The sequence below is a fragment of the Cornus florida genome, unplaced genomic scaffold (assembly GCF_030987335.1).
Source record: "Cornus florida cultivar Cherokee Brave unplaced genomic scaffold, ASM3098733v1 CherokeeBrave_3.0.0_Hap2_Chr02, whole genome shotgun sequence".
NCBI lineage: Eukaryota > Viridiplantae > Streptophyta > Magnoliopsida > Cornales > Cornaceae > Cornus > Cornus florida.
In genome coordinates this window covers 27,512,336-27,584,424 of record NW_026775572.1, presented here as the reverse complement: position 1 = coordinate 27,584,424, position 72,089 = coordinate 27,512,336, and the positions used below count along the sequence as shown (strand labels likewise).

At 35.1% G+C, this 72,089-nt stretch overlaps 3 protein-coding genes across 5 annotated transcripts in view; all 3 read right to left on the bottom strand.

The window, feature by feature from the left end:
• The window catches only part of LOC132294441 (uncharacterized protein At5g08430-like), a 17,715-nt gene extending 7,320 nt beyond the window's left edge, over nt 1–10,395 (bottom strand). The window contains exons 1-5 of one of the 2 annotated variants that reach the window (XM_059792301.1): nt 9,940–10,395; nt 7,350–7,429; nt 6,509–6,696; nt 3,561–4,449; nt 764–873 (exon numbers count right to left, since the gene is read on the bottom strand). In XM_059792301.1, coding sequence (XP_059648284.1) covers nt 764–873; nt 3,561–4,449; nt 6,509–6,696; nt 7,350–7,429; nt 9,940–10,037 — 1,365 coding nt within the window. In that variant the 5' untranslated portion in view covers nt 10,038–10,395. Of the gene's footprint in view, nt 1–763; nt 874–3,560; nt 4,450–6,508; nt 6,697–7,349; nt 7,430–9,524; nt 9,602–9,939 lie in introns of those variants that run through there. The other variant, XM_059792303.1, reaches the window with a different exon arrangement.
• Nucleotides 10,396–40,771: 30,376 nt separating this feature from the next.
• Nucleotides 40,772–49,757, bottom strand: LOC132294440 (cytochrome c). The gene is made up of 3 exons (XM_059792300.1): nt 49,525–49,757; nt 43,791–43,924; nt 40,772–41,224 (listed from the first exon to the last, which is right to left on the bottom strand). Exons 1-3 carry the CDS (start codon nt 49,634–49,636, stop codon nt 41,132–41,134), a joined length of 339 nt encoding a protein of 112 aa, XP_059648283.1. The 5' UTR covers nt 49,637–49,757; the 3' UTR covers nt 40,772–41,131.
• A 4,241-nt stretch (nt 49,758–53,998) lies between these two features.
• LOC132294439 (uncharacterized) lies at nt 53,999–58,539 on the bottom strand. Of its 2 annotated transcripts, none has more exons than XM_059792299.1 (2): nt 58,333–58,539; nt 53,999–55,780 (listed from the first exon to the last, which is right to left on the bottom strand). In XM_059792299.1, the coding sequence occupies exon 2, from the start codon at nt 55,417–55,419 to the stop codon at nt 54,229–54,231; it is 1,191 nt and encodes a 396-aa protein (XP_059648282.1). In that variant the 5' UTR covers nt 55,420–55,780; nt 58,333–58,539; the 3' UTR covers nt 53,999–54,228. The 2 variants fall into 2 exon arrangements, with proteins under 2 accessions (XP_059648282.1, XP_059648281.1); XM_059792298.1 differs by having other exon boundaries at nt 58,338–58,539.
• Between the last annotated feature and the right edge of the window lie 13,550 nt (nt 58,540–72,089).

Genomic DNA, 72,089 nt, shown 5'->3' with positions numbered 1-72,089 from the left:
GAACTAAAGAATCTCTGTGATATGGTAGACAACTGCACAATTCAGTTTGATGGTAACATTTGTGTTCTCTGCTTAAATCCTAATACATCCATGACAATCTGTATCCATACAAATATCACACACAGTTATCACTTTAAATATGATTAACATTCTTTATACAATTTCTCAATCAGTTTTGCAACTAATAATGAAGTTCACTGTTCACTTAACTGAGACAGTTAAGAACCTATAACAATTAGAATCAAGATTGACGCCCAAGTCAACCACTACCCAGGGGAATATATATATATATATATATATATATATAGAGAGAGAGAGAGAGAGAGAGTCCAAAAAGAACATAAGGTATGGTATCCAGTATCTAAAACTTCCACAAGGATCAAAAGCTCATACCAAATTCCTTTTTCTCTGAGGAATTTGGAGAAGCATACGTACACATAAGAAAAAGAGTCAAAAAAGTCCCTAATTTTTTTTTGAAGGTAAAACAAATCGGGATTCATCAGTCACTAGGAGATTCAGCACCGTAAACGTTATTGATGCTAGTTGTATAGGGACTGATATCAGCACTGCATTATGAGATTTTGTTTGCTTCACCAATCTCACGAAAAAACTTTAGTTATTAGAATTGGTGGAGTAAGAGGAAAATGAAAAAAGAGGAAAACAATATACTTGGCTGGGGTCAATATCACTAGAATCCAATGTCACAAACAGGAAATAGGAAAGAAGGGGAAAGAAGACCAATTTCTTAAAACAATGTGATTACCTCAGATAAGTCATCATCCGACAGCATGCAGATGCGAATATCTTCTGGCATATTTGATATTTGCAGGAGAACCTCTGTATTATTTTCACCACTGGAAGCCTTCTTTATGCCTGGGGTGATACCAAAATACCCCCACACACACATGCGCACACGCGCGCGCGCGCACACAAAAACAGAAAACAGAAAACAGAAAAATAAAAGGAACAGAAAAGGTAACATGTTAGGTTTCTGATAAAATATATATGTGTGTGTGTGTCAAGAAACTTTTATCCGAAGAAAATCACCCAGACAACAATGAAAAAAAAGATTTCATTTCTCTGCAGAATAATATAAATAATACAAATAAACTAATTAAAGTAAACCTAAAATGATCACAACATTTTGTCAAAGTCAATAGGACTTTAATTGGAGTTTAAATTATGTTTTCGGAACAGTGTAATTAAGTTTTTTGTAGTGATATATGAAGTTTATTACATTATGTTCTCCATTCTTTTACTTGGGTTTTATTTTGCCAATTTTGTGATTGAGGAGGGAGAAAGCATACATGATTTATTTGAACTTTAATTTGACACAGGCTTGGATACTTGATACAATTGACAAACTTGATCAACCTTGTTTGATTACATGTTATGTTTGTATTGATATTTTTTGATAAGTAATTACGTTTGTATTGATATGCATATATCAAGGGGGAGCAACATTGTTTTATATATATTTTTATGTGTGATTTATGATTATATCTCAAATATTGATATGCGCAAGTAGAGTTGCATTTTTTTTTTTTTTGCAGCATATATCAATAATTGTAGTGAAGTTCAAGTGTTCAAGCCACAAAAAGAAATTTAGAGTCTTTTTTACTTTTATTTCTAATTTAATATTCAGTTTTCATATGTTTTGTCACAAAATTGCAAAAAGGAGATATTGTTAGGTCAATAGGACTTAGGTTGGCATATTTCATGATCAAACCTATAGTCTGTAATTTTATTTATTTATTATTTTTTTAGTTTAATTATAATTTTGAAAGTTAGTGTCAAGTAACATACCATTTGAACATGGTCATAGATGATATTCAAGCTTCAACCAAGGGCAAAAATGTAAATAGACACCACCATGCAATCACCAAAAATTAGGGGATCTGTGTGGATAGATTGACCTCTTCTCTGATAATTTACCCATTTGGTAAACCAGTTTCCTTTTCAGATTAACACTCTAAAATCCTATGTTTGTTTATATTTTATAAGTACTCTATTATCATAGAAACCCTATGACACACAGACTATATAGAAAAACACACAAGCTTGAGATATTTAAAGTAAAATTGAGTGGATTCAAATTTTTCTTTAAGCATTCATCAATTGCATTGGATTGGTCATTTTATATTAGTGTGTTGATATCATAATTGCCATGGAGTTGATTTGAGGATTCAACACCAACATACAATCAATCAACTAAGATTGGAATGGACAACTAGTTTAGAGATCCAAATAGCTATTAAAGAAGCCGATTCTGGAGGAACGAAGCCTGCAGACTCTGTGCGCGAGTTTTGGTGGATCAGCTTGTGACAATAGGTAACTAGGAATTTTGCACTTGCTGAACAGTTAACCTAGTGTAATATCTCTTTGTAATAGTGAATTTTGATCTAACTGGACAAAATCCCGCGATTTTGTTGACATCATAATTGCCATGGAGTTGATTTGCGGATTCAACACCAACATACAATCAATCAACTAAGATTGGAATGGACAACTAGTTTAGAGATCCAAATAGCTATTAAAGAAGCCGATTCTGGAGGAACGAAGCCTGCAGACTCTGTGCGTGAGTTTTGGTGGATCAGCTTGTGACAATAGGTAACTAGGAATTTTGCACTTGCTGAACAGTTAACCTCGTGTAATATCTCTTTGTAATAGTGAATTTTGATCTAACTGGACAAGATCCCGCGATTTTTTCCGTTAATGTAAGTATGAATTGTTGGTTTGTTTGCTAATATTCAAGAAAAAATCCTCCCCCCCCCCCCCAAAAAAAAAAAAAAAAAACTCTCTATCAGAGCCTAGGATTCTGGTCCTTACCCCCATCAAGATCCTTTTGATCCCAAAAAAAATCTAGGAAAAAATGCATAAATATCACTCATATGGAACTTTTACCCTTATCAGCAAGTCAACTCGGAATGAGTTCCTTTGCCAACACCTTTTGCCAACACCTGCATCATGTTCTAATCCTAATCCCCGCTAAAACATTAGGTTTTTACATTATAAAAGAACTGCCAAATCCACAAACCAGGTGATAAAGGACTTAAGGGTACTTCTCAGTCAAAAGGATCCAACACAGCATAGAATAAATGCAGCCACTTAGAGCTTGAAGCCATTTTACCAGAACTGGCCCCTATAACACTTGCTGGAGGCACGTGTCTCAAGGTTTTACCTTATATATCAATTTTAACCTCAAATTAACGGATTCTATCGCAGAAGTCTTAAATTAAGTTTTAAACCACTAAAGAAATGTATTGCGTTAATAGTTATTAATTTCCAAAAGTCAAATATGAAGTAACAAATTTTAATAATTATATATCACAAATAAATAGGAGTAATGACCACAATCACCATTGTGACAACTGCTAAGATGGCCTTAAACCCTACTGCTATACAAAAAATATTAAGCTAACTTGCCTAAGAGAATAATCTACCACTCTTCCAGTTCAATAATCTTAGTTAGAGCAAATGGTGCCTGGATTGCAGCGCAATTATAGAGAAGTAGATATCTCAAAACTTATCAAAAAGATCAGACAACAAGCATTACCAACCTGTGACTTGTGCCAGCTCATGACAATTTCTCCGACAATAATCATTCCGTTCTGATTTGACTCTCACAAAGCTTCCTGTTACCTGGCTTTCAAAAGTTTCAGGTCTCTTCATTAATTCTTTCACTAAGCTCCTCTTCAAGTAAACAAGCTTAATGTTTTCAGGGACAATGGACGCAAAAAAAGTTTGCTTAACATCAAACGGAACCTCATTTTTCTGAGATTTCTCCTTTTTCTGAGATTTATTATCTATACTTGGCTTTCTCTGCCTTTTACAGGCCACTGAGACGTTCTCCTCCTCATCTTCTGAATTGTATCCAAACTCATCCTCCTCTGATTGCACCAGGTTCTCAGCAAAATGGGCTTCCAAGATGTCATGTATTCTATGTCGGTTCACTGTTTTTCTCCCTACAACAAATTTTAGCCTTGCATCACATACAATCTTGTTCTTCTTCTCTGGGAGATAAAGTTTGTTTTCGTTAATGTATCTATTTATGATAGAAGTCACTTCATGATGCGATAATTTTTCGCCTGTGTCTTTACCAATTGATGCAAGAAATTGCATGAGACATTTCGACCCCCAACCAATAAATTCTTCATTTGGTTTTGCCTTTCTTCTATTCAACTGCTGCCCTTTGGATCTCTTTCTTTTGCTCACTGGCTTTTGTTCATCCATGTCATTCTTATCATCACAATCAGAAATTAGTAGACTATCTTCGCTTTTATTAGAATCATCTGAATCGGAGCTAAACTTACAGTTCTCATTCTTCTTCAACTGGGCATCTGCAGAATGGAGATTTTCCAAAGTCAAGCCTTCTTTTTCCTTGATTATATCCCAATATTCCATAAATAGGCCCTCAACAGTTTCTCGATCTTTGAAGTCTACCCTTTCCTGCAACAAGCATACAGGCATCAGACAACGTAGAGAGAAAAAGTCACAAAGCCTCCTCCCCCTCTGCTCCAAGAGAGGAAAACAAAGAACAATGAAAAAGTAACAAGAAACCCATCCAAGAATGGAACAAAGAACCCTCTGCAAGTCATTGAATGGGAGAAAGTTATGGCAAGCAAAATACTGAGGAAAGACATGGAATTAGGGATGGCAACGGGGGCGGTTTTGGGTGTGTGTACCCTCCCCCACCCCCGTTTAAATTTCCCCACCCAAAATCGCTTAAACAGGATGCCCTCCCACCCCATCCCCACTCCCAATTAACCTTTTTCATCCCGCAAGCACCCACCCTATTTACTCCCATATTTTTCCCCTGTTTCTTTTCCCCAAAATTCAACTATTGAGAAATTATTTAACAAAATCCCATTCCAGTATCAAAATCAAAATACCTCAATAATTAGTTGGCATCCGTTATAGTCTGGAAGACAAAGTTGATCAACAACATATCTCAAAGGAAAAATCTTTCTGAAGATAAACAAGCAACTGGGTAACAACTAGGAAGCACGAACACGCCTAGAAAGGCAAAGAATCCGTGTCGGACGCTCCAAAAAACGTGTCTGGATTTATTTATTTATTATTATTTTTTTTAATATTTTGGACACGCCATAGATATTTGGACACGGCAGGGACACGCCATGATTTTTTTTTTTTTTGATAAGCAAGGCACTAGGGGATTTTAAGAAAGTTTTAGAAAGAAAGTTAGGTTGAAGTGTAACTATGAGGAGTTGTTTAATAGTTTTCAATAATATGATCGTCATTATATAATTACTTAATACTTGTTGTTTTATAAAACAACAATCATATATTTATGCTTATATTTAGTTCAAGGGTTCAAACTCTTGCATATTTATGTTTCTTTGTTTTCTAGTCTTTCTTAACCTTCTTTCTATCATTCTCTCTTTTCCTCAGCAAATGACAATTTTTTTTTTTCATTATTAGGTTGATAAAAAATAATATTACTCTTAATTTCTTAAAATACAGCATCATATATATAAATATATATATTTATTATTCGTCGCCGTCCATGTCGTGTCGTATCCGTGTCTGTGTTTCTTAGGGTAACAATCAAAATTCGTGAAAATTACACAGAAATGAGATGAGGTCACAAAGATAAACATTCCAAAACTTCTAAAAAAGAAAACTTTAGCCCTAGATGAATCGGTGAGGTTGAAAAGAAATATAGGTGAAAAAAAAAAATTTACTAATGCATTTAGTAGATCGGTGAGGTTGACGGAAGGAGGAGGAGGACTCATGGAGAGAGAGAGAGAGAGAGAACTGAGCGTAGAAATGGGGCGGTGAAGTCACTGATAGAAAGATTCGCTAGTACATCGGCAGTCAGTGAGGTTGACGGCCTGCAACGGCGGTTGGTGGCTGTGTGGGACTGAGGAAGTGAGGCTGTGAGGAGAGGGGTCTTTGCTCTTGGGTCGGTGAAGTAGAACGGTTGAAGTGAAGACTGAAGAGTGATAGGCATTTAGGAATTAGGGCATCGTTATGTGTGTATGTATATCTATATAAGAGGGTAAAGAAGTAATTTAGTTGCCTAAACAGAGCGGGGCAACCCCAAACCGCCCCGCCCCGCCCCAAATCCCGCGGGTTTTCCTCTCTTAACCCCATCCCCGCCCAAATCCTATAAATGGGCCCCCAAAACCGGTTTAAATGGGGCAGAGCGGGGAAAATTGCCATAACTGCATGGAGTACTTGCGTCTTTGTTTTCTTCATTTTATGTGCTTGGAGAATGCCAATTCATATTCTGTACTAGCACATAGAGGCAACAATATTATTAAGTCAGCTCTTAGTGCTTTAATTTATCATATTATCAATCTCTCTGTGTGTGTCTGTGTGTGTAAACAGGTTTCCAACAAGGTATTTCTTTCTTAAAGACACGGAAACAATTTAAAAAAGAAACAAAAAACAATAATCAAGAAATTAATTTATTCTGAAAGGTAATATAAACTAAAATATATTCAAGATTGTAATTTACAAGCGCTGTTAGAAACTACCATACCCCATCAGAGTCAACGTCCATGTTTTCCTCTACAAGTAGTGCAAGCTTTAAACAATTAATGCAGAAACCTTTCTTTCCTCTAACATGCCCAAACTCCGAAACTGAGATGCAGCTTTGGCACACAGCATTTGGGCAGCAAAAACATTGAAATTTTGAGGTTCTGTGGCAAATGAAGCAAGAATGCCAATCTGAAATAGAAATTTGGTATCAGTTTGCATGCTATCAAATAAACTGTCTAACACAATAGAAACATGACTAAAGAAACTAATGGGATAACAACATAAAGCAGCAGGAATATATCTTTATTGAGTTATATATAAAAGCAAAGGTTCTTGATAGATAGAGGAATGGTGAGAGTCTGAACATACAAACAAAACTTGGAATGAGGTGCAACTTAGGTTGTCTAAGCATGATGCACTAGGCATATTTGTTATGATTTTACAGTAATTGGAAAACTACATTAGGTATTCAATTGGCTAAGAGAAAGGGAAAACATATCCCTCGTAACTACCAATATTGATTTGCATTTTTTATATGTGGAAGGTAGGACAAATTATGATCATTTGAAATTTAATGACGGAATATATTTAGGATTTTTTTCTTTCTGGGTAGGTGTTGGAATTCATTTAGGCATAATCCATTAAGTTATGTTCCTCGAGCTTAATGTATGCTAATTGAGCCATGCTTTACTTGGAAAGTAGAGATTTCTTTGGAAACAACAAAATTTTGTGCGAGCAACTTAACTCAGCTCAACATAGCCTTTTCCCAACAAAATATTGTGCAATATACACACACACACATATATGTAAAAGATCATTGTATATAAATTTGTGTGGCTTACTGCAAGTCCAACGGCTTCCAGTCTCCAAAAATGATTCATCCTTCCCCACGCATTCGGGATGATAAGCTTTTAGACACTGCCTGGAACCAGTAGATTGGATATTAATAACTGTTGGAAAATAACAAATCATGTTGAGATATGAAACAATATTCATTTTCTGCATAAAAAAATCATAAGAGATTTGGAAAATGGAAATTATAGATATTGCGAAAAAAATCAGAAACTTAAACAGCCTCACCAATTGCCCACCATAAATGACAGCATGCTATTGCGCATACATGTGCATTTGGTGTCACACAAACCTGGTTCACATAAATCATATGGTCTCGATATTGGGAAGACCTCATAAATTCAATACTTTATGGAGCAAATACAGGCAACTAAGAAAAGCAGGCCCCATGAGATGAGAGCAATTACAAGACATCGCAAATCCACCTATTAATTGGGCTCTTCTAAATTTTTGGATGCATATGTATGCTAACTAATTGGGCAGATTATAAGCAAGAAATGGAGCACCAACATTTGAAAATTAAGAAAATACTTGCAACTCACTTCAGTAATTTCTCTGTGTTTTGCTATTATTGTATATGTGATTGCTTTTTATCAAAGGACTTGTTGTCCCTTCTGAGCTAGAAATATGTTTTCTTTCAATAACATTTTGTTCTATATCAAAAGATAATGGAACGTATGCATCATCACAAGGGGATTGCATGAGCACTCACAAACAAAGGCAATAGTTATTAGTTACCAACACGTGTACTCCTTTAAGAGTAACCATTTGACTACAAAAGATGCAAAACTGTCATTCCTTTGGTAAGGATGCGTGCGAAGCAAACACAAACAGAAAAACTGAAAGGATGACAAAATAAGTGACAAACACAAACGTGGGGGGAAATTGCATTGCATTGTGCGTCAAGAAGATTACACAGCATGATCATTAACGAGGCGTAAAGAAGCATAATAGGAGTGGGTAAGAAAAGATCAATAGAGTATTATTTTGCAACTATTCTCGTCAGATCTATAGATGTTTGTTTTAAGTTGTTGCAGAAATCTATATAATGCAGCTGTTGAGGCATGTCGATGAGGAGTCGAGACACAGAATTGTAACTCTAAAAGCATCAAAATTTGGGTCCTAGAGTTCCCCTTTAACTTTCTTTTTTTAAAAAAAAAAAAATATTGTGTAAGGCGCCAGAAGAAGGTGAAACCGGGCAGAGTGGTTCCAAATAGAAATTACGAGGCAACTACAATTGCTTAATTATATGTAATTTTTACTCCAACCAAGAGGCAAATAACCAAGAAAGCTCCACAGCAGGGGAAGTGACTGAGATCAGCCTTCCTATGCCACCAAGAAAGGATAAGCACAGGCACCTTATGGGAGGAGCTGACTAGCTTTTTAACAGATGTAATGATGGCCTCCAATCTCCAACTGTGGCCAGAACTCCATGGACAAATACCATGTAACATAGGTGGAAAATGATTCGAGGCATTAAAAGAAAAGGAGTCCAAAAGGTGTGTGCATCGGCATGCAATCCATAAGCCTTCCGTGTCTTATTTGCATCAACATGGAAGGCTTATGCCTCACATATTTTTGCAGGGTTATTGTTCTTTTCCATGCATGGCCCATAGTTTAGGCTCCTTTCGATCACCAATTCCCTGAAGAGATAAATGTATATACTATAACTTCTTCATATGATTTGCTTGGCCCCTCTCAAATCACATCCCAGAGGTTGGAAGTTCGAATCCCAACCTCTGGGAAGTTCGAATCCCAACAGGTCACTCAAGTAATTTTACAGGTAACTATAATGGCAGCATGTGAGAATGCAAATTGCGGCTGGAAATTGCGGGTGGTGGGATTATGGGGTGTACTAAAAGGACAGACACCACCATTGTTGAAAAAAATAAATAAATAAACATGTATATGGGCATCCAATAAAGAATCCTTCTTCTCCAGAGTAATGCTACAAATAACGATCAACTTTATATGCAACTACAATAAATATCATCCAACATCTTGTTGGTATTAAATAAATAGTATCCAACATCTTGTCACTACTAAATAAAAATAGAATCTCTCACTATGGTTATGGATTGTCACATCAGTGCATAACAAAAATGGATGGGCAAGTTTAATTTTTCCTTTTTTAAAATAACAGATCAGTAGAAATGAGGGCAAACCTTGGCGCAACGATATAGTCATTCAATTGTGACCTTAAGGTCACGGATTCGAAAAACGAAAAGAGCCTCTTGCCCTGTCACCCATGCATTGGGTTTGCTATGTTTTTTTACAGATCATTAGAAGTAGAGAAATAAATTAAAATTGCAACTTCAACCGCAGCATAGGAGATGGAAAGTCATAATGCATGTTAGGCAATACACTATATCCTCAGCCACCAAGGTAACGTGTAAGGACCAGAATACCCTTCATTCTAAGAAACAGAACAGTATTCAAAAGATCAAATTTGTCAATAGAATAAAAAAAAATTGTCGTCTTCATCAAATAAAAACATGGGTTGCCCAAATCACTGTCCCCACTCTTCCATGCAAGCAAGCACTAACAGAAAATCTTGAAAATGTTAACAGAAAAACTCACTTGTAGTCGCAGACCATAAGCAATCCACCATCTTTGCAGGCAAAGCACCAATCCTCTGCAATTTCTTCCTTCTTTGGAACCTTTTTCGTCTTCTTCATCTTTTCAGCAAAGCTCTGGACTTCAATCACTTTCAAAACCCCAAAAATGCAATCAAGAACAACCAAGAAGATCAGAAAAGCTCTCTCTCTCTCTAACTCTCTAGTTTCTCTCTCTTAAAGAACAAGAATCAACTGTGTCTGCCCTTAAATGGAGGACTGTCCAAAACCCATTTGACAGATAACAGTAATCAGGGCATTGATGATTCAACTTCGAAAAATCAAGGACTACAATGCTCTTAGCGCGATTATCCAAAGACCCCACTGAGAAAAGTAACCAAAACACTGCCTCGGGAGTCTACAAGGAAAAAAATGCTGTGATGGGCATGGTTTAGGTTACATGTGTTCAATAGAGAAAGAATTGCAATGTGTTTGGGATTTTATTTCCTAAATCCGAAATTAATGCCTACAAATAAAATAATAATAATAATAATAATATTCTTTTAGTACTTGGATTAAGATATTTATTAAATTAGGGTTAAAATTGGAAAGATAATTAAGTTTTAAAAAAAAAATCTAAGAAAATTTATTTTTTAATGTGGAAAAGTTTAGAATGCACCAAACTTATAAGGAAAAAAATTGGCATTAATATGTTTTTTCTTGAAATAATTTTATGGATGTGGTGATTTAAATTTTTTTTTTTTTGCTGCCCAACCTTCAAAAAAAAAATTATTTCACTTTCTTTATTGTTATTTTCATTTAATCAAATTTATCAAAAATTACATCGTATTTATTCTCATTTAGTGCGCGTTGTTGTGAGTGGTGTCGCCCACCAAAACTGTTTCTAAGGTCGGTCCGATTGCTTCTACATAGAGTAGAGTCGAGACTCACACTCGTTTTGTAGCCCTGCAAAGTTTTTCGTACCGCAGTATGCATAGATTTTCTAATTAAATTTAAAATTCTAATATGGCTACAATAATTTCCATTTTCCTATTTAGATGTGATAATAAAAATCAAAATTACTTCATTAAACATTATTTTTATTTTTTATTTTTAAATATTTGACGTCATCACTAGACGTAATATTGTGAAATTTATTTTTACTTATCTAATATCATCCCGCAACTAGATATGCACGTTTTACAAGAAATATAGTTGGGATTTTACGAAACAGTATAGCGATTCTTCTAGACTGAACTATTATCACAATACCTATTGTGTGCGTTAGAAACGTGATAACACGCACAAATTACGATAACGATTGTAATGGAAGAACAGTGATAATACCCTAGAAACCTGAGAACACGCCAATTTATGATGAAGATTCGTCTGAAACGAAGAATGATTATGACTCTAAACCAGATACAACTCAGACACAGTAATCGAAAAATATTACGTATTTAGGAATCATATTTATTACTAAATATTCGCTTTACTTTCACTTAAATGTCGAAATCATATAAGTACGTGTTGTACACATGCTATTGCGTATTATTATTATTATTATTATTATTATATATAAACTGATGCATAGTGCACTTAATATCTATCAGTATAAATTACACTATTACTTATTTTATAGACACAATTCTTTTTGTAACGGTTACGATGCATTTCATCAACGAAATTTACATTCTAAGATTCTCTATTTAAATATTTACAAATTCTATGAAATAGTCCTATATTTTAAATTAATTTGAAGTCTTTTCTACAATCTATCCACTTCTACACTCTTCTCAATAATCTAAAATTCTCCATTCCTCTCTACCGTACTTTACAATCTCCACATAGTTGTGGAATATTATAGAACTCAACCCAACTCGTGTTATACAAAAAAACATGCAAAAAATTTCTTAGTGTTTACGTGTCACCTATGTAGCGTAATCTCTTTTCAATATAGAGAGTAACAACCGGAGTTAAAACCTTTTCAATATATATATATATATAATGGAAATTCCTCAACATTTGTGTGTTGCCTGTGTGGCACAAACCTCCTTCCTGGTAGTCGAGGTGTGATAATAAGAAATGAAACGACTCCAATGTAAAACTTTTTATTTTTTTATTTTTATTTTGTATGTTAGTTATTGTGCATCAAAACATTATTTTATTTAAATCCAACATGCGTTCAAAATAGTTCATTAATGTAACACCATATATAAATGAGAATGCTAAGATGGATGAATTAAGTGATTAAAAAAAATAGAGTTATTAATGAAAGTGTGGGAGAATAATTAGGTATAGTATCCATTGGTGATAAAATTTGTAAGAGTAAACTTAGATGGTTTGGACATATATATTGGAGACCTAGTGATGCGTCGTTCAAAAGAGGAAGATTAGTTGTAATAAAAGGTAGAAGACAGAGATAGGGGCCAAAAATATCATTAGAGAACGTTATTAAAAATAATTTTTAAAAGTTAAATATAGTAGGTGAGTTGGCATGCAATAGAAAAGTTTGACAATAACCCCTTCACTACATTTTTATTAAAACTTCTTAAACTTTCATGTTTTCTTAAACTTCTTAAACTTTTTTTATTATTAACCCGGGATGTCTGGGATGTTATGAACCCTTAGGGCCACTCAATAACCCGACTAATTCTCGAGAACTCAGAAGGGTGCCTCCCTACTTGGGCCGGGTAAGTCACTGCAAGGGTAGCGGAGGCTAGCCATAAAGAACATTCAGCGAGACTCGAATCCCTAACCAAGCTTGCTAAGTTACAAAGTCTAGCGAGTAAACCGCTGGGGCATATCCAAAGTGGATATAAAAAAAAAAAACACATGTTGTTAACGGTTAAGTGCCCCATACTCAGTCATGTATAGGCTATTATTAATTAAATGACGATAATGCCCTTAAGAACATTAAAAGACACTTATGCCAACACTACCTTCCCTAATTTCCTAAATCCCTAACTCACTCCTACTCCTCTCCTCACCTCATACCTCTCTCTACACAAACAAATACACAATATTTACACACATATTTTTAACAAAATGAAAGAATTAATGGCGAAGTTCACTCAATTTCAAATTGCTCCAGTTTTCTTACCTCCTCATAGGGGGATCACTCATGGGCGTATCTAGGGTTGGGCTGGGCTCCAACCCACAAAAATATATATATATATATATATATATATATATATATATATATATATATATATATATATATATTATTATTAGTATTAGCCCAAGTCAGTTAAGCCACAATACTAAAATAAAGACATAAGCCAAACAAGCCCTAATAATAAAAAAAATGCTTAAAAAATTGTGTTATTACATTTATGTTTAATTTTAGCCCACCCCATTGACAATTTCTGGATCCGCCATTGGGATCACTGCTCACTGCCAATTGCTCAATGCCATCTTCTTTTGAATTTTGATCATCGATCTAACGGACCTCCAGAATCCTCGTGTCCCATCGATCCCAATCTCCACAATAGAAACCCAAATTTTAAGTTGCTCCAGTTTTCTTGCCTTCTCATAGGGGCATCACTGCTCACTACCATGTGTTTGATGTCATCTTCTTTTGAATTTTGACCATCCGACGAACCTCCAAAACCCTCGTGTCCCATCGATCCCAATCTCCACAACAGAAACCCAAATACTTTTTTATTTTTATTTTTTATTATAGCAATATTTTGCAATAGCTTTTTTTCCCATAAAAATATTGAGTTGAAACAAATCGTTTTTTTTAAGAAAAATTGATTATGCATTGGTTTGCTTGTAGTGCTTCGGCCAAATGGTTATTTAATAGCATGTTTTAAATTTAATAATTAATTATTAAACTTTTCTCAACTTTGTGGTCACTTTAGAACAATTTTATTTAGAATTTTTTTTTTCAAGGCAAGAAGTGTTAAATGTTATATTATTATATGCAAATAGTCATGCTCTAAGGTCCATGGAGACACTAATTGTAATACCCCTAATTTTAGAAGGATAGTCTCGGTATTTATTTATTAGTTTTAATTGCATTTTTATTTAATTATTTGCTTATTTGGCTATTTGTTATATAGTTAATTGAATTAATTGTTTAAATTAATTTAAATTGTGTGCTTAAATGTTTTGTTTGAATGAAATTATTTATGATGTGTTTGTTTAATTTGTTTGATTACTTAAATGTTATATTTGTTTAAGTGTATTATTTGTTAGATTAAATGTTTTATTTTATTTTAAAAGGATATGGATTTGGATAGTAGTAATCGACAAACCCAAAGGGGTCACATGGACTACTTGGATAGGAGATTTGATGGGTGCGGATATCTACCCATATATGGATGGCGGTATATACATATATATATTTGAGTATATATGTATATAAGGATAAAGTAATATTATTATTCTTAGTGTAATAATAATAATATTATGATGACTAATATATTTTATATAATTATAAATTGTATTATAGTTATATATAAAATATCACGTACATAAACAATGCCTTATATATATATGTATTATTTTTATTTTTATTCTCTTTTTCTTTTATTAGAGGAATTGGTTTTTATTTAGGATTAGGGTTGGAATTTAACTTATATATACATAGGATATATGTCTGCCAAGGGTTTAGAACCCTATTCACGTATTATTGGAGGCAGAGTAGGTTTGAGAGAAAACAGAGAGTTTTTAAGAGAGAAAAAACTAGGGTATTGGCCAAGGAGTTAAGGCTAGACCAAGGAGGAAGATTGAGGATTGTTCGAGGGTTGGAACCAGAATAGTAGGAGGCTTCGACAGTGGTCACGGATCACCGGAAAAGCTAGGAAGAAGAAATTAAGGTCTCAATCCGAAACCTAGAACCAAGTTCTTCTTTTACTATTTCCCTTAGATTTCGTATTTCTATACATGCCTAGGTTAATTCCATGGGTTAATTAGATATTAAATCGACTTAATCTGCATGCTTAATTTGAATTAAAACAGTATATGGGTGTTTATATGTGTTCTTGATTAATCTTGAAATTAATTGCATGAAGCTTTGTTTTAATTCGTGTTTATAATGCATATGGACTTTATAAAATTATTGGGATCGTTTGGGACCTAGAACAGATGTTTAGGAACCTTACCGGAGGAGTACAGAGTGTCTGCAACTCACCGGAGATGAAGAAGATGGGAAATAACAGGAGTGGAGGCGGCTCCATCTCCAATGGAGGCGACTCCTTTACTTCTAGTTGGAATTTTGACGAATTTTGGTATTATGAAGTTCTAGGGTTGATTTGGATATTCATGGGACTTTCTAAATGTTTAATATTGTCATGGTAATATCCCATAATGCATAATGAATACTAGTATACTAAGAACTTGAACAATATGTAATTTCAAAATAATTTACATGTTGTTGTTGGATATGGATAATTTAAATTGATTACATGCTCCATGGCTGGGTCTTCAACGGGATGTGTAATTTGCCAACTATTTTGGGGTTTTAGGGTTCCAGAGATGGTTTGGATGATGATGAGGGTTTAAAAAATTATTACTTGATATATTTAAATCACAGGAAGCATAATTTACATATATGTGCTATAAGTTAAACAATATGACATTTTAAGTAAATTTGCATATTGTTAGTGGATGATTTAATTTCTTAATATTGTTTTAGCAATTTAAATGGATATTATATGGTTTTTAAATCATGTATTTGCAGTATAACTTTCTCAATAAATTATCTGATTTTGATTATACTTGTCTCTGGATTAATTGATGTATTGCTTTATTATTTCATCAATTATTGAATGGAATGGTGGATTTAATTACTTAAAAATAACTTAGCAATTAATATGAATGTTATATGGATTATTTGATGTACTGCTTTATCTACTGAATCATATTTGTAGATTGTATAGTTTAATGTACCGGTATGGGACGATGGCATTCTAGGGACGGATTAACCGAAGAAGTTAAGTCCTACTTATTTTGTACAAGGAAATGGATTAACTAAAAATGTTAAGTCCTACTTATATTCGTGTCAGATCAACTGAACAAGTTGAATGACCTATCTGGATTATTTATGGATGGATATGATAAATTTTATATAGATATAGTTATGGTACCATGATATAAGCTTAAGTCTCAGTATCATGGTTAGGGTGCATATATTGTCTAGGATGGATAATTGGATATAGTATACATATAGGTGCCTTAGTAAGTCTAAGTACTCATGCCCACTTTATGTGCGATTTGCATGTTGCCTTCTATTCAGGTTGAGACGGACCTATAGTCCAGTGAGCGTCCTATAATGTGTATCTATATATATACGGACTACTAGTTATTGTTGGATTGACTAGAATGTATACGTGTATCGGATTTCTGCTTTGATTGTAGTAAAATAGAACTTATTTATGGGTCTGACCCACCATTATCTTTCAGGTGTTTGTCAAGAGTAAAGGTTGTTCGTGCTGAGCAGTGATCAATCTACTTCACTCTTCCGGATTTTCTACATATAAGCTCATTTATATTTCAGTATTATGATGTAGACAGTTATTGCTGTTATTTGTTCAGTTGGGATTTTATAGGGATCCACATAGTATGGATTCCCGAGTTGTATTACTTTGGAGGATTAATTGTATCAGAATATCTTATTATTTATGAAAATTTATTCAGAGGTTTCAATTAATGGATTATCTTTTTTAGCTTTCTTTCAGAAATTTATTTATTCTTATTTTTTTATTTTGTACTTTGTGTTCAATTGTTACCGATTTGTTTTTTATATCCTCGAGTATTCGGGCGTGGGTTTGGCCAACCCGCATCCGGAAATCAGGGGGCATCACACTAATATACTAAGTTATCAAGGCAACTGCAATTTTGTTTAAATATAATCACTAAAATTCATATTTAAATGTCCATGGTGCTATTACTAAATTTATGAAAATAAAAAGAACATTTATTTAAGGAAATTAAATGAGCATTTAAATGCTTATTTCTTAAACAAATGAATAAAAACATTGTCTTTAAATATGCAGATAATATTTATGCTGCGTTTGGTGTGCATAAATGAAATGGAATGGAATGTTCATTCCAACCATTCCTTTATTTGGTATGCAATTTAAAGTGCAAATGACCATTCTATTGGAATGAAAATCTATTCCACAACTAAACCTATGGAATGCTATTCCATTCCCAAGTAATTTTATTAAAAAAATCAACTTCCCAAAAAACCCTCATATTCCAAATCCAAAAACCACCACTGCCTTATAGCACAACCACCTCCCCTTTTCACCACCACCACCACCACCACCACCACCACCGTCTTCCACCACCCGTCCATTGCTTTCCACCACCACCACCGCAACCATCTTTCACAATTTCACCACCGACACCGCCTTCCTTTTCTGCAACCACCACCGCCTTTCACCACCGCTACTACCTTTCACCATCACCACCGTCATTGCCTTTCACCACCGCCACCACTTTCTATCACCACCACTACCGCTTTCCATCACCACTGCCTTTCACCATAGCCATCACCTTCCACCACCACTGCCGCCATCGCCTTCCACCACCACTGTCTTTCACCATAGCCATCACCTTCCACCACCACTGCCGCCATCGCCTTCCACCACCACTGCCGCCATCGCCTTCTACCACCGCCACCACCCTCCACCACCACTGCCGCCATTGCCTTCTACCACCGCCACCACCCTCCACCACCGCCACCGCCACCTCTATTGCCTTCCACCATCGTCACAGTCACCTCAATTGGCTTCCACCACCGCCACTTACACTACTATCTCCTTCCACCGTCACCACCTTTCACCACCATCGCCGCCCACCACTTTTCATCACCACTGCCTCCCACCACCGCCACCGTCTTCCACAATCGCCACTACCTTCCACCACCACTACAGCCACCGCCATCGCCTTCCAATACCGTTAACTCCACTGCCTTCCACTACCGCTACCTCTACTGCCTTCCACTACCGCCACAGTCATCTCCATTAGCTTCCACGACTGCCACCTCAATTATATCCTTCCATCACCACCACCATACTACTGCCACTGCCTTCCACCAACACCACTGTCGCTTTTCACCACTGCCGCCTTCCAACACCACCACTACCATTTCCCACCTCCACCACTATCGTCACCGCCATCCACCACCACCACTATTGCAACCATTTATTTTAAAAAATTATTGGAGAATGTCATTTTGTTAATTTAATTTATTTACTAAGGGTTATATTTTGGAAAATTCAATTTAAAATTTATTCCATTTAAAATTTTAAATTGGTCCAACCAAACACTAAAATGGTTATTACATTCTATTTCTACACATTTTATATTTACAACTAAATAATAGAATGATAATGGTCATTCCGTTTCATTCCCATTCTCATTCTATTCTCACTTGCATTCTATTATATTCCTATATACCAAATGCAACATTAAAGAAAATAATCAATTTCTTAATAATAATGCTATCATGAAAGCCTTCTCATAACAAAAGGTATAAGTTCTCTTTATTTAATTATAAAATTTGAGATAATTTTTTTTAAAAAGATAAATTTAACGAATTTTTTAATTTATTAATTAAATGGAAGAACTCAGCTGATCATGATAGCATGGGTCTTTTACTAACCATAACCCTCATACTCTATATACTCTATCAATTACAATTACACTAGTTAAAATGGCATTGACCCATTCAAGATTTAATGTGACCAACAGAATCTCGATTTGATGATAAAAGTTGGATTTCGTGACAAGCCATGGGCTTACCTGAAAGATTGGCAATTGGCCCATTTCAGTCCCCCACACAGAATAGTTCATAATGGCAGATCTCCATTCATCGCAAGGAGATACGCTCAACAATTAAGGGCTCAAGGAGTGGAACTCTCTCTCTCTAGCATCCACTGGTTACGTGTCACAGTCATCACATTTTATTATTTTTATTTTTTTCCTAAGTTTAAGCAATAAAAGAAAGCATAGTAAAAAACAAATAGAATTTACAAAGTGTCAAGGGTATTCAAGTCATTTCAATCCCTTTTAAAGTCAACACATAGTCAAAAGGGTAGTAATGTTATTTTACATGTAAAAAAAAAAAAAGTGTTTTGACACATTTGAAAAATAAAACGGTTGTCACGGGGTGATAGTAATTTTCGAAAGGTATTTTAATGTGATATTTAACCAAACCTGAGTGTCAGCTAAATTAACCCAAAGAAAAGAAAAAAAAAAAGATAAAAGAAAAAAAAAAAGAATACACTAATTAATCCAATTGTCACAAAAATACATATATATAAATTGTAATTCAAGTGAAATTAGAATAAGTAATAAATTCACTCAAAAAGTTTCATATAAAGTCACTTAAACAAAATAATAATAATCCTCATAATAGAGATAAAATGATTGATAGCTAACATGGATCATATAATCAAAAACATTTATCCCACATCCTTCTATATTTTATCGGCCTTGGCCACCACCTCTTCGTAGTGATGACGGAGACCCTTTAACATTTTGATGCACTGCGGTGCCATCTCAACTAATTGTTTGCAAACTCCGATGGTAGCTGAAAGACTCATAACAAATAAATAAAATGCAATAATACAATTGCGAATGAGTTAGCCGTTACTGTCACTTTGTAAAATTTGTAGAATGTAAAACATGATGGAAGGCACAACTACCACAAATAATACACATAATACCACAAAGAACACACAGGTTATCACTTCTTGCCAATCCTCCATCATAACGTCTTTATTTCTTTATATAAAAACTCTTTTGAAAACTTTTTTTATATCAATTAATATTTTTTTGTGGTAGAGTTTTGTAGAAATTATTTTATTTTCTTTAAATAAATTCTTGTCTAACTAAAATTTATTTTATTAAAAAACTAGATAAATACAGTTTAGATGTGATAGAATTAAGTCCAAAGACAACATTACATTCAATATCATCAAAATGAATTTAAACTTGATCCATAAAATTCACAATTGTAACATAATCTCCATAAAATTAACCATCTTAATCCATAAAATTAACAATTGTAACATAATCTCCTTCCAATCAGAAACACTAGAAAATAAAGAACTTCAAAAGAATTTAATGTTATAGTGAAAACTAGTACCCAATTCATGTAAATAAACATTCCTATAAAAAAATTCATCCGAAACCAGAATTATCTTAATCCACCAAATCCACAATTGTAACATAATCTCATTCCTAATCAGAAACACTGGAAAATAAAGTACTTCAAATTAATTCAATCTTGTTGACATCTTAATACAGATTCATTTAAAAAAAGAAAAAAGAAAAAAAAAGAGCCAACAGTAAAAAGAAAAACTAGATACCTCTCACTTAAACAAAATAATAATAAAAGAGATATGATTGATAGCCAACATCGATCATATAATTAAAAACATATTTATTCCACATACTTCTGAGGAGGCCAGAAGTGAGATGGGCCGGATATGACCCGCGAACATGGCATCCGGTCCGAGCAGCTGGGTCTAGCCCATAGAGAAATACTGCCATATGGGCCGAACGCGAATAGTCCATCAAAGATGACCAAAACCCACAGAGGAACTGGCCCGGATCTAGTAGTCCATTAGTGTTTGTAAGTATTTATAAATATGAGAAGTAATGGATAGAGAAGGGGATTGATTCTGTTGAAGTGTAAGGATTCTAGAGAGAGAAAATGGAAATGAATTCCTTGCATCTTCAATTGGCGCCGTCTGTGGGAATCGTTGAAGATTGATTGATCATTGATCAATATCGCGTGGATTCAGACCAATTCGTGAAGACGAGACTCAATCTTTGGGAGTTGGATCCAGATCTAAGCGATTGTGACCTATTCTAGAGGAATTTTAGTTCCTGTTGCTTTGACGGAAGTGGCTTCAGATCTACGCAATAACGAGTTGTTTGATTGTGGCCAGATCTGACGGATTTAGAGTTTAGAAAATTCAGATCTCGTCAACCGTAAGCATAATTCGGAGAATTCGAAACCAGATCTGAAAAATTCGCGCTCACGAAGCTCAGTTCTACTCAAGAACTTGAGATTAATGCCTTTACTCCGTTCAGGAATAATGATAGGTGAAAGCTCTAATCCGATGGAGGCTGTCCAGCAAACGAAGCTTGAGGAGTTGATGAACTTGATCGAAGCTCTCAAAAAAGAGAATGCAGAATTGAAAGCTGGAATGCAGCATCAGCAAATACCCGCGGTTCCGCGTCCACTTTCGGCCGGTGAAGGAGGTATTCAATCTAATATCGCACATCAAGGCGAGCAGGACGAGAACAATCAGTCAGCTCTCCACCGTGATGAAAGGAGGATGGACGATTTGCCGCCAAATGTTCGTCGAGTTGAGGATCACGAAGGATCGACTCACGTTGATCCGCGACATGAGCAGATCAGACAGAACGAAGCCATGACCTTCGATCCGCATCAAGAAAGGTTCAATCAAGAGGAAGTGATAGAGGTTGATCGCCGCCGAGTTGTATCGCCTTGGCAAAGAGAGCTCATTGAGGAATGGTCATTAGATCCGTCTTACCGGCCCTCCATGGCTACAATCACTCATCGCGGTTCGAAGAGCAGATTTGTAGCTTATAGAGCTACCACTGGGCTCCAGAGAGAGAATGAAGCACTCCGATCCGCGGCTTGGACGGTTGATTCACCATTCACCAATGAGATCCTGAATGCTCCGCATCCAAGGAAGTTTGCCATGCCAATCTTTATTCTGTTTGACGGAACAACCGATCCGATCGATCATGTGTACCATATCCAGTTGAAGATGGCTCTAAATACGGAGAACGACTCTTTAATGTGCAAATGTTTCCCTACAAGACTAGCCGGACTGGCGTTTAGCTGGTTCAAGAACTTGCCTAGGGGTTCCATTGATAGCTTCCAGAACCTGTGCGATCGGTTCAGAAGCCAGTACTATGGGAACAAGCGTCCGCCGAAGGATATCTCGAGCCTATTCACAATGAAACAACACAAAGATGAACGTCTCCAGGCTTTTCTCACCAGGTTTAACCTCACTAAGAGTATGGTGATCGAATGCCACCCTTCTACAGCGGTTCAAGCCTTCAAGTTGGCCATGACACGTGGCACTCCGTTCCATACCAGTCTGGTAGTGAACACGCCGACGACTATGGATGAACTTAATGAAAGAGCCGATGGCTTTGTGCGCCTAGAAGAAGAGGAGGCAGCCAATGCTCGGACAGGGTTTGTCGTGTCGACCGAGGAAAAATCCAAGGCAAAGATCAGGCAGAAGCAGGCTCAGCCGCAACGACAGACCTCCTGGAAGGCAGAAAAGAGGTCCAGGGCGGAAGAGCTAATCACTCCGTTGAAGGTCACTCTGGCGAGGCTGTATCAGGAGAACAAAGATAAGTTTCATACACCACTGCCAATTAGGCAACCCCTCGAACAGAGGGATCAGACTAAACATTGCGCTTTCCATTCCGATTTCGGTCATCAGACTAACGAATGCAGGAATTTGAGAAGGCAAGTGGAGATGTTGATAGCTAGAGGGGAGTTCACGAGTTATGTTCAAGGCTCGGCGATAGAGCAGAATCGACCGATGGAGCAAGTAAAAAGGAGTCAGAAACAAAGCTCCCACAATTCACAGCCAGTTCGTATAATCAATGCTATTCACGGTCGACCCGAGCCTAGCGAAGACTCAGATGAGCTACTCCGAACGCGCCTACGGCAGGCGCAGATGAAGAAAAGGGTCAGCAGTGTAAATACTCTGCACTAACAGATCACATCGATACAGATAAAGTTTGACAGGACAGACCTGCTACGTGTTTAAATCCCCCATGAAGATCCGTTGGTGGTTAGCTTGACAGTGGCGGACTGCCTGATGCGCAGAGTTCTGATCGATCCCGGAAGTAGTGCGAATGTTATGCCGATGGACATATTTGATCGGCTCGAGATTAAGCCAGAGAGGCTCAAGCCCACTGGAAATCCCCTGTTAGGATTTGATGATAAGAAGGTGGAGCCCATCGGTATGGTGGAAGTAGAAGTTCAAGCTGCAGAACGAGCTTTTATGGAAATTTTTGTGGTTGTGGAGATTCACCCCTCGTACAATCTCCTGATGGGAAGAGGATGGATTCACAGAGTCCAAAGTGTGCCCTCAACTCTGCATCAGGTCATGAGGTGCCTCGGACCCGATGGAAATAAGGTGATAGACATTCATGGGGATCAGGTTGCAGCCAAAGAGTGTTATTCAGTCACACTAAAATATGCTGGGAAAGGGAAAGCGCCCATCCGTTTGGCGAGCCCAAAATAGCAATTACAGGAACCTCCGCCCAAGCAGAATAGGGTGGAGGAGCCAGTTGACTTGACCGAAGAGCCCCTTCTGGATGTGCAGATCGATCAGTCCAAGCCAGAGCGAACTACCAGAGTAGGAGTAAGACTGACCAGGGAAGAGCAGCAGGAGCTAATTGACTTCTTGTCTCACAATGCCGATGTATTTGCATGAAGTCACCTAGACATGCCTGGAATTAATCCCTCCGTATCCTGTCATTCCTTGAATGTCAATCCCAATTTCAAACCAGTAAAGCAGAAGTAACGAATGTTTGCTCCAGAACGTAACCAGATCATAGCCGAGGAGGTTGATAGGCTGCTCGATGCAGGATTCATCAGGGAAGTGCACTATCCTGATTGGTTGTCCAACGACGTTGTCGTGCAGAAGAATAATGGGAAATGGCGAGTATGCATTGATTTCACCAATTTGAACAAAGTCTGTCCGAAGGATAGCTTCCCGCTGCCTAAGATTGATCAAATGGTGGATCCCACCACCGGGTATGAGCGTTTAACCTTTCTGGACGCTTATTCAAGTTATAATCAGATCCCTATGGACCCGACAGATGAAGAAAAAACTTTTTTTGTTACCGAGCGAGGGACATACTGTTACAAAGTTATGCCTTTCGGACTGAAAAACGCGGGAGCAACTTATCAAAGGCTTGTTAGCAAAATTTTCAAGGATCAAATAGGAAAGATTGTGGAAGCCTATATTGATGATATGGTGGTAAAGAGTAGGAAGAATGATGATCATCTGAAGCATCTGCAAGATGTATTTGATGTGCTAAGGCGATATGGGATGAGGCTCAATCCAACCAAGTGCTCGTTCGGTGTGAGTTCCGATCAATTTTTGGGACACGTAGTCAATCGCAGAAGCATCGAAGCTAGCCCTGCTCAAGCAGAGGCTTTGATTAAGAATGCCGAGCCAAACACGATCAAAGAAGTGCAAGCCCTCACAGGACGAATAGCTGCATTAAGTCGATTCATTTCTAAGTTGTCAGACCGTTGCAAGCCGTTCTTTGACACGATCTGGAGTCATGGAAGACAGATCTGGGGGGATGAACAATGACAAGCATTAACCCATTTAAAGGAATATATGTAGAATCCACCAATCCTGTCAGCCCCGGATCTAGAAGAGAAATTATATTTATATCTCGGAGTATTTAGTGTTGCGATAAGTGCCGTTCTGATTCGTTGCAAGGAAGGGATGCAACACCCGGTGTTTTATGTCAGTAAGACAATGACCGAGGTAGAACGAAGGTACTCGAAGGCCGAACGGGTGATACTTTCACTCGTCAACGCAAAAAGAAAGTTGAGGCATTATTTCGAATCCCACCCTATAGCTGTCCTAACAACTTTTCCAATCAGAGTGCTTATGCACAAGCCAGAACTCTCGGGCAGAATGACGAAATGGGCCATAGAGTTAAGCTCATTTGACATAACGTATGAGCCGAGAACGGCTGTCAAAGGACAAGCGGTAGCCGATTTCCTGCTAGAATGTGACTCTGAGGATACGGAAGAAGACCTTAGATACGGCTCCTGGAAACTTTATGTGGATGGCTCCTCTAATCAGATGGGGGTAGGAATTGGGGTTAAACTACAAACCCCAGAGGGTACTTCTTTGAGTCAAGCACTCAGACTTGAGTTCCGAGCCACCAATAATGAAGCGGAATACGAGGCGTTGCTGAATGGGTTAAAGTTGGCCAGAGAGCTACAGGTCAGAAGTTTGACTGTTTACAGTGACTCACAGTTGATTGTTCGGCAGGTAAATGGTGAGTACGCAACCAAGGATGACACGATGGAGGCATATCGTTCTGCCGTTCTGCATAAAGCCAAGGACTTTGCAAAGATTGAATTCATACAGTTACCGAGGGAACATAAGGCAGATGCAGACCGGTTAGCATGTAGTGCTTCGAGCTCTGGCGAGACATTGGTGAGGGTGATTCCAATAGGAATACTGACCTAGCCATCTATTTTTGAAGAACCTTTAAACTCTGAACCTTGGCAAGTCAATGTCATACCGTATGAACCGAGTTGGATTGACCCCATCATCACTTATATTCGAGATGGCGTTCTGCCTATGCAAAGGGATGAAGCTAGGAAAATCAAAGAGAATGCTGCAAAGTACGCCATAGTGCATAACCAGCTGTACAGAAGATCCTACTCTGGCCCATACTTGAAGTGTGTCACCCCCACAGAGGCTCGGCAGGTGTTGCGAGCTATTCATGAAGGCGTATGTGGAAATCATTCTGGGGGAAGATCGTTAGCGCACAAAGCAATGACACAAGGGTATTTCTGGCCGAACATGTCAAGAGATGCGGAGGAGTTCTCTCGAAGGTGCGATAAATGCCAACGGTATGGACCATTGATCCACTAACTACCTGAGGAATTGCACATAATGGCCTCACCATGGCCTTTCGCGCAATGGGGGATGGATGTGGTCGGTCCTCTACCAACTGCGAGAGCTTAGAACAAGTATGTGCTACTGGCCATGGATTATTTTACTAAGTGGGTGGAAGCAGAACCATATCCAAGTGTAACTCAGACTCATGTGAGACAATTTATCTGGAGCCATATTATCTGCCGTTTCGGCGTTCCAAGGTCAATAATCATGGATAATGGCACGAACCTCGACAGCAAGCAAGTAAGAGAACTGCTGGAGGAGTATAGCAGTAATCAGAAGTTGGCTGCAGTAAGTCATCCCCAGGCCAATGGACAAGCAGAAATTACAAACAAAACAATTTTCGCCTGCATTAAGAAGAAGCTGGAGGACCATAAAGGGAAGTGGTTGGATGAACTCCCGAACGTCCTATGGGCTTACAGAACCACCCCAAGGCGGCCGACTGGGGAAAACCCGTTTGCAATGGCGTATGGTACCGATGCGGTTATACCAGTTGAGCACTTGGTCCCAACTATCAGAAGCTTAACATGGAGTCAAAGTCAGAACGACAGAATGTTAAGATTGAACCTCGATATGATAGACGAAAAGAGGGACGCTGCAGCAATAAGGCTTGCATCATACCAGCAAGTATTGGCGAATAGTCACAACAAAAGAGTGAAACACAGAGATTTTGCCCTTGGCGATCTGGTTCTGAAAAGAAAGGTGGGGATAGTCAAAAAAATGATGCCACCCTGGGAAGGCCCATACAGAATTGCAGAAGTCATAGGGAAGGGGGCATATACATTGGAAACCATGGCAGGAAGGTTGGTCAACAAGCCCTGGAATACTACGTCTCTGAAGAGGTACTATCAATAAAAGCTAAGTTTCAGTGTTATCGGATGTTGTTTGTTCTCAATCAAGTACGTATGAACGTGCAAATTCCTGAGATTTATAAAAATTGCTTTCCTTTTCAAGGGGATAAAAAAAAAAAAAAGTGGATGAAAAAATGAAAAAGCCAAGTGACAAGTGGCATTCTAGCCGAGCGCCAGGCACTTAAGCAAGATAAGTGGCAGCTGGCACCATAAGCCGAACGCCAGACACTTGCTAAAAAATGAAAAAAGCCAAGTGGCAAGTGGCATTCTAGCCGAGCGCCAGGCACTTAAGCAAGATAAGTGGCAGCTGGCACCATAAGCCGAACGCCAGACACTTACTAAAAAATGAAAAAAGCCAAGTGGCAAGTGACATTCTAGCCGAGCGCCAGGCACTTAAGCAAGATAAGTGGCAGCTGGCACCATAAGCCGAACACCAGACACTTGCTAAAAAATGAAAAAAGCCAAGTAGCAAGTGGCATTCTAGCCGAGCGCCAGGCACTTAAGTAAGATAAGTTGCAGCTGGCACCATAAGCCGAACGCCAGACACTTGCTAAAAAATGAAAAAGCTAAGTGGCAAGTGGCATTCTAGCCGAGCGCCAGACACTTGAGTAAGATAAGTGGCAGCTGGCACCATAAGCCGAACGTCAGACACTTGTTAAAAAATGAGAAGCCAAGTGGCAAGTGGCATTCTAGCCGAGCGCCAGGCACTTAAGCAAGATAAGTGGCATCTGGCACCATAAGCCGAACGCCAGGCACTCACGCACACGACAAAGTCAATATAAAAAAATATATATATATTGAAAGTGGGTTTGAACAGAGCACAACACCAAAAAAAAAAAAAATTTATCATCTTATTTATAATAAGCATCGAGGTTACAAAAAGTGAAGCATTCAAATCACATAACTACAAAAGAGTATGAAATCAAGGTATCTGGAAGAGCCCTAGCTAGCTGCCTCAGTACCGACAGCCTCCTGGTTGTGCTGACCCACCTCCTCGTTCCCGTTAGCCATCTCACCCTCACGAAGTGGGGAATCGAGATGAATAACAGAGTCGCTCTACTGGGGCCCAACATCAGCAGTGACTACGGGAGATACCACAGTTGACGAAGGAAGAGCGATTAGAGGCTGAACGGTAGAAGGAGCTATAGTGATCCTGGAGGAAGCAATCTCCTGACACTCATCAAATATGTGCTCGGCCTCGGTGGATTCTGGGTCAACATAGACCCCCAGAGGGTCAATCCCTAGATCCTTATCAATTTCATCCGGAGTTGAGCTGGTCTGGCCCTCAGCCGGAACTCGGTCGGAGAAACCATCTCAGAATCCCTGAGCATATCTAAGAGCTCCAACTCTTGAGAACCGAGCATGAAGAGCCAGCATTCCACCATTCACTCTGCTAATGGTGTCGATCAGAGCGTTGCGCTCGTCCAGAGCTCTTTTCTCAAATGCCATCCGAGCAGACTGCTCGTCAGCCAGAAGGCGCTGGAGCTCTGCCTTTTCATCTCTGATTGAATCGCACTCAGTCTGCCAGACACTCTTCTCAAGCTGGAGGGCATCTTTTTCATCCTGAAGAGAGTCGGTTTCCTTCTTCAGAGCATCTCTCTCTTTTTCAGCTTTTTCAAGCCGAGCCAATATCTCGGTGTTCTTACTGACAAGAATATCGTTTTCCTTATTAGCCACATCCAGGCTATCAGAGAATTTACGGGCCCTGGCGTTCCCTGGCGTTCCCTATTTCCACCTGTTTCTGCATAGCCATCATACCGAACAAAGTCTACATAGATATGCATGAATACTGGTTAAACCGATCGCCTGGTCGGACGAAGGCAAGAGCAAATATTATGAGAAGATTCATGAGTTAGAAAATAAAAGTCACCTCCATGGCAGATTGGGGAAAGCTGCTGAACACATCCTTTTGTGACAGACCCTTCGCTGCCTCAAGGTCTTTTAGAGTCCACATGCTCCTATAGTACGCCATGACGGTCTGGCCATCCTTGAACATGGTCTTGTTCGGCTTCACGAACGTCCCATCCGTTCGGGTGTATCGAGGAGCCCATGGTGGTAAAACAGGAATAGAGGCAGAAGCTGAAGCTGAAGCAGAGGCAGCAGCTGCAGCAGGCCCGGAGGGGGCAGGAGCTCTGACTGGGCGATGCAAGAGAGCGCTCGGCCCAGAGACTCGGGTCCTCCTTGTAAGAGATTCCTCCTCGAGGTTGACTCCACCGTCAGGATGAGGTCTTTTGCCTCGCTCTTTGTCCCGAGCACCCCCAGCAGCAGCAGGGGTAGTGGTGATCTGTGGAGATGTGCTCGGGTTGGTAGCATGGGTGCTAACAACAGGATCAATAGCCACCGTACTCGGGATAGTGTCAGAGATGGTGGCTGAAGAAGAGGCTGATGCGGGAGAGGAGGTTGCTCCAGCAGCAGTAGTGGCTGGGGGAGGATTTTTCCTCCTACCAAAGGAATGAATCTGAAGCCTGCTTATTGTACAGCCGAGGGATGAGAGCGCTAGAAGGTTGTCTGAAGTGAGGAGGTCTGAGCAAGAAGGAATATCGTTCAGAACGTATTTCTTCAAGTAATTACTCCTATCCCTGCAAACACTGTAGCTCAAGTCATCACAAGGTATGCCTAAGGAGCGACATAAGAAAGTACAAAAGCGAGGAACACATGTTTCGCAGGGACAATCGTTTTTATGAGATTTGAATTTCTTATACGATGAGACAGAACAGACGCCAAAAGCGCTCGGGATTGGGTAATCCTCTGCAGCCGGCGAAGACCAGGCCCCACTAACTCCCACAATGTTATCCCTCCAACCCTTTTCAGATTTGATCGTATCCGTACATATGGACATCTTGTCGATCGGGTAGAGGTGGTAGAATGGCTCGTCAGTTCGGATCTTACTGACCTTATAGCAAAGAAGAAGATCTATGAGGTCAAGATCCAGACCTCTGTCACGAATCAGTAGTAACATAACGGATATGATTCTAAAGAAATTTGGGTTTACCTGCAGGGGGGATATCCCCAGTCTATTGAAAACATAGTTAAAGAAGGGATGTAGAGGGAACCTAACGACATTCAGTTGAAGGTTAGTAAATAAAACCTCGCCGGGAAGAAGGCCAGCACCGGTCATTATATTAACATCTCTAGGGCAAACCCTAACTTGGATGTTGTCAGGAAGTCTAAGTCTCATACGAAGAACATCTAGATCTACAACCATGGTGGAAGCGATTGAATGATCTAAAAGAGTAAAAAGAAGTCTACCGAAAGTAAAAAGGAACAAGACTAACCTCTGGGGTAGAAAGCAGCAAAGAGCACTGCAAGATCGCTGGAAGAATGACTCTTGAAGAATTTCACCGGATGAAATTTAGCACTATTCTAAAAAGATGAACGAGAGATTTGACTGATGATGGAGAGAGATGGAGACGGTAAAAAGGCATGAAGTGGCATTCTAGAGCCTTATAAAGACGAAGTGGACCCGAGGGCCGAAGCGTCAGGGAGGCGAGAAGTTTATCGAACCCCGGAACATTGATTCCGGATCCGACCGCCCATTCCCCCATAAGAGTTTCTCGAGCCGTCAACGTCATGATGAGACGCCTTTTGATAATTACCCCCTTATTAAATAATGAGTAATTATGTGGGCAGTTGAGGAGACCAGAAGTGAGATGGGCCAGATATGACCCGCGAACATGGCATCCGGTCCGAGCAGCTGGGTCCAGCCCATAGAGAAATACTGCCATATGGGCCGAACGCGAATAGTCCATCAAAGATGACCAAAACCCACAAAGGAACTAGCCCGGATCTAGTAGTCCATTAAAAGTAATGGATGGGGATCAAAGATGTTTGTAAGTATCTATAAATATGAAAAGTAATGGATAGAGAAGGGGATAGATTCTGTTGAAGTGTAAGAATTCTAGAGAGAGAAAATGGAAATGAATTCCTTGCATCTTCAACTTCTAAACTTTTTTGATGGCCTTTACTTCCAGCAATTTTTTGGTGGCCGCCTCCTCATCGTGGTGAGGAGGGATACCCTTTAAGATTTTGAAGCACCGTGATGCCATCTCAACTAATTGTTTGCAAAGCCAGATGGTAGCTACGAGACTTATAATAAATAAATAAAATATAATAATACAATTGCGAATGAGATGGTCGTTACCGTTACCCTTTAGGGATTCGTTCATCAAGATAATAACTTTTGCTTCTCAAAAACACAAAAAAGGAAAAAATTTCAGAATGACAGAGACGGGATGACCTTTCACTGCAGTACGAACAGAGGGTTAGAGGGAGGAGTAGACCACGATAGAGACTGGATTTGAAAAGAGAGGGGATCCAACCACTAACAGATGTATAAGGTTCATATGGGGAACCAATTTAGTGTTTTTCTGAGTTAGGGTTAGCTAGGATTTTAATAATTTGGGGGTGTTTAGATAACGAATTGTGGTGTATATACTAGTATATATAAGGCATGTTTGGCCCACACGTCACAAAAGGGCTATTTCCTCTTTTCAAATTTTTTATTTTTGGTCCTCAAAACAAAATATTATTCCATTTTTTTTATTTATCTTGTCAAAAGAGGTCAAAGTGTTATAGATTAGAGATGGGTATAGAAAATTTGAGAGAACAGTTGCGTCAGAGATGGGTATAGAAAATTTGAGAGAACAGTTGTGTTATTTAAAAAGTAATAATTATTTATTAATAAAGTTAATGATATAATTATCATTTCATATAAGATTACAGTATAAACGTAAAAAAATAAAGTGCGAATAGTGCCCCTTTCGTAATATTTTTAAAATATATCTCAATTAAATATCAAAGTCAATGAAAAATGAAATCAAAAAGTCAAGTCCACTAGTTGGTCTCAGACTTATTTATGTCATTGTAGATCTCATCTTCACTGGTCAAGGATAGTTTTGAAGGTGAGAATACCAAAAACGAACTGGGCCACATATGGTCCGATCCGTTGAGACCAGAGCTTGAAAGGATCATCAGTCCGCCTGCATGACGTCCCAACAGTCCCAATGCTCATTTAAACCACCTCCAGGCCCAACCACCTGAGGATAACAAGTGAGTCCTCCTTCCAAGAGGGCCCAAATCAAAGGCTCACAAAAGACTGGCTTAGTTTTGGGGGAGTTTTTGAAAGAAGGTTCTAGAATAATTGTACATTTCTATGAATAAGAGCTAAAGAGAAGAAAGAAGGGATATTGTGTGAAGTGTATGAAAAATATCTTTCTTAATATAGAGAGTGTTTTTCTGGTGTTGCTCACAGGCCTAACCGTAACTACACTCTTACCAATAATACAAATTGCTTGATTTTCCAAAAATAAAAAAATAAAAAAATAAAAAATAACCTTTATCTATGACATGTGCAACCTTTATCTATTTTTGATGTAACCTTTATGACATTTGCAACTTTTATCTACAAGACCAAAATTTTCTCCTTCCTTTTAATAACTTCCTTACATACCCAAATTTCGTTGGCAAGAATCATACTTTGTGGGATAAGAAATACTCCCTTCGTCTCATAAAAATTGTTCACATTGTAAACTGTGACTCACAAACACAGTTTGTAACGTAAACAAATTTTATACCGAGTCTTGGTCATCGTCGTCATGATCATCAGTATACAGCCATCGTTTGTCGCGTTGGTCCACTGAATGAGATTCATATGGTTTATTATGGAGCTGACCAACCAAATCTTTGGCGTGAAGCCACGGCCCATATTGTTGCACCGTCGCCGGTAAGGTCGAGCTTCCTGGTAGTTCCAAACGACAAGCCCAATAACCGTGCCCTGCTTTAATTACTGGACTTTTGACTTTTAAAACGGTCAACTAACGAATGTCAATGTCTACATATATTATTGTACATGCATATAAGCGAATGTTTTTATAAAAAAAAAAATTGGTCGCTAAGTATGTAGAAATTTTTTTATATATTTTTTATTTTCACCGAAAATAAAAAACGAAAAGAACATTTTACATGAAAATATTTCACAATGAAAATTTTTTACGAGCCTTAATTTCTCCAAAACTGCAATTCACTTCCAAGGTGATTTATGTGTACTTATTTTCTCATGTTTCTGAAACGAAAATCTGAAGAACACAATTGTAAAGACTTGATGAAGTCCGATAAAGTGTTTTGATGGTAACAAAGATCTAAAGCTAAATTTTAACCTCAGCTAGATTCCAAGCAAGGTCTACTACTGGTTAAGTGGTTCTTCTTGTGCAAAAAAATGTGAGAAGTCCCCGTTCCAAGAACTAAAGTATACATTGAACGGTAGAGATCACTGCAAAAACCCTTAAACCGGTAACTAAAGTCCTATCCAATGCATTGGAGGGTAGGTAATAGCCCTTTTATATTACTCAAATACGCGCATCAATATCACCAGACACCTTCACAAAAACTGCATACTGAAACTTGCCAAAAATTTCATACATCCGTTTCTTATCTACCATGGCCAAAATTCAAATTATAGGAAACCCGGTCTCACCCAATAATAACAAATGATACAATTACAAACTGAACAATGTCAAATCTCATCATATGACAGTTAAATTATCACACGTGGTCACCATTTGAAGTAGCTTCAAAACAACGAATTGCCAATTATACCTGCACAGGAAGCCCAAAGACAACATTACATACAACATCATCAAAATGAATTTAATCTTAATTCATAAAATTCACAATTGTATCATAATCTCCATAAAATTAACCATCTTAATCCATAATGGGTCACCTGGTGCAGTCTGTTGCAATCTCAACCAATCGTTAGCAAACCCCGATGGAAGCTACGAGACACATAAGAAATAACCAATTGCAGTAATACAATTGTGAATGAGAGAGCCTGTGCTTTCAAAGTCACTTCGTAGAATTTGTTGAATAAAAAACATCAGCAAAGGCACTACTACGAAAAAGAACACACAGTCTTAACAAATGCCAATGACCCGCAATCTGACCAATCCTCATCATATCGTCGTTATCTCTTCCTTTGCGGACAAACCCTTTCTTCCCCAATCTAATTAAGGCAGCCGCTGCTTTATATATATATATATGCTGAGTGAAAAAAATCAATAAATACTTGGTATTTGGTTTCCAAAATGAATGTGAGTCTCTGTATAACATGCGGTGACTATGACCAATTTTTTTTTAAAAAAAAAAATCGAATCTACTTTCTCCCTCTAACATGCACTCGTTGCAGTGACAGGCCCAGAAAATTTTGTGAGGGGATGCGGCTTTTTAATTTGTGGGTACAAAATTATATGATGGGTTTATTTTTGTAATTTTAATAGGGTTTTCTTTCATAAATTTTAAAGTATAAAATGAAAAAAAAAAAAAAAAATCAGTGGGGCAAATTATAATTATAGTGGGGGCATCTTCATAAATTATCAAAATTTGAAATGTAAAATGCTAAAAAAAAAGAATCCAGTGGGGGTGAATTGTAATTTTAGGGGGGGCATTTTCATAAATTTTTTAAAAATTAGGGTATAAAATAAAAATATTAAAAATCCAAGGGGGGCACCCGCCGGATCCGTGTTGGTCCCTAGTTACATTCACCACATGTTATACACAGACTCAGACACCACCACTTTCATTTTAAAAACTATATATATATATATATATATATATATATATATATATATATATATATATATATATCTACTTTCTCTCTCTAACATGCACTGGTTGCCCCTGGCTACGGTTACCACATGTTATACACAGTCTGAGACACCATTCATTTTAAAAACTAGGGCCAAATAAATTGACACTCCCTTAAGTTGTTGGGAAACGTGCTAGTTTTAAAAACTTTTCGAGGGATTTTGATTCATAAATCTTGATTCATCATATAGAGACAAGTTTTATGCAAAAATAAAATATGATGTATCATTCAATTAATAGATTGAATACTTACATCAAAGGTCTGAGTAAACCTTTAAATCTTTCCTCTAAAGTGAATGTTCTCACTTATTGTAGATTCGTTAGCAAGATGCATTCTCCTTGGATTTCCATCTTCTTGGTAATTGTTTTGCCTTTAGGAATCACTCATAAGCCTCCATGAACAACCTTGGAAAAATAGGCTTGTGGGAACCTCTATTAGATGAGAACACTAACCCTAATTTTCTAGAGAGAGAAAATATATTTATTTTCCTTCTTCCAAAAAAATCACTCCTAAAATATACATAGACCATGTATATATATAGGCAACATAAAGATAAAGAAATGGAAATAATAAATCCTTCTCAATCTCTAATTCACATGTCTCAAATCTAATAGGATTCCAATATCAAGTTGGGCTATGAATGTGAATCCTTTGGGCTTATTATTTTATTGGTTACAATGAATTAATAATTGGCCCGGTCCATGGATCCAATTCAATTAATTCATAAATTAATTTCTACTCTACTAAAAGAAATTAATTTAACTCCAATTAAATAATAAATAACCGCTAAGTCAATGTTGCACTTTGACTCCTTTATGCATAATTAGTTATCAGACAAATAAAACCATTAATCCGACTACTTAATTAATATATTTATTTTGGTACCATTGATTATTTTTGGCTTGATCACAATAAAACATTTATTTGACAAAAAATAATAATTTAAATATATAATAAATCATTTTGTCTAAAAACACACGAAGGCCTTCGAATTTACTTTGTGATCAACCATAATCAATACAAAATAAATACAAGTAGTAATGATACAAATATTGAAAATATAACTCTCTAACTATTAATTACATAACTACCCAAAGTGTCGGTCTAAGAATTCCGAAGTATCCGCCGAACAAATCAAAGTAATTATTAATTAATAAAAGCGTTTATACTTTTCTCATACTTAAGAGTCAAATGCCATGACAGTGATAGGGAGCAATCACATATGACGGTCTCGCAATATATTTCAACTTAACGCGGATCCAGTTCAAGTCTTAATTAATTATGAGTCCATCAATAATTAACGACTATGAATTATTTATAATCATGTATTGATCGTCATCACATACATATATAAATATCTCTTATAATCAAGTGGACACCATCAATTCTATAATGAATCAAAACATAATACATTAAATTCACCAATTGTATCAAGCATAAATATTTCAGAAATGTCAGAAACATATGTCACTATAATCCAAATAGGAATTTGCTATGCCAGGGCATATAAATCCCAACATAAGTTTGATCAAATATTATATTAAAATATCTTTCGAAAATTACTATCACGTTATAAACGTTTGCTTTGTTTTTTACTCACACTCCAAAAGTTACTTTTTAAATGTGTCAGAAATTCAGAATACTTTTTATATGTAAAATGATATTATCACCCTTTTGATTATGTGTTGACTTACAAAAAGGATTGAAATGACTTGAATACCCTTGACACTTTGTAAATTTACAATTATTATAATATATATATATATATATATATATATATATATATATATATTTATGGGGGCAATTTTTTTGACAAAAATAATCATATTAGCACATGACCCCATCAAAAAAAAAAAAGAAAAAAAAAAAAGAAGGTAAAATGTAAAAAAAAAAACCTGATCAGCAATTAATTCCTGAACTAATAAAATTGCAACTAACCCCTACACTATGCAATTTTGATGCAAATAGCCCCATCAGGCCAAGCTCCGGTCAGATCTTGCCATAAAAGTGACTATGTGAGGGTCACATGATGCACACTATAATTTTAAAGACCATAATGCCCTTACGAGCATCAAAAAGACACTAATACCCTTTATGTGACCCTTACACCCAACACACCCTTATCAATATATTGTTTATCGTCGGCTCATCAAGAGCAATGCTTGGGTCCTGCCCTATCAGTACAAGTTTTGTCCTCCACTCTGATGTGGTCCTATAAAAATTTGACACCTGTCTAAAAGAAAAGAAAAAAAAACCAAATTGGTTACCTGTTAGTTACAGGGTAAAAATCCATCACCGAAACCATCTTCTCTATCACAGAAACCCATCTTCTCCCTCCTTTAGGGCTTAGATCATGCAAGAGAGAGAAGGCATGTGGGTCAGATGACGGCGAGAATCACCCAGACGATATAGGGGCTAGAGTTAACGGCGCCGGCAAAAAGATCCCCGAATTCTGAGAGGATCCACGGCTGAGATCGGATCGGCGATGAAGTGGAGGCCGACGATGTGGGTCGGCGATGAAGTATATCAGCGGCGTGAAGATGATCCCTCTTGTGACTCCAACCCCTGAGTTTGGCGACGGCAGGGATGTGGCCGTTGAAGACACAGTGATGTCGCCGTTGAAGACGGAGACAGTGTAACAGATCCGACAATGGCGACGGATCCGGCGGAGATCACTGGTTCGGCCGACTGTGATAATCTCTGGAGCCGGCGAAGATGGAGATGGTGGTTGAGACAAATCCGGTGACTAGATGGCGGGTTGCCGACTGAGCAGAGAGTTGAAGCGGTGAGGGTGCGAGAGAGCAGATCGCCGTTGGCGATGGCGACAGATCGCGACGGCCGCACAAGCTCTGAATCCCTCGAATCCGGCCAAGGTGGAGCCGGATCCCGGAGACTATGGGGTTTTCTGGTGGTTCCTTCAACGGCGACCAATATATATCCGTCGGCAACGAAGGCTCCGGAGTTGAGAGTTTTGCGGCGGCGAATCGAGGTGGAGACGAAAGAGATCCAGCAGAGGGTTTTGAGATCGAAGGCTCGGCCGTGATGGAGCCAGTCGGCGGTGAGCTTGCCGGTGGAGGGCTCGGCTTCGGATGATGGTGTGGGCTTGCGGCGGTGCTTGGAGAGAAGAAGAGAGGAAGAACTGAAAAGAGAAAATGGGTTTGTTTGTTGGGTGGATCCGGATAACTCAATTTGATTATGCATGATTCATTTTTTATATTTTGGACAAGTGTCAAGTTTTCATAGGGTGGAGAACAAAACTTGTCCTGATAAGGCAGGACCCAAGCATTGCCCTATCATCAATACAAATATATATATATATATATATATATATATAGTTAAAACCACTATTCATCTTCTTCCCCATCTGCTTTCTGATAATAAAAAAATTAAAAAAAATGTGTTCACCCCATAAGAAAAATCACACAATGATGAAAGCAAAAAGGAAATATTGGCCTCAAATCTCCAAACCTTCAGTGGGAATCGAAGGCATCAACAACGAGTTTGCGTCTTCGTCGGCAACGTCGGCGTCGTGTGTGTTGTTGTAGCAGAACACTCTACAACAATTCTTTATACTTCTCAATCGTCAATACACACCTTATATATACACACCCCAAATCCTTAGAACCCTAACCCAATTTCAGAAAAATCCGAAATAATTTTCCAAATCAACTTCATACCTCTCAATCGCTCTCAATATCTAAATTGATTCCTGCAATATTTGCATCAATCATACCTAATTTACACCTCAATCACAAAAAAAAAAAGTTCAAATTATATATAGATATTCATATCCGTCTCCATCGCGATCGCCATCGTGAACCCATTTGCAACGCAATCGAAGCCAACTCCTCTACAATTCTCGCCATCCCCGCCGATCGCACCATCATCACCGTCCCCACAACTACACCGCCGGCACCACTCCCATGGAATAATCAGGTTTTCTGTTTCGTGAAACCACTCCAAGGAAAAACCCAAGTCTATCTCCACTATTTCGATGGAGACGAATTGGTTGACAATTATACATTGAATTTGTGATGGGATGAGAGTATGCAGGTCGTCGTCTTCTCTCTGTGATTATTATCAGAGGTCTTTTTTTTTTTTTTTTTTTTTTTTAAACTTTTTTCGGTTTCTGATTTGTTTTAATTGTTTGCTTCCTCCGATGAATCTGACCAACAAGGAGGTATCTTGTTTTTCATTTTCTGTTGGCTATTTTTTTTTATTGAATCTGTATTTCCACGAATTTGGGTATTGGTTTGTACCATAAGATGACAATAAGATTGAATTAATTTGAAGTACTTTATTTTCCAGTGTTTCTGATTAGGAAGGAGATTATGTTACAATTGTGGATTTGGTGGATTAAGATAATTTTGGTTTCGGATGAATTTTTTACATGAACGTTTATTTACATGAATTGGGTACTAGTTTTCACTATAACATTAAATTCTTTTGAAGTTCTTTATTTTCTTGTGTTTCTTATTGGAAGGAGATTATATTACAATTGTGAATTTTATGGATTAAGATTAAATTCATTTTGATGATATTGTATGTAAGGTGTTGTCTTTGGAATTAACTCTTATCACATTTAAGTTGTATTTATTTATTTATTATCAATTATTTTAATAAAATGAATTCTAATTAGACAAGAACTTATTTAAAAAAAATAAAATAATTTTTACAAAACTCTGCCGGTTAAATGTGATAGAGTTTTATAGAAATAGATAATTTGTGGTAAAATTTTATAGAAATGATTTTATTTTCTTTAAATATATCTTGTCTAACTAGATTTCTTTTTATTAAAAAAACTCATAATCTTTTATATAAAAAGAAGTTTTAAAAGAGTTTCTAGGAATAGTTTTTTTTTTTTTTTTTTTTTTTTTTTTGGCACTTTTTCCTATCATATATATATAAATAAAGATGCGGCATCCCTAATTAGGATGAGGATTATTTTTTATAGGGTCTCTCCGTAGAGGAAGAGATAAAGACAATAAATTAATTTAGCTACTCACCCTACTCACTTCCAATAAAAAAATAACACATTAACTTTAATAATAAAATTAACAAAATTATAAATAATAAAAAAAAAAAAAAAAGAGATGGATGGACACGTTTTAATTGGGTAATCACCCTTTCTCTTTTCTCTCTCTTTTTCTTTGATTCCCAAACCCTTGCCCTCCTCTCTCCAGCGTGGAAAATAAATTTGCCCCTCCTATCTACATTATTTTATGAGATGTTTGTGTTAATTTCAATCCTTTATTATTCTTTTGTGAATTTTCTTCCCTTTTGTGACATGTTTTGGGTTTATCATATAAATTAGTTATAATAACTCATATCTTCTTCTTCTCTTATTAATTTATTTATTTATTATTTTTGTATAAATTTAACCCATCCGTCAATTGAGTTTGATTCGATCAATTTGGGCATCGGCCAAGTATGCTGACCCTCGGTAATCTAGGTGATTGAAATATTCCATTTTGAAGTTCATGGTGTAACCGGAATTTGGTCAGATCAAATTGGGTGTCGCTGACAAACTTTAATGCTATGAACATGTTTGACTCATTGGCGTCCTAGCATGAGGACTTTTAATTCTCATGTCAGTTTAAGCATTCGAAGCCAAAGGCATTAAATTACCAGCTTTCTTATACTTCTGTGCACTAGAAGACATCAAAAAATAAAAAAAGGCTGCAATGTGTGTTTTGCTTCTACTGAATTGACAGGGATGGAGGAATTAACATTTTGTAATAAAAAAGGGCGTGGTTTTGGGAATAGATGAAAAAGAGGGGGAAAAAAGAAAGGGTGGTTAATCAATTAAAACGGGGACTTTCTTCTATTTTTTTTATAATTTTGCTAATTTTGTTATTAAAATCTTATTTTTTTATTAAAACACATAAGAGGTGAATAACTAAGCATTGTCTTAATTTTAATACATGGCATTTAAGTGTTTTACCAAATCAAATCTACTCGTCTCTCTCTCTAACATGCACTGGTTATGTTTGGCACATAACTACAGTCAGCACATGCTATACACAGACTCGGAGACAATTATTTTACAATAATATCATTTCATATGATATTACCATATTTGACAATAGTCAACAAGGGTGTAATTGTCTTTATAAAAATAAAAAGGATGAATTTATCCAAAAAAAAAAAAAAAAAAGTTATCTACAATATATTTAACCTCTACTCGTGACACTCAATTCTAAAAGCTCCAAATTCTATTAAAATTGATGACTTAACTTTTACAACAGAGAAATTAAAATTCATTTTCCAATTCAACCAAAAAAGCTTTCCTTTCACAACAGTGTAATTACATTTACATTTAGCCAAAAAATAAAAAACGACCGACAATTATATACATGTAGTTCCAGACCACGCAGCAATTGATCCAATAGTAGTACTATAATATAAAAACAGTGTTAATTACTCTTGTATATTGGAACAGAAAGATCATATTTACTGTTTGTTCTACGCCATCTGTTTGTCAGTCACTGCAACAATTTATGACCTTGACTCACCTCCTGAATAAAATCTCAGCCCAATGACTTCAACAAGTAATTTTAGTTCCGTAAGATTAGAATTGTTTGTGATGCCTGACTCCATTAAAAGATCATATCCAAGACCAATTTGAAGACTATATATATATATATATATAGTTCACATTAAAATCAGGAGACATCAGAATCTCGAAGTAAAATTTCCCCATAATGCGTGAAAAGCTTACACCCAAAAACAGTGGCCAATGTTCAAAAGCAGACCATGACATCTCATGTCATTTATTTCTTTGAGGAGCCCCTAAATGACTCAGCATTTAGAACATAGTTGACTAAAGCCGTAAAATATCAGAGGTTCCATTGTATGGAACAATAGTTCTTTCCTACTAGCTTACCCTTACTGGAAAAAGTCGCACTAGCGGTGACCTTAACCGTCTTATTTAAAGAATAAGTGTCCATTTCTTTCAGAAAGAATTCAAAACTAGCACCAGCGACCATACCCTTTCGTCTGTCGCAGAATAGTAGATGACACCAATACGAGGCGAAAAAATCAAGCAGTTGACTCCTTCAGATAAGCAATGAGATCAGCACGGTCCTGTGGCTTTTTCAATCCAGGGAAAACCATCTTGGTTCCGGGAATGTACTGCAGAAACAAAAGCATCACTTAACAATATGTACAGCCATATATCCATACATACATACATGGACAAGAAGATAATAATATAAAAAGCTTCCATTTAAGCAGTTAAGCTACACTTTCATGGACATTCGTCCAAGTAGAATCCATTACCGGATGATGACAGCAATGACACTTTCTGTTGACAGCATAAACAATTAACTACCACCACGATAACTATCGGCATTAGCACAGGAAAAAAATAATAATATCAGCATTAGAAGACTTTCTGCGTCTGTGATGTCAGGGTGGGCAGCAGGAGAAAATTAAGTCCCTAAGCAGTGTATTCATCTGCTTCACACGCTGAGGCCAAACTGTCCAACTCATTCCTCAAAGAGACTACGACAAGATCTAACCAACAGTAGAATAGGCCACTTGTATTTTCCTTTAATACATTATCTTCCGGAAAGTTCTACAGACATAAACGTGCAATCTATAGGATGTTCCACATTACGCTACTGCCAAACAAACAGCAACAGAACCACTACCGTACATGCTCAACAGTTAACAAGAGATGGTAGGTTTGTCCAGGATTTTTTTTTCCCTGGCACTCGTGCATTTGACAAGGACAAGTAAAAGCCTTCCCACAACCAACAAATTCACTATAAAATATTTCTTTCTTATTGGCCCTCATAAATGCACCAAATTCTTCCCCTTCATTTCTATTCACTCTAAAAGATAGACAAAACGAGCAACAAATATGTAAGATGCTATCATTCATAACTGGCAAGGAACAAAAAACACCCTCCTTTAACCCCAAGGGGTTGGCCTAGTTGGAAAAGACTTGCCCCTGGTGCCTCATGAAGCATCAAGTCTCACGATCGATTGCTGCTAGGTGCAAACAACTCATTGGAGGGGGGTGTATTAGAGTACCAACTGGGGGAAAAAAAAAAAACACCCTCCTTTTTATACTTTTTTTAACCCTTTGCCACTGCAGTAACACAGCACAACAAAGTAATCTCTTCTCTCACAATTCAACAAGTCGCCCTTCCCTCAATTGCCATGTCCCAGCACATTCAATTACTTTAGTATCTTGTGACCATACCAACAGTTCATTTGATTTTATTTCCAGCATGCAAGGGACGGGGATGTGACAGACGTCACTATATTTAATGGTTGATACCTACTTCGTACCAACTAATTTATTTCTGAAATGGTGTTCCCTAAATTGTTTGTATGTATTATTCCTTAGGCTAGCCTTAAATTCCACTTTAAGTGCTAAATCAAATCTGTAAAACATTTGCTTTTGCCTTTTAAAATGTAAGCGAACAACCCAAGTACACAAAAAGTATATGGGAAATGAACAAAAACAGAGGTTCTCTGAAAGCTCCAAAACCCAACAAAATCTACAAAGAGTAAATAGTGTCGGGACATTTCCCTGAAATCCAATACTAAAGAGCATGTCGAAGCAGCATTTTTAATCCATGAGATTGCATTCCGAGGACATACATAAGAAACAAAGGTCCTCATATTCCTTAATTTTGAGGACATACATAAGAAACATGTGCAGCTTACCATAGATAGATCTGTCGGGCAATTACTTCAAGGAAATCTTTTGATTTCTGTAGGGGATGATGCATTTTACCAGCTAGCACAAAATTAGTCACTGAAACAGCTTCTGCTGCAATTAAATGTAATTACATAATAGAGGGTACCACAGGACAGTGGGTCTGAAAATCCGCCAAGCTGAAACTTATGTCATACCTAGGGCATTCTACTTGGTGAATAAGTGCCAACTAAATGTGGATGTGGCTGAAGTCAGATGGCAGTGAATAAAAAACTGTTCAAATGATTTTGTTTACCAGACATCCAATCTAGGAAATATTCTAATAGTTGCTTAGTTGGCCTAAAAACGAGGAAGGCAGAAAGGAAGGAATATATTTCTTCTCTTAATTGCCATTACTAGCTTGGGGGAAGCAACACCAAAAATTGTTCCAGATTCTGATCCTGTTCGTAAGGTAACCTGCTTACTGCATTATTTCGTGAGGTAAACCAACTCTTATGTATCATTATTTCATTTTGCATGACTATTCCTTGCCTACCACTGAAATTATATTTATAAATAAACAAAGAAATAAAAATGAACAACTCACCAAACTATCCTCCACTGCTGATTTCAATTTCAAGGTGCAAATATATTTAACTGGACCAACTATTTATAACATAGATAAGATGTAATGGCATCCATAATATGGCATATGTAAGCTCATCAATTATAATTTTTTAACATCTTTTTTCATTAGTAGCAAAGGGATTTATGAAATCAACTATTACCAAACAACAATACTAAGTATTCTCATTGCAGAGTGCCCAAAGATGATAATATGCATTACAAGCTCAGCACCAATATGTTACAGAGTACCAAAGATGATGATATGCATTACAAGCTCAGCACCAATATATCCAATGCATTCAAAGAGCATAATCAGCTACAACTAACCAAAATAGGACACTAACAACCATATTTTTTGAACCAGCTTTTAGAACAATTTCACAATAAATAAATTTGTAGGAAGAATTAAAGACTACATACCTTCTTAGGGTTAAGCAAGTAGTCATACAGAGTATTCTCTCCCCAGTTGACAGCCATATTCTTGTTAGCAGTAGAGTACGAGTATCCAGCAGTTGTTCCAGACTGCCTTCCAAAAAGCCCGTTCAAATTGGGTCCTGGTAATTTCAATTGCCCAAGAAATAATCCTCAAAACTTGAATGAGATAGCAAGAGGTCACACAGAAAAAATAAAGACCAAAGAATGATCAATGAAAAGTGAAACAAGCAAAAAATGAGCATAGAGACTATTATAACCAAGCACCAAGTTTTTTTCTTTTCTTTTTGGTAGGTATGTTGCACGCATACACCCCTATTATTGTTCGAGTGACGACTCAAAACACCCAACCATCCACATCGAAGGAGGAGGAGGTACCGCTATAACAAGCTACGTAACGTCAACCTGCACATGTGCTTGCAGTGCAGGTTGATATCTTTTCAGGCAACCCTGAACCCAAAATTTCTAACAATATGGACACTTGGCTTAAAATGTGATAAAGGTTGGGTACAATTTTTAAGAGACATGCTACCAATGAAAATGCTTTACATGTTATATAATATTGTTATGTTATTGGTATTTGAGGCTCTACGATTATCTTCTTCCATTCTAGTATGTAGGATTGGCATGTGCAATTTGGGAACCTGTAATATTGACTTTTACATTTAAGAGGTTATATTTGCAATTGCTTCATCTTTGCCTTGAAGATTAATATCTAAACTGTATTAACAAAGAACCTAAAGATTGAATTATTTTCATATATATATTTGTTGATAAGTAGTTTACAAATTATTTTTCAAACTAGCATCGTATTATAATTATGAACTTTTGAATTTAAAAAAAAAAAAATCGTATCTTAATATATCTGAAATTCTTCATATCTACTCTAAATTGAAGAACCCGTTTGATCTACGCTCTACAGTGTGCATATGAAATCATCAATTTTGAAAATTTATTCGACTGATACTGTCTCATCGTAGACATTCTAATCAATTAAGACCTTTTGAGTTCTCTTTACAGACCTCACCTCATGTTCTATTCCCAGTCTAAGGACAATATCTTTAGATGAGATCATGTTGATATAACTCCCTTTTTAATATATTTCTTTTAAAGAAATAAGAACGCGCCAGCATCAATGTACCTGCTTTTATAATGAAACATTGTACCGCCAATAAAATAAACTAAAACATAAAGGTCAAAGAACAACGAAAGCTGGTCTACAATTGCTTGCATCATCATTAGGTAATGCACTACCATAAAATATAGCAACTAAAACAAGTCTGCAAAAGGTAGTAATGACCAGAGCATTTGTGCTGTGCGAATATACATATATATGTATATGTATGTTGAAGTTTGAAATAACAAGAGAAAGAAGAAAAGGAGAAGTAAAAGGAAATTGATAAAAAGATATGCTAGAAAAAAAAAAAGAGAAGCAACAAAGTAGACAGAAGAAGCAACGTCTCAATAGAATAAGTCTCAAGAAGGCAAGAATAAAAGACCAAAATGATTCTCCATGCTGTTTTTAACTATGCCATTATTTACTCAATTTCCTCTTTTAGCTTATTATTCGTAATTCATATTTGGTGTGGTGATTGCCCATTGTCTCGTTTGTTTCCAAGACTCTTTAGGATTGCTGTGGATAGACATGCTATGGTAGCGTCAGCTTGATAGCGGAAGGCTTACATGGGATGTGCATTTTTGGAGCTCTTTTCAGGATTGGGAACTTGATGATGTCCTTGGCCTGTTGGATCTTTTGTATAGACGTGATTTGGACGGTAGAGGATCTGATTCCTTGGTTTGGATGCCTTCCCCTCAAGGGAAGTTTGATGTGCGTTCTTTGTTCCTTCGTCTTGTCGGCTTTCATGGTTCAAATTTTCCGTGGAAAACGATTTGGCGTCCGAAGGCCTCTCTCAGGGTGGCCTTTTTTGTTTGGACTACGGCTTGGGATAAAATTCTTACTCTGGACAATTTGAGAAAGAGAAGATAGATCACAATGAACTAGTGTTGCATGTGTAAAAATGATGGAGAGTCTGTGGATCACCTTCTTTTGCATTGGTCAGTGGCTTATGATTGTTGAAGTCTTATTTTTAGTCTTTTTGGCATTTGGGTTATGCCTCGGTCTTCAAGGGAGTTGATTGACGTGTGGAGGGGCCAAAGGGTGGGGGGCCCATGCTCGTGACTATTGGAGGGTGACCCCCTTTGAGTTTGGTGGAGCTTTTGGAAAGAGTGAAATAAAAGATCTTTTGATGGGGAGGAAACCTCCATTGGGGCGCTGAAATTTTATATTATTAGTTCTCTTTTTAGTTGGGTGAAGGGTAGAAATTGTATATCTTTAGATGAGATTGTGGACTTTATGGGTTCTTTGGGTCCATAGGGTTTTATTTTGGTTTGGTTCTTTGTTTTTCTCTTGGGACGCATTCTCCTTTTGAACGCTTTCTAATATATTTATAGATAAAAAATAAATAATCATTGGACACATTACAAAAGTGGTTACAAAGATCCTTAGGCAACCACCTTAATGGCCTTAACATAGAACCACAATTTGTCTAAAAGCTTATGTATAAGAATTGCTTCAAAAGGTCCATTTTTAATCAGTATAAGAGTTCAGAGGACTGCTTTCTTTTGCTACACCGGCTCACCCCACCCTATTTCGACTGGCAAAAACACCACTTGGCAAGCCCAAGGCTACTTTATATAACTATTTTTTACTTTATGTAGACCCACAAAAATATTAAATCGAATTTCTATGAAGAAAAAACAAATCTAAAATGTTGAAAACCCTCAAAAATAATCCTTCGTTTAGTAAAAGGGATGAAAAATAGGTGGAAGAGACGGGATAGATGGAAGAGTCACCCCTAGAGAACCGAAGGTACTCATCTCAACTTTTGTTTGGTTGAGTGGGAAAGAATGGATAATATTACTCCCAATTTTGGAGGATACCCTAAGGGATCTTTCATCCAACCTTAACTTTTTCGTGAATCCTTTCCATAAATATTAAAAAGAAAAGAAAAAACAGCATTTCTGGATAAATGGGAAAATTCGATTTTTGCCAACTCAATTTATGGCTGACATGACACAGGAGCCTTTTGAGCTCCACCAAACAATGGTGAGGCACACAACACCCTTGCGTCTCGTCGGCCATAACCCGAGTCGAGGGGAAAAAAATTACTCACATATATATAAACATACGTATACACACATGTATGCATCTATAGATGTATAGAAATGAACATATATACATGCACACATATAGGTGTGCATATATACATTCATATCTATTTACAGCTATCACAGATTCACAACCCAATTAAAAATCTATTACCAGGACTATTGATAAGATCAGTATTTATCAACTTCAAGGGATATCTCATGTTTATCTACCCAGACATTTAATAGGCATGAAATTCTTTTATTGATCTTTGTTAACGATGCGCTTAATAAATGCTAACATATCCCACTATTGTTGCCAAGTCACTAACCCATTATTCAAGTCCAAACCATATCTTTCTTCCTACATGCCCTCTACATCCCTCTTTATAACCAAATGAAAATTCACTTTTTAGTGAATTTTTTTTTTTTTAACAAAGTAATTTATAAATAAATATAAAGTAATTATAATCTGAGAACTCTAATAGAAGAATCATACTCAAATTATAAATACTTTATTTTCAGCATATTTCTACCAATATTAAAAACAAATTGACCTAGAAATTTTCAAACACTACTGCGAAAACAAAATTTAGACTCCAGCTAAAAGAGAAATACTTGTACAATTCTAACAGCTGACTACAATCTAATTGTTATGTCAAAATCACTTTTATTGATTAAAGCTATTAAGGTAATAGCCTAAGGCCCTATGAGGAAAAGGAGACCTATTTCCTGATGTAGATTCCTTTTAGCAATCTAATAAGGAATATAAATATATAAATAAATAAAGATAAAGGGATAACTACAACCAATAAGGAAAAGATAACGGAATAGTTATAACCACCAAGGAACTTGATGGACAAATAAGAATAAAAATTATATATATTTATATGAGGAAATAATTGAATAATTATATCGGTAAGGAGAGAATCGCTTAATACAACTATGCAAATCTCAAGACTCTTAATGTATTAAAAATGTTTTCTCTTCTATCTATTTCTATTACTTTTCTCTCTCACACATTTTCATAATCTTTTTTTGACTTTTCTTAGCTTCTTTCCTTCTTATTATCCAAACTGCAAAATCTATAGACACATGCCCTCTTGACCATTACTACCTTTACTGAATTATTTTAGCCTCACATCCACTACAAAGATGTATTATCCAACGTCTCTAAAAGCAAATTACAAGTCACTATCAATCTTAAGAGTTTGATTCATTTAAATCACATTAAATTATTTTATACAAACTTGCAGGTTAATGTTGCTATGAATCCATTACAATTTCTTATACATTTGTTTAAAGGTCTATAAAAATGAATTCACATATGTTATAGCTTAAAGAAAGAGAATTTGCAATTAAAATGGAATTAAAACCTATATATGAATCGTAAAAAGAAACAGCCTGAAAAAATGTCACTAACAAGATAATAAAATCAATTGAGGAATTTTTTTTTTTTTGAATTGATTATTTCATACATATTATATATATCAAGATATTTCTTCAATTCAACTTATCAAAAAAAAAAAAAAGTTATTTCTTCAATTCAAAGTATATTTGAAATTTTTTAAATATAAGAAGATATGTTTGGTTGTCATTTAATTCTAAAAAATAGTATTTGTCCTAAACATTTTTTTTTTTTTTATAAGTAATAATAAAATAAAAAAGCATTCAAAAGGGGAACGCATCCCTAATACAAAAGTGGAATAAGGACCAAGGCCCCAAAGAATCCAAGAAAATGATTATATTTGTCCTAAACATTTTTTGAAAAATGATTCTTTTCTATTATAAATGGTTTAGATTTTTTTCATTTAAAAATTTAAAAAAATAAATTCTACAAACAAAACAATTCTAATTGAAAAAGAAAATTCTTCAAAATTAAATTAATATAATCCTACCTACAACCCACCACAAACAATAAATTTCGTCTATCAAACAGATATTATCAATTGAGAGTAACATACTAATCAGATTTGTATACAAAAACTTATTTATTAATTTTGCATCTCAAAAGATCTATAAAAAACATTGTAGGAATGTATTTAATAAATTTATAATTGACATTTCTTATAACATATAAAATATTAGAAAGGCCTCGAACTAGCCTGCCCTACACGGCTCTCCGCTCCGCATGCCCATGTAGGATGCCATTTATGCAAATAAGACACATATGGATATATTTGTGTGTGTATATGCAGCATTTCTTATCATCATGCTTATCATTATTAACGTACAAATCTCTATGAAATATATTGCAAAAAGACCGAGTATACACGCACACATATAGTTAACAAAGTCAAAAAATAAATAATACTCAATCAAACTATGTCGATCATGCAACGCAACCTAATCAAAAAAAACAAAAAGCAATTGGAAATAAGTATATAGATTCCAAAGAACAAAAACAGGTAGATTTTTAGTTAATTAGAAGAAAAAAATAATAATAAAAAATTTTAAAAATAAAAATAAAAAAACATCAAAGTGAACAATGAAATGAGTATAAATTAGATCAAACGCGATCGAATTGAGCACCGATACATAGAGAGAGAATTAGGGTTAGGGTTTCTAAAGCAACCTTGCTTGTGGCCAGCGCCTTTGTCGACGGTGTGACACTGCGCGCACTTGGTCTTGAAGATTTTCTCTCCAGCTTTGGAATTGCCTGGTGGTGCTTCCTCAAACGACGCCATTTCCAGATCACGGATCGCAGGAACGAAACGAAGACCCCCAAAAGAGTGAATTAGGGTTTCGAACTGTGAACGACGAACCTTCTTTGTGTTTTCTGTCTTGCCACGAAAGACACGCACAACCCACGAGCCTGTTTTAAAGCACGCGTATTAGAAACCGAAATGACATATATAACCTTTGATTTTTTTGACCAGTTGATACTAGCCTAGAATTCTAATTTTAACCACATACGCACCAACTAAATAAATGCGTAATAAAATTCTAACCAGTACCATTCAACATTTAAAAACCTTCGGTGCCGTAATCCGATGGGGTAAGCGTGTCGGGTCAAACTCCGCCTTTTAAAGGTCGCAAGCGAACACCCCCATGAGTCGGTATATAATTTTTTATAAATTATTTTTGGTGCAAATAAGAACATATTATCAATAGAATGATTAAAAAATTAAATTATCCTTATGTATTTAAAAAAAATATATTATGAAAAACACAATAAATGTAAAATGATTAAAATATCCTAATTAAAAGAGAGAGAAATGGTGTTTATATGTAAAAGGGTAAATTGCAATAAACTCCCTCAACTTTGGCCGCTTTGCAATAAACCCCACTCAACTAATTTTTTTGTCAAAAACCCCTTCAACTATACAAGGGGTAATTGAGTGGATGGAAAATCAATCCCATGTTTTTAAAACGAAAATGCCCTTATTCCTATTATATACGACAAATTGCATAAAACCCCTCTACTTTAAATTTTTGACGAGAAACCCTCTTTAAAAAAAAAAAAAAAGTTGACATAAAACTTTCCCTAACTATACAATTTGTTGCAAAGTAGCGTTATAATGAGTAAAATGCCCCTTGATACAAATTTAATAAAATGGTGCCTCTTAATATTAAATTAAAACTAATAAAAATAATTCATTTGGCATAGTGTTAATAAAAAATAATAATAATAATAATAATAAATGATGCATCTATAAGAAAATAAAAGTACCTTGGAATAGTTTTTTATTTCTAAAAAATAAAAAGGAAAAGAAAACCTAAAATGAAAATCATTTTAAAATAAACCTAAACTTTCTTAAATTTATATTTAAGTGATGCTATAATGACGAAAAATTCACTTTAAATTTCATTATAGCATCACTTTAATATAAAATTTTATTTGAAATTTAAATCATTTTATATTATCAAAAATTCCCACTGATATAAAATGAATTTTTCGTTAATATGAAATGATTTAAATTTAAAATGAAATTTTATGTTAAAGTGATACTATAATGAAATTGAGTTTGTTGATGCGAAAATTAGTGCGACCTAGAACGACGGCGTTTACCTACAAAACAATGGAGATTATGTCATCTCGGATAGCACCTGTGGAGTGCCAACTGAGGACCGTTCGACGATTAAGTCAATACTTGGAACCGTACAGCAGAAGAATTAGTTCTATATTCAATGTTTAGGAGTTTTTTTTTCTCATACCTCGTTTAATGGCCAACTACCATATTTATGGTTACATCGGGATCCAGGTGATTACGTAGATGTCAGTTAGAAAGATTGTGTTTATATTTTTTAACTGATCTCCCCTATCTTCCACAGCTGAATGAAATAATTTATGCTCTTTTCTATGAAGTCGAAGGGAATGGTTCAGTAAAGGCGGCGGTCAAACTTAGGGTTATTTTTCCCTTATAAAAGTTATTTGCCTTAATATTAAATTTAAATTAAAATAATTTTATATTGAAGTGATGCTATAATTTTATGATTTACGAATTTAATGAAATTTAAATCATTTTATACTAACAAAAAAATTCCTAATATAAAATAATTTTGTTGTCATTATAGCATTACTTTAATATAAATTTAAGAAAGTTAAGCTTTACTTTAAAATAATTTTCATTTTAGGTTTCTTTACCTTTTTATTTTTTAGAAAAAAAAAAAAAGAAAATTTTGAAAAATTGTTCCAAGGTACTTTTATTTTCTTACAGATGCACCATTTAAGTTTATTATTATTTTTTTATTAACACTATGCCAAATAAGTTATTTTTATTAATTTTAGAAAAATATTAAGAGGCACAATTTTATTAATTTTGTATTACGGGGCATTTTTGTCATTATAACGCCACTTTGCAACAAATTGCATAGTTAGGGGGGTTTATGTAAAAAAAAAATTCTTCATGAAGGTTTCTTGCCAAAAATTTAAACTAAAGGGAGTTTTCGGGCATTTTTGTTTCAAAAGCATGGAGCTTGATTTTCCATCCACTCAATTACCCCCCTCAAATAGTTGAGGGTTTTTGGCAAAAAAAATAGTCGAGGGGGTTTATTACACTTAGCCCTATGTAAAATGGTATAAGGGCATTTTGGCAAATCAAAAGGGCAGTTTAGATAATTTGTTACTTAATATTGGCACGTGCTACTTAAGTGTGATTTTATGACATATTATACTAAGTAAGCCCTTATTTGTCCATTTTTTAAAACTTAATTGAGTTATATACCCAAAATAAATATTAGGGTGTTATTTGTCCAAAATTTAAAGGTGTTTTTCTCTCTTTACCCCCTTAAAAGTGTCCATATAAGTTCGAATAAAGTATGCAACGTTATTTAAAGTGTTCATAATGTTATAAGGGATATTTGTCCCACGTCAAATCTGGATGAAAAAGTGAATAGATATAAATGGGTGAGTATGCAGTACTACCCAATAGTTCAAGTTTTTGAATAAATGAACAAGCACTCACTCGATACAATTAGTATCAGAGTTAGACCCAATCTTTAATTCGGTGCCATGCCAAGCGTCTGGTTGAGCCACTCGAGTAAGTAGGGTGGCCCGACCTCAGCGAAGGCGTTGCGAGTTCGGGTGGAGGAAAATGTTACGAGTGGTAATTGTTCCATATCGAAATAAATGAGTATAAATGAGTGAGTATACAACACTATAATTTAAGTTTATTGATAAATGAGCAAGCGCACCTAATAATTTGTCGTCAGTGAGTTTGCCTTTTAGTTACAATAATGATTAATAAAAAATTACCCCTGCAAAAGATTTGAAACATCCTGAGCAAAGAAGCCAATTCAAACATCCTGAGCAAAGACGTCAATTTTGAATTGGAGATTGACCAAAGTAAGATAAAATTAATTAGTGTAATGCTATTTAGATAACTTTCTAATAAATGATATTTAATCACTTATTGAGACTTTATTTTTTAATTAATCAAATTAATCATTTTTACAATTTAGAAGTTAATTACGATTATAAAAAAAATTATTTAATATATCTTTCAATTAACTAGTTAAATATGAATTGTTAATTGCTCTTGGCATAAAATAACGGAAGTCTCTTGATAGAATTATTCATATATATACATTTATATTCTTCAATTTTTACAATTATATAAAGTAATTCAAGGTATATATTTCAAAAATACATTATTAAATGGTTCTTAAAATTACTCTATTGTTCGCTTTGGACCTGAGCCCGCATGGTTTTGCTCTTAGGCTTTACCCCAAAAGGCCTCGTACCAATTGGAGTGACACACCTACTTATAACCACTTCATATTTCTCTTACCCTTACCTAGGCGAGGTGGAATTGTGCACTTGTAGCTCGTTAGTATCTCGCATCTTTGTTACGACCCACTCCACCACATGGAATGATACTGTCCACTTTGGATGTGAGCCCGTACAGTTTTGTTCTTGAACTTTACTCACTTTTCAAAAAATATAAAATATATTTTTTTAAATGCTAGGAAATATCACCGGGCTATTGGGTCAGTTCTAAAAATATAGAATTAGAAAACGATAGGAGTAGTTTCAAATCCTTGGATTTCTGGGCTCAAAAAGTTTAAAAAATGAAATCAGGGAGAGACCACGCCATCAACGCTCCTAGTGTTTTCCCTTTCTCTTGTTCTATTTACTGTAGTTTCTTGTCCAAAACTGCTTCATAAAGACAAGATGGGAAAAAACTCTCACATCATCATTCGCAAAACCGGGCATTAGGGTAGACAGACAGAAGCCCTAAAGCTACATTTGACCGGTCCGGAGGGCTGAGAGATTGAAGGAAACTTGAATTGAGTTGTGCTGTCATTGAAAAGACACGAAACATATTCATGGTAGATTCGGAGTAAGCTTCAACTTCAAGAGAGAAGTGGCTATTTCTCTTTCAGAGTGAACACAGACAACCAACCAAAACTAAAAACAAGTAGCTAATATTACAAGCCTTACAATATTACAAGTACAACTAATAAAGCCGCATTCCAAGGCATAAATAACATCTGTTTTTCTGATTATATGATCAATCAAGAGATATAAAACACTAAATTTGGATAACTAGGCAATAATAACACCATTCAAAACCAGCCAAAAGTTCCTACGCAACAAAAATGAGTGACCTTAAGCAGGATGTAATTGACAATGGTTATAGAAATAGAGCAGAAGAGATACAGACCAAGAGTTCCACCAAAAAAAAAAAAGGAGGTGGATAGCAAACAAACCATTATATCCCAAACAAATAACAAAACCAAAAATTTCAATCCTTATTAAACCTAAACCCTTTACAAATGATATTTTCTAGCCACAAAAATGAGTTCTACCATGAGTTCTCGGACGTTTTTACTTTCACTGCCCATGAAATGTTGAAGAAGCAGGGAGCATAGGCCAGCCAAGAAGTTGGGGTGAGCCTGGTGGGGTTGAATGCTGACTGGGAGAGAAGAGGCTCAATTCCACAAACGCTCCAGATGTTCCATCTTTCTCCATAGCCCGAAAAGAAATGGATCCTCGTTTCGTTGAAGTAATAGAATTTCTACCAGGGCTACTTTCCATACTTTCTTCAAGAGCGCTTTGGTTAGCAATTAGTGAAATGGTGTCATTTTGTTCTTCAATAATCCCTCTCGTAGCCTCTAAATCTTGCAGATTCCTCAATGCTAAAGAATCTGCAACTGGGAAGTACACAAGCACGGAAATAACCACCCCAGCACAACATAACAGGGAAAGAAAAGCCAAGAATGTGAAAACTTCGAACAGAAAATGTTCTGGCCTAGATAGAACAGTTAAGCCAAGAAATAGAACCCTTAACAGAAATAAACTGGAAACAGAGAACATCAATGTGTAAACTCTCTTTTTCAAACCCTTATTAATAACCAACTTCAATATCCGTCTTCCAAGCCAGAACAAATACATTGTTAGAACAGTAGCAAAAAGACCGAGGAATATGGTACTCAATAAAGGGTAAGTGCAGAAGGCAACATCATCATGGTCCTTAGAAGCTGCACTTGTGAAATAATGTGGTAATTTGTGCACAAAACTCTCACCCTTCTCAATTTGGGGTCCAATTAAAATAACTATGAGCTGAAGAACAAACACTGGGAGGCAATAGAGAATAACATAAGCTGCTGTTTTCCCATTCCATTTTTGGCTTAATGCCCCCGTCTTCCGCAATGATGAATGAAGGAGAAACACGAGGGTGAGGAACAGGCAAGGTTCTGCAAACCCGAGGTTTGAAACAATGTAACATTTGCAAAAAAATTCCTGCCATTTCAAGTTAAGGGCATTTAATACTTTACCCTCACGTCTCAACAAATTTAACCGGATTATTTCCCAAAAACCCCACCAGATTGTAAAGAAGATAAGCGTAATTCGGACAATCCAAGGACCGCTAAAATAACTGAGTTGAATAAAACCTTGACTACGGATGCAAGTGCGGAAGTAACACAAGTACAGGATGCAGAAGAAACCCAGGAGAACCAAAAGAGAAACAAGACAAATTGTCACCACACCAAGTGCATCAGCAACAAAACTCGTCAGGGGCATTACCCAAAGCACAGATTCCACGCATGCTCTCTGCCAGCATGGATACAGAAAAATCCTCTAGTACATATATACTTGCTCCTCCTCGCTATAACAACAGGGTGTAGTAAAGCAAGTATTTTCACACGACTCTACTACCATGCAATGCCTTCCTGCTATAATTGATCACACTGTAATTCTTGCCCTTGCTATAAAATCATTAGGCAACTCCCTCTCTTCATGATTTTGGTAACATTCTACGGATACCATCCATCTCCAATCCAACAGTAATTTGTATTAGATTGAAATTGTGGTCTCAATACTGGATTTAAATTGTGAGAAGCTTCACAGATAAATCCCAAAATATATTACCCAGCCAAACCACCTACAATATTGTAGAGAATCATTCATGAGTGAGAAATTAAAGTTAAATGGAAGAGAACTAGCAGGGCTACTGTACATCCATGTAAGTCTATGCGTCTAACAATCAACCTAAAAAAATCATCTAAAATCATTAACATTGGTCCCTTCTGGGGAATGAGGATCAGCTCTAAAGAGCAGCATCTGAAATTTTCTGAATGTTAATAGAACATTAAACTTTTAGTCATCAACTTAAAGTTTCACTCAGATAAAACTAGCATACCCATCAAACTTGTGACACTAGACAGAAGATGAGAGCGACATTCATATAATTCCACTCAAAATGCAAGACAAACTAATTTTATTAGAATAAGAATCACACTGTTCCATGAAATTCAAGTGTACAGCATAATTAAATCAGAGACACCATAACACATGTCAAATTTCCCTCCCATAAATGCCAAAATTTTAATAAATGTATCCATCAGAAACAAACTACATCTAAATTTCAAAATTTTAGTACACCGAGGTCCTTTGATATGTTTTCAGTAATTATAAGTTAAAACACATATGGACATCCAACCCAGGACTTGAACTCTACACCCCACTTCTTCAGGGGATACCAATGAACATGTAATAAACAATCAGCTCTTTCAATGTTGGTGTCATAAAAGAATTTAGACCTGTCACCTAACGACTGTCAATAGTGTAATAAAGTCCCATATAAAAAAGGAGAGTTGTACGAATTTATTCCTATCTGCATATCTAATACATAAACCCCAAACCTCCCCCTTCAGAGTGGTAGGTGATTCCACTGAACATGTTTTTTTTTTTTTGACAAGTGATTCCATTGAACATGTTGTAAAACTGTCATTCAGTGTAATAGGGCACACGTAAACAAGAATGGGAGTTTGTAAGAGTCTTTTTCCACTAATTAAATTGGTCTTTGTTCAAATTCTTTAGAAGATTCCCATCATATGGCAAATTTATACTGAACCCAAGTAAACAGCTTTATTGATTCAAACTAATTTTCACACTTTGTCCAAACAATGGTCGCCCCCAAAAAATGTGATGCTGACATAAGAAGATTGATCTTAAAGTCCAAAAAAGAACTGCTAGACAAAAGCAAAACCAACTCGAACCAGCTATTGTGTTGAACATGAAAAAGTTTCATATCCATCTGAATTCTAGGAGGCGCAGAGCCTCAAGAGATAATTAAGGAAAAATAAAGTACAAATATTTCAAGTCACAGTTTTAAATTTTTTTATCTAGATACATGTCAAGTGAAGGGATGACGGGGTGTAAGAAGTCCTTTGAAGAACCTAATTTTGTTTCAAAAATTCCAATAAAGCAGTTAAATACTTACTTATCCAACCATTACATTAATAACTTAGCATCTAAATTTCCATTAATGTTTTACATAAAGTTATAAACTGACATAGAAATCATAAGTAAAATATTTATGAAAAAATTACGAATACGGCTTTTTTAAAAATTAAATAAAAGCATGTTGTGCACGTGGTTACTGACAATGACACTGAAATTTAAAGATGGGGTGCACAAAATATATATGACATATACGTAGGCTGTAACACCACATATCTGTATCACCATGCTTTTACAGCCATTACCACAAACCAACTAAAATTATAAACTACAAAATAACAGAATCTTATAATAATATTAAGTATATTCATTATATGGGATGTAGAGTACAAATACGTGCCACCATTGAACTTCTTGAAAGTATTGCATGTTACCTTTATACCATTTTGAAAGTATTGCATTTACAAAATTTTCAATCGAATTGGTGATTATTCCTCTATTGCTTCCCCATTTAGCACTTCTAAACAAAATGACAAGCTGTAGAAAAAGCCCACACTAATAAATGAATGTCTCATCAGTTCAACCTTTTAACGTTAAAATGCCAACAATTGTCCAAGCAATTTTAAGAATGCCCCCACAACCTTATAGCATGCAAGGGCTCCCTCTTTTACAGTTTTACTGTACCATGAAATTTCACGTCAAGCTCTAAACATTCCTCCAAACAACTGAATAATATCTGTGTATTGGCATATTCTAAGCATGCATGTATATGTATTCTCTATATCTATATGTCTATACATTAAATAGCATAAGTGAAACACCAAAATTGTAGCTGTGTGTGCGGGGTTCCCAATCCAACTATTACATGTATTCTAATTCAATTTCTTCCGAATAGCTGAATAACACCAAAATTGTAGGCATATATATACTTAAATATAAACGTACATGTACACGTAACGGAGTTAAAAATTGAACTCAAACTAAGTTCGAATCCTCCTAATTGAGCCAAAACAAACAGAAATCCGTACAAAAATTGGCAAAGATCACAATTAAACCAAATACTATGTCAAATTGGTGACCACAAAACAACATATACAGTAAAATACGCGCATTTTCAAAACAAACAACACAACAAAATCCAAGTATTTAAAAAAGAACATTCATTAATCCGAAATAGTAAACAGACTGTAACTCGAACCAAACAAGGACGAAACAATAGGGGAATGGAAAGAGAAGCAGATCAGAAGAAACCTTACAAGGCTGACAATCTCGATCCGTTGAGGTCGAAGGACGAATCACACAGTCGCGGGAGTAGATTGAAAGCCCTAAGAGAGAGAAAGTTTCAGAGACAGAGACAGAGAGAGAGAGAGAGAGAGAGAAAGAGGGAGGGAGAAAAGAGAGAGAGGGACTGAGAACCGAAGGTAGAGAGAGAAAGACTTTGTTGGTGACAGGCTGTCTCCAGCAAATAAACCAACCAAATAAAAATAAAAATAAAATTTTTTTAAAAGACAGGCTATATACATCTGGATGCTCCGAGCCTCTAAGTTCGGGAGTGCCAGGTGCTGGCTCGGATTAGTTCGAGCCTAGGTGGCAATGTTCCCGTGGCGGCGTTTACGGTGAACCTTTTTTAGCTTGGAGTGGACTAAGTACTGTGGTCCTTCCATTCATTTAAAGACGCGTGGACATCCATCTGTATATGTCAAAATTTACAGTAGTTTTTTTTTTTTTTTTTTTATTTCTTTCATTTTTATTTTTATTTTTTGCCCTTTCCTATAACCCGGTTTTTTCATAGGACTAATCACTATAATAACATTCATCTGTAATGTTAAAATTTACAACAGTATAATAGTATTGAGTATTTTTTCTTTCAAATTTTTTTTTTTTTTCCTTTCCTATATCCCGATTTTTCGGGTCTACCATTCGGATAGTATTAATCACTATAATAACTCAACATGTTAAATATGGATAAATTCATTTCTGAAAAAAAAAAAAAAAAACACACAATATATAGGGTATGTTGGCTGGTTTTTTGTAACCTAGTCCAGAAAGTCCTTTACGATAGCACCCAGTGTTCGATGAAAGTACTTTTGAAAAAATATGGTATTTTAAAATCTCGTTTGAGAAAAGCTAATAAAACCTGTTCTTAAATTAACTTCTCGCAAAAGTGCAATACTTTTTTTTAAAAAAAACAATCAATTTTAGAAAAAACTACACTTACATAGAGTTAAGACTCTTAAATAACAAATTAATCTATTTTAAAAGTTCATTTTTTACTTTGGTTGAATTAAGTAAACTAATTACATATGCATCAATAATTATTATTTATGTTGAAAATGTCTTCCAAACACTTATTCCAAACAATAAAAATTATTCCCTAAAATCAAGTACTTTCTTTAAATAATATCTCTCTAACTTTGAACCATATTGTTGCAACTTTCATATATACACAACTTATACAAATAATAATAAAAATAAAAAAATTACCAAATAATAAAAAAGATTCAATATAGTAAAAAATGGAGCAATCAAATGTTAGTCCCCAAAAGAAAAATATAATTAAACTCAATAATATATAAATAGCCTTTGATGTGGTGCATGTGATCATCAATTTTTTAGCTCAATTAATTACACTTTTTTTATAAATAAATAAATAAATGATTGTTGGTGTATCGTTTACTGAAGCAACAATTTAGTTTTTTCATGATCTTCCATTTTTGCGCGTGTGTATTGCACGTGTGTGTATATATATATATTCATAGGAAAGTTTTCACTTTCGTAGATTTATATTGGTATGAATTAGGAGATACAGTTAAAGTTATATGCTACTAAAATTATATATATATATATATATATAGGATGAATTTCCACTTATTAAAAAAAAAAAATCTATTCATAATGAATTTCCATTAAATTATTTATATCATAAAGAATTTTCATTAAATTATTTGTATATTTCTAAATTAATATTTGCAGGTTTGAACCAATATTAGGAAATATTGTTAAAAAAAATATTCTAAATTTTATGAATGAAATAATGATTTGATTTATGAAGGATAGTTTAGTATTTTCAAATAAGAGTTTGAAGGATATTTTGGATATATATAATTGTTTTTAATACATATGTAATTATTTTATCTAACTCGATCAAATAAAAAAATTAACTTTAATAATAGACTGATTTGTTATTTAAATCTTCTGAATCTACTTAAATGTAATTTTTCCACAATTCTAAATTCTTATATTATATTGTCCGTTTATTATAAGCCTATTTTTCTGAATCTATCTTCTCCATCCGTTCTCTACACATCTATATTGTCTGTTTGTTGTCTCCCCATAAATGGTCTGAATTTCTAAACTCTTCTCCTCGTATGGGTCTAAATTTAAAAATCTTTGTTAAAAGGGTAAATTACATGTTACTCCTAATCACGGCACGAATTCTCTTCCTTCGTTTATAAATCTTTGTTGAGAAAATAGGTATGTTTGATATATCTATATTTATACTATTATTAAATGTGAGCATTTTAATATTTATTTATTAATATAAAAAAAAAATTTATAAAAAAAATTTACCTAAAAATTATTTAAAGAGTTTAATTCAAATTACAAATTACCTAATAAAATTTATAAAAATTAATTTAAAAAGTTTAATTCAAATTATAAATTAACTATACTATTATTAAATGTGCAAAGAGTTCCAGTCTTTTAGTATTTCAGTATTTATTTATTATATAAAAAAATAGTTTTTATAAACAAAAAATTACCTAAAAATTATTTAAAGAGTTTAATTTAAATTGCAAAACTAATAAGGATTATAGGGAAGTCTCTTATAAAACTATAAATCTAAATAAATATTAATTACCCATTTCCTGGCCTTTTGGCTAAGATTAAGTGTAGTACTAAATTTTTTTGGGTCGGCCTTTTGGCTAAGATCAAGTGTAGTACTAAATTTAAAGGTTAAGATCAAGTGTAATATTAAATTTTTATTACCTAATAAAAATTAATTTAAAGAGTTTAATTCAAATTACCTAATAAAATTAATTTTTACTATCCCACGTTCATTTTGAGTTAAAAAGAATTACACGGAAGCCTCTTATAAAACTATAGACTTAAAAAAATATTAATCACATCTTTTTCGACCATATGGCTAAGATTAAATGCAGTACTAATTTTTTTTTGGTTTACCTCTCGGCTAACCTTTCTCGGCCTTTTAGCTAAGATCAAGTATAGTACTACATTTTCTTGGGTCGACCTTTAAGAGTTTCAGTCTTTCAATATTTATTTATTAATTAAAAAAAAGAGTTTTTATAAAAAAAATTACCTAAAAATTATTTAAAGAGTTTAATTCAAATTACAAATTACCTAATAAAATTCATAAAAATTAATTTTAAGAGTTTAATTCAAATTACTTAAATATGCAAAGAGTTTCAGTATTTCATTATTTTAGTATTTATTTATTAATATAAAAAAATAATTTTTATTATCTAAAAATTATTTAAAGAGTTTAATTCAAATTACAAATTACTTAATAAAATTTAATTTTCTTTTCCCACGTTGATTTTGAGTTTAAAAGGATTACATGTAAGCTTCTTATAAAACTATAGATCTAAAGAAATATTTATCACACCTTTTTTTTGGCCATTTTATATATTTTATTTATATATTTTCTTGTCTAATTATAAAGACTAAATTATTTATTTTCTTATCTAATTAGATTTTCTTTTATTAAAAACCTCATAATATAAATAGGTAATTTGAGTTTTATAGGAACTCTCATAAACACTTTATATTAATTTTAAAATAAATCTCATAATAAATAGACAATTTGTATTATTCTAAAATAAAATATACATATAAATTGAATTGTAAAAGGAAACATATAAATTTATTATTAAAGAATAATATACTGAAACACAATAATGTACTAAAACTCTTTGTACTTTTAATAATAGTATAGATATGTATATAATTTTTTAACTTAATTTTTTTTTTTGAAAAGAAAAATACAGTGAAAATTAAAAACACACATAAAACATAATATCCAATATATTTCATAACAAACATAATTTTCCATCTCCCTCCATTACCTTTCTTTTCATTTTATTTTCATTGTACCCAACTAGCCCTTACTCTCTTATCGGAGAAGGACAACCAGGTTAGACATAATATGATTAATATCCAATGTATTTAATTGTACATGATGTTATTATAGGTTTTCTGGTGAGCTATTACCAATTTGTCTTTCCTGTCAAAAAAATAAAAAAATAAATTGTCTTTACACGTATATATTCATTTATAACGGCAAATAAAACAAATTCACTTCACAAGGCAAGGCAGAAACAAGATTGAAAACTACTAAACAAAGGGATTGCCGTAGGTGTTTGTTTTATTATTATTTACTTTTATTTTCGGAAATGTTTTTATAATTGTTGTGATATACATATGATACGCGTACAAATTAATAACTCTGAGCATGGAATCTCCATTTGAATGATTCCCAGGTCAAACATCTACAAATGATCCGGGATTCGAACACCTCACTAGAAATAAGAAATTATATCAACCAGAATAATAGTCCAATGATTTCTTGTGCACTAATTTATTTTTTCATAGAAACTAAAATATCACTTTATGAACTAATTATTTACTTTAAAAATCTAAAATATTAATTAAGAATTTGAACTGTCAATCAGAGAGAAAAACTTGTCATACTTTTTTTACAAGTTAATCAAATACTGTACTATAGTTTGTACATGCAGTATATATATTAGAATAGGTATCGCCACATATATTTTTCTTTGTTTCTCACTTCTTCTTTCTTTCTTTTTTTAAAAAAAAAAAAAGAAAGAAAGAAAGAATAAAGTGTGTAAAGAGGCCCAAGAACAAATTGTAACCCAAGCCAACCCATATAGCATTACAAAAATAGCCGAAGGCCCAAGCAGTGATCCCAAAATGCCCTACCCAGCTAGGTTAACTAGCGGTTAGGTTTCAATTAGTTGTTAGGGTTAGCAGTGGCTTTCTATGGTGTCCATGGAGGTCAAGAGCCTCATTTTCGAGAAGAAGAAAAAGAAGAAGAAGATGATGACGATACTGTTGGGAAACGTGCTAATTTTAAAAAAAATTCGAGAGATTTTAATTCATAAATCTTGATTCATTATATAGAGACAAGCTTTATGCAAAAATAAAACATGAAATATCATTCAATTAAAAGATTGAATACTTACATCAAGGTTTGAGTAAACCTTAGATCTCTCCTCTAAAGTGAATGTTCTCACTTATTGTAGATCCCTTTTGCTAGACACTTTTTTCATGAATCTCCATCTTCTTGGTAATGGTCTTGCCTTTAGGAATCACTCATAAGCCTCCATGAATGACCTTGGAAAACTAGGCTTGTGGGAGCCTCCATTAGATGAAAACACTAACCCTAATTTTTTAGAGAGAGAAAATTTATTCCTTTTTCCTTCTTCCAAAAATCTTTCTAAAATATACATAGACCATGTATATTTATAGGTAACATAAAAATAAAGAAAATGAAACAACAAATCCTTCTCAATCTCTAATTCACATGTCTCAAATCTAATATAATCCCAATATCAAGTTGGGCTATGAGTGAGAATCCATTGGGCCTATTATTTTATTGGCTACAATGAATTAATAATTGGCCCGGTCCATGGACCCAATTCAATTAATTCATAAATTAATTTCTACTCCACTAAAAGAAATTAATTGAACTCCAATTAAATAATAAATAATCTCTAAGTCAATATTGCACTTTGACCCCTCTATGCATAGTTTGTTATCGGATAAATAAAGCCATCAGTCCGACTACTTAATTAATATATTTATTTTGGTACTATTGATTATTTCTGACTCGATCACAATAAAACATTTGTTTAACAAAAATAATAATTTAAATAAATAAATATATAATAAATCATTTTGTCTAAAAACATACGAAGGCCTTCGAATTTACTTTGTGATCAACCATAATCAATACAAAATAAATACAAGTAACAATGATGCAAATATTGAAAATATAACCCTCTAACTATTAATTACATAACTACCCAAAGTGTCGGTTTAAGGATCCCGAAGAATCCGCCGAACAAATCAAAGTAATTATTAATTAATAAAAGAGTCTATAATTTTCTCATGCTTAAGAGTCAAATGCCATGACGGTGATAGGGAACAATTGCATACGACGGCTCTCGCAATATATCTCAACCTAACGCGGATCCAGTTCAAATCTTAATTAATTATGAGTTCATTTATAATTACCGACTATGAACCATTATGATTACTATTTATGTATCATACATTGATTGCCATCACATACATATATATAAATATCTCTTGTAATCAAATGGACACTATCAATTCTATAATGAATCGAAATATAATATATTGAATTCACCAATTGTATAAAATATAAATATTTCAGAAACGTCAGGAACATATGTCACTTTAATCCAAACAGGAATTTGCTATGCCAGGGTATATAAATCCCAACAGCTCCCACTTGCCCTCATAGCCAATTCAAATTGCACCTAACTCCAATGTTATCCAGATGATGATCAATATTATTGATCAATGACACATTTGATAATGGATCAACAAAGTTGTGTTCCAATGCAATGTTCTAGCTACAAGTACATTTTCTTGCCGGACAATATCATGTAGAACATGATACTTCCTCTCAGTGTATCTTGTTCCTCTATAGAACCTTGGGTCATTGGTTTGGACTACTTCTACACTATTATCGCAATATAGCTCGATAGGCAAGCTAGTATGCTTCACAACCTCTGAATCAGTGAGATTAAACCAATAGGCTTCCTTTGCAGCCTTTAAGGCTGCAATATATTCCACCTGCAGGTTTGAGTCAGCAGTTGAAATCTGCTTAACAATCTACCAACTGATTTCCCTTTCATTAAGTGAACATACACTAAGTCATGAACCTCATAGTATCTACTTCTGATTGAAAATCAGAATTAGCATACCTAACTAGGACCGTATCATCACATCCATAAATGAGTATGATATCATTGGTTCTCCTTAGGTACTTAATGATATTTTTCACAACAGACCAGTTATCAAGTCCAGAATTGGACTGATATCTACTGACTATTCCTATTATGTAGCGGATGTCCTGTTTGGTATAGACCATGGCATATATGAGACTCCCATATGCCAAAGTATATAGTTCCAGTCTCATTTGTTCAATCTCATCTGCTAGTCTTGGAAAACTATTTACTAGAGAGAGCAATCCATATTAATAAAGCAAGAACTCATTCTTTGAGTTATACATACCAAACCTGGTCAAAACTTTATCAATGTAGGATTATTAAGATAAGCCTATTTTCCTTTTAACCCGATCTTGCAAAAGCTTGATCCTAGGAATATAGCTTACATTTTGAAAAATCATTCATTTAAAAATAATTAAACAACTACCTCTTTATTGACGACAAACCTTCCACATCATTCTATATGAGTAGGATGTCATCAATATATATAGAATCAGAAAAATAATGACATTCCCTTGTACACTCATGATTTATTCACTAAGAAATATTCTGGTATCTTTTTGTAGATTAACTTGCCTTCCATAGGAATCACCCTACTAGAAAGTTCTACAAGATCCCAGAATTTATTAGAATACATAGATTCCAACTCTGATTTCATAGTAACTCGCCAAAACGATCTGTATCTATATCGGTTCACGCTTCCGTGTAGCTTACTGGGTCCAACTCATGTTTAACAGGGATATCCATAACGGTCTCACCTAAAAACATAATTCTGTCGGATTAGATAATTATCGTCCCACTACATCAATGTACCGATGAAGGAATCTGTGTACTAGACGATGCTGACGCATCAATAGGGAATTCATCTATAATTCTAAATCTCTATACTAAGTGTGTTCATATGGGGTACATCTGGTACTCATACCATATTCTCTAACACTATGCTACTAGGTATGTGATTCATAATATAATTCTTCTATAGATAAACAGTGAGTGTAAACAATCAACTTTTATCATTGATATCATAAAATAATTCGTCCTAGTGACTTTTAGAGTAGCTATCAAATCTATCATGCATATGATCTGTTTCCAACTTACTTGTCCATATCAAGCGCACATATGCAAGACTACCCCATATGCGCATGTGATTCAAACTAAGATTTAGTCAAAAATACAGCTCAACGGTATCCTTGAAACAGACTAAGATGGAATGCAGTTCATAATGCGCATCGATGTCATTAACGCTAAACTCTTAAATGAAAGAGATAATGTGGCATAGCTGATTATAGATCTAACCATGTTAAGTGGAATTCTGTTATTCCTATTTGATACCTAAATGCATTTAGCGTCAATTGCGGAAAACTGGTACACAACACCCTGATTGACCATATAGTCTTTGCACTATCCCAAGAAATACTCATATCCTCGATCAGATCGAAATGTCTTGATAAGTTTACCTAATATGTGCTCCACATTAGTCTTGACCTTCTCAGAATATACCAAGAGTTTAATACTTGTGTTGCATCAGATAAACTTATCCAAAACGTGAGTAATCTTGATTGGATGCTCATAAGACCACATGTGTCAGTGTGTACCGACTCCAATTGTCCTTTATGTCTATTTCATCTGGCTGATTAAGCCCTAAGAGTTATCTATCCTTCAAAACAGGGTTCACAAGTTTGGTTTAGGCTCCTCTGCCTCACTAGGTAATTAACCTTCTTTGACCAATCTTTGAATCTCATTTTGACTGATTACAACCCAAAAATAGACGCTAAAAATACAATAAGTCAGGAATAACAATTTTTCTCTTAACATTCAATCTAGAAGATGCAACATTAGTTTCTACATCCTGCAAATCTTAAGAGTTTGCGATTATAGTATATTAACCATCTTTCAATGCACTAGAAGCAATCGCATATCTATTCAATTTTATAAAACCAGTTTTACTAAATAACAACACAGTTTTTATAAACCACAAGTGAAACAAGAATTAGATAGCGTCTAACTTCTGTGCATAAAGATAGTTCTCTAATACTAATATCCTCATACTCTCTAATTTCAGATGTAATACTCCCACTGACTTAGCTACAACCTTGTCATCGGGTCAAGTACAAATATATTCCATATCATCGAGGCTTCTAGATTCCTGAAATCCTTGCAACGAATTGCAAACATGTTTAGTGGCTCCAGAATCTATCCATCAGGAATTAATAGATACAACCACATAACATGGCTCAATGATTAAATATATATTTTCCTATGCCACGTCATTACTTAGACAGTTCGTCCTTGAGTGTCATAGTTAGCAGCAAAAGACACAATTTCTTTCGCCCTCGACATACACTGCCTTATTCCCTTTAACCTTTTAGATACTCATGTTTTGTGCAAGCCTAGTCCTATTATCATCCTTCTTCTTTGCTTTGCCCGTCCACTTGGGCTTAGAAGAAGATGGTATAGACTAGGTTAGATTGATAGGAACGCCCATGCTCTTGATTATCCTTTCATCTGTTACCAATTCTATAAGAATATCAGCAAGTGTGAACTCAAACTGATTCCTTATTTAGTTCACTCTAACAGAGTCGAACGAGTTTGGTAACAAGGCAATAATCATGTCAACTTGAAACTTACCACCCAAATCAACCCTATTGATCTCCAGCTAATTTTTAAATAATAAACAATCATTTTCCAAAATTCGATTTCATACTGGAGTTCCTTAGGCTATCTTGATGCTATTCAAGTTTGACATAGTACTTTGGCATACTCTCTATCTAATCTCACCAAAACATCTTATTGACATTTAACATGATGCTTGAAGAAAATAAAATAATGTAAATGTTAGCTTTGGAGCGTATTCGAGGTAATCTCTAGAATATTGCACCAAGTCATCTCATTTGCCTTATTTCACTTATTCAAAGCATTAATGTTCTCTTGGGTATCTTAAAGTAAAAAAAATTAGATTTAGGAGTAGTAAATACATTTGTACCCTTACGTTGTGAATAAAATATCTAAGTTCCTTTCTCAGTCAATATTAATGAGGTCCAGTTACATTGAATATGTAAGCAAGCAGATAAACTGGATTAGACATAATTAATCTGAATATAAATGCATTCATACAATATGCAAGGTGAATTATTAATACTGTCATGCATATTTAAAATTAAAATGAGTTTGTTAACCACATAATATAATAAATCTCAATTGAACAAGAGATCATTATTATTATTGGTGAACAATTATTTTTAATTAATGCGGGTCCCTTAACTCTGTAGCATAATAAATCAACCAATTAATATGTCAATAACTTATCCTGTCGGAGGAGTTCATTATTACTATTGTTGAGATTCATTTACTATTAGATGAGCACTTCCATTAAAATAGTATGTGGGTCCCTTAACCACTGCATAAAAAATCGGATAACCAATATACTAATAACTTATTCGGTTGGCGAAATTCATTACTGTTATTGGCGGGAAGAACCCATCATCTCCATATCTCTTAAGACAATGCCTTGTCTATCTATATGAAATGATTCCCGATTATGTTTAGCCTTTCTAAAATCACCTAATGTAGACTACTCCGTTGGGGAGCTAACACTATTGATTTTAGATTGAGTGTATAACGTTATTAATGCTCTAATGAAAAATAAAACATTTAAATATCTTGTCATTATAATTTAGACTCTTTAAATCATGCGTAGGGCCTTATTTTTAAAGATCTAATTATAATGAACATTTAATACTATTATTTTCATGAGACAACCATTCTTGTAATATTAAGACTCTTCAAATCATGCGTGAGGCCTTATTTTTGAAGATCTAATTACAATGGTGTTAATAACGAAGGTCATGGGGCAATGTATAAAAATCCCCGCTCCCACTCAATTTTTAATCATTCATAATTAGGGTTTTCATTTTATTCATTTACATGATATAATGCATGCCAAACGTCTTGATTTTAATCCAATTAAATTTAGAAAATAATTGGACTTTTAAATGATTCACTAATATTTAATTGGAGGCACACTTTAAAAATAATTTTTCGTTTCCCAATAAGTGCCCTCTAATTAATTAGTAATCAAATCCAATTAATTTTCATAATTTAATTAATATAAATCAAGCCATTTAAATAAATATCATTGATCCAATGCATGAATAATAATTAATAAACAATTATCTATTCCATGCATCACATACATCAATTAATGACAGATTAAGCAAATAAAAATGGCCAATGGAATCAGCTTTTAACAATTAATTGCTCTATGTATTGCATGAGTGTCTTTCAACGCCTTGTAAACACCCGCAGGAGGCTGGTACTCGTTTGGAGAAGCAGAACACCGCTTGGAATGTGCCCGGAGGGCCCCACACGAGCTCACACGCTCCGGGGGCAAGCAGCAGGACACTGCACGGGCCTCCACGCACCCCCACACCCAAGCACGCGCCTGCATGCACAGACGTGCCTGCACGCACTTTGTAGATGCTGCAACGCGTGATTCCAAGCGCCTGTCTTGTAGTTGCGCCGCATCACTCGGCGCGTGCATCTCACGCGCATTCCCATTAGGCGCTCATATAGTGCGCCATGGAATGCGCTGCATGGGATCTTTTTCGCTTCTGATCTTTGATCTGAAGGCTGCTGGTGCGCGTGCATATGCACTGCGCCACACCGGATCATCCGTCCACCTTCCGGCAATGTCCCTCGCCGCCAGCATTACTCCGATCGCCGGTAAATTTCAGAAAATTAATAAAAAAAATCCCAGAAAATTATAATTAAGCCCAAAAAATTCTAGAAAAATTCTGAAAAAATTCTAGAAAATTCTTGAAGCCTAATTTAACCCTTTTGAACCTTCCTGAAGCTTCATAGCATCATTTGATGAAGATTTCATGGCTTTTAATAAATTTACAATTTGAAATACAATGGAAAAAATTAAATTACATTATTGAGCTTTCAAACGGCTAAATTAAAGCCTTAATTACTTTCATCCAAAGATAAAATTACATTCCAATAACCTATAAGCTTCATCCATGGCCCAAACATTCATCAACATTCATCTAATCACAAATATACATACATCATGATCATATAAAAATATATACATATGCATATATAAATTTGGATCCATGAATGATGATTTTCATAAAATCATGATCTCTAGTAATGAATCAAATCATGCTCTGATACCACTGTTGGGAAACGTGATAATTTTCAAAACTTTTCGAGGGATTTTAATTCATAAATCTTGATTCATTATATAGAGACAAGTTTTATGCAAAAATAAAACATGATGTATCATTCAATTAAAAGATTGAATACTTACATCAAGGTTTGAGTAAACCTTAGATCTCTTCTCTAAAGTGAATGTTCTCACTTATTGTAAATCTCTTTTGTTAGACACTTTTTCCATGGATTTCCATCTTCTTGGTAATGGTCTTGCCTTTAGGAATCACTCATAAGCCTCTATGAATGACCTTGGAAAATTAGGCTTGTGGGAGCCTCCATTAGATGAAAACACTGACCCTAATTTTTTAGAGAGAGAAAATATATTCCTTTTTCCTTCTTCCAAAAATCTCCCTAAAATATACATAGACCATATATATTTATAGGCAACATAAAAATAAAGAAAAAGAAATAACAAATCCTTCTCAATCTCTAATTCACATGTCTCTAATCTAATATGATTCCAATATCAAGTTGGGCTATGAGTGAGAATCCATTGGGCCTATTATTTTATTGGCTACAATGCATTAATAATTGGCCCGGTCCATGGACTCAATTCAATTAATTCATAAATTAATTTATACTCCACTAAAAGAAATTAATTGAACTCCAATTAAATAATAAATAACCTCTAAGTCAATATTGCACTTTGACCCCTCTATGCATAATTTGTTATCGGATAAATAAAGCCATCAATCCGACTACTTAATTAATATATTTATTTTGGTACTATTGATTATTTCTGGCTCAATCACAATAAAACATTTGTTTGACAAAAATAATAATTTAAATAAGTAAATATATAATAAATCATTTTGTCTAAAAACATACGAAGGCCTTCGAATTTACTTTGTGATCAACCATAATCAATACAAAATAAATACAAGTAACAATGATGCAAATATTGAAAATATAACCCTCTAACTATTAATTACATAACTACCCAAAGTGTCGGTCTAAGGATCCCGAAGAATCCGCCGAACAAATCAAAGTAATTTTTAATTAATAAAAGAGTCTATAATTTTCTCATGCTTAAGAGTCAAATGCCATGACGGTGATAGGGAGCAATTGCATACGACGGCTCTCGTAATATATTTCAACCTAACGCGGATCCAGTTCAAATCTTAATTAATTATGAGTCCATCCATAATTACCGACTATGAACCATTATGATTACTATTTATATATCATACATTGATTGCCATCACATACATATATATAAATATCTCTTGTAATCAAATGGATACTATCAATTCTATAATAAATCGAAATATAATACATTGAATTCACCAATTGTATAAAATATAAATATTTCAGAAACGTCAGGAACATATGTCACTTTAATCCAAACAGGAATTTGCTATGCCAGGGCATATAAATCCCAACAGATACAACAATAAATGAAAAACTAAAAAGATAAGAAAATGGAGTATGAAAAATCGAAAATAAGGAGGGAAAAATTGATGTATTTTATGGCCGCGAAGGTGGTTTCAAATTTGTTCAAAAATTGAATTGGAGTTCAAATCAGCTTTTGGCAACTGCATTAAAACAATGTTAAACTTACACAATAATCATTAAGATAAAAGATAAAAGATATTATATGTATATATCTATATTTATATTTATTTGAAGTGCTTAATTCTTAATTATAAAAATCGATTGGAACTTTTATTATTATTTGAGTAAAATAGGAACTTTTATTATTATTTGAGTAAAATAGGAATTAAATTCTCAGTGTCTCACTGTTGGACATAGAAACATAAATTATTATTTTTA

Bases quoted from the DNA above. Each gene is read 5' to 3' on its own strand.
- LOC132294440 (XM_059792300.1), bottom strand. From the start codon at position 49,636: ATGGCGTCGTTTGAGGAAGCACCACCAGGCAATTCCAAAGCTGGAGAG. The intron at 43,925-49,524 runs GTTGCTTTAGAA...TGAAATTACCAG, and splicing joins AGGCGCTGGCCACAAGCAAG to GACCCAATTTGAACGGGCTT. The intron at 41,225-43,790 runs GTATGTAGTCTT...TTGTTTCTGCAG, and splicing joins ACTTGCTTAACCCTAAGAAG to TACATTCCCGGAACCAAGAT.
- LOC132294439 (XM_059792299.1), bottom strand. From the start codon at position 55,419: ATGCCCCTGACGAGTTTTGTTGCTGATGCACTTGGTGTGGTGACAATT.